The following is a 72,089-nucleotide window of genomic DNA, read 5'->3' as shown; positions in this document are numbered from 1 at the left end:
AATGATATTCATGAGAATGCTTTGTAAATTATAACATTCTGTATAAATAAAAAGTGTCATAATTTTATTGTCTATGATTATAAATCATAAAATGTATCATTAGTTACATTTCACTTAGAACAAAAATACTACCAATTAAACTATATAGTGCCTTAGTATGCTGTTTGAGGCATGTAAGGATCACACCAGCCTCTTTTTGTTTGGAATATTCTTTCAGCTATTCTAATAAATATAGCCAGTACATCTTGCTTTCAATTGTATCTCTTACCAAGAGATAGGCAATGTTTTTTGCATGTAAATCAGTTACAAAACATACCAACATGCTTCATATTTTCCTAAATCTAGTAAAGAATTTGAAAGAAAACACAGAATTGCAACTATACCTTCCATGATTAATATTTACTTTGCTAATTAATATTTGCTCCACAATCATACACATTTTTGCTCTGTTCCCCTGCCTTTCTTCATATGCAAGAGTTTCATTTCATTGTTAAATCAAAGTACAGTATTCCTGAAAACATTTTAAATGACAGTTGAACTCAGCAGGTGATGCCCCAGCAATGCACATTTCTCAACAGCTAAGCTATGTGCAATTTGTCCATGCACAGTTGATGAAAACTCCTTTATGACTATCACCTGTCAGTCTTTGATTGTAAGACCTCTGCTGATTTCAGGGATGTTAGGATGTGCGGGGAAAGGTGTCTCGGGATTAATTGAAAATTGCATTTATGTGATTAGCCACAATGTGACACTTTAATTATTGATATAAACTGCAGGTAGCACATTGCTTATTTCAGCTTAGTAATAGGACTGTGAGAGTCCTTGAAACTAGTGAGGCCTCCTGAGGTTACGGAGAAACCGGCTGGCGCTGCTTCCGTGTTTGTAGGCAGTGTGGTATCTGCTTTGAGTCATGTCTTCTCCACACTAAACTCTGTCACTTTCTCACTTTCTTTAAACTTTGATATGGCATGATTTTGAAATCATTTCTTTTGATCACTTTTCTCAGAACTGGGACTCATTTTTCAAGCTTCTTTCATGCACTGTATTTGGAATGAAATATTCTATGCCAGTTCTGGTTGTTAAAATGGTGGAAAGATCCATCATTAAGTTATTCAGAGAAAAAAATGACTTTTCTTGAATTCCTGAGTAAGAAAAAACTTGAAAATGTAAATTCTGCATATACTTGTATAATTTTATTTTTAAACGGTGATGAAACACCCTTAAACAGGTTACGTTATTATTTTTATTTAAGTACAGTTTTATTCTTACAATGTTTATTCGGTAGTATTTCTAGCATGTCTATTATCTTCACAGTTCTTTTTGGAATGTTGAATGGACGGAGTCAGAATCAGGCTCCCAATTCTGGGATATACCTGTGATTAGTTTCCTAGGGATGCTGTAACAAAATACCACCCCCTGGGTGACCTAGACAGCAGAAGTCTATCCTTTCACAGTTCGGGGTACTAGACGTCTGAAATGGCGTGTTGACTGGGCCACACTCTATCTGAAGCTGGTAGAGAAGAATCCTTCCTTGCCTCATCCTAGTTTCCGCTGCTTTGCAGGCAAGCCTTGGCATGCATACCTTGCAGCTCTATCGTTTCAGTCTCTGCCTCCATTCTTACATGGTGTTGGTCCTGTGTGTCTCTGTCTTCAATCAGTATTAAACTCTTCTCATGCTGAAGCTGAAGCTCCAGTACTTTGGCCACCAGATGCGAAGAGCCAACTCATTGGAAAACACCCTGGTACTGGGAAAGGTTGAGGGCAATAGGAGAAGGGGGTGGCAGAGGATGAGATGGTAGGTAGCATCACTGACTCAATGGACATGAGTTTGACCAAACTCCGGGAGGCAGTGAAGGACAGGGAAGCCTGGCATGCTGTAGTTCATGGAGTTCCAAAGAAAGTTTGACTTAGCAGCTGAACAGTAACACCATAAGCAGAGCAGACATATTGTGTTATGGTCTACTCTAATGATCTTACATTAACTTGATTACAATAGCAAATACCCTATTTCCAAATAAGGTTGCATTCCCAAATAAGGTGCCAGGGCACAGGACTTCAGCTTATTTTGGTGGGGCAGACAGTTACACCCATAACACTTGTCAACATTACTTTGTGGGTGGACACCAACTCATTACTACCCAAATCACTACTCTTTACCTAAAATACATCCTCCAGTTACTAATCTGATCATCTCTCTTAGCAATCAATCCATAGTTCTCAATTCTATGCAAAAGTATCTAAAAAGAAAACTATCCGATTGTTCGTGGGCTTGCTGAAGTTCCCATAAACTTTGTGTCCCACATTCTCATATTAGACGAGTCCTGTAACCGTCTCAGAGCAAAACATTAAGTAGAATGTGACAAGACACTCTTAGACATTTTATGATGACTGCCGTCTCCTCTAGGTACTCACCATCCATTCCTTTAGCAATCCATCCTTGTATCCAGTGGTTTGTTTGCCAGACCTATCATTTTCCACTTGAAAGTGGGGCTGATGTTGGCTTTCTTCCAGTTTTCTGTTTCCTTTGCCCTTCTTTAAGATTTCCCATAAAACAAGGATGATTTCACTTATAAGTTCTCTTAGAGCCTTGGGATACAATTCATCTAAGCCAAATGACTTGAATTCATACAAAAACAACTTTACTACCCTTGGATTTTGTATTCCCTTAGGAATGCTTGTTCTATACTTGGCAGAGAAATCAGAAGCAAAAGCAGGAATTTAGGTGTTCTGTTTTCTTCCTACCAAACTTCAGTTTAACACCTTTTGTCCCTTGCAGTGGTCTTGGTCCTCGCTTATTTGCCTTTTATTTGTGAAATAATATTTTTTAAAGTGTTTGTTGTCCTTAACACTGAACATCTCTAAGCCCACTCTCTTTGGACTTAGGGTCCATAATGCCATGGTTTCATATATATCCTCAGTTATTAGTTCCTTTTTTCATTTTTGGGACATATGCTTACTGCATGCATTTCCTCTTTATTTCTTTCACTTAAGATGATTTGCCATTCCATAACTGGAATTGCATCAGTAAGGGCTTTTTGACTATCTTGAGTCAAGGATCATGCTTAGAACCATGTACAATGGAACCATGAGTTATGGTATTATTTTTGAAATATACCTGTGTCTCTGTGGGCTATTTTTATAGGCTTTGCCCAACATTGTGTACAATAGGTATTATGATCTAAGATGACAAGATTTATTTTTTCCAAGATTTTTTATCACTTCCCTATCACTAAATAACTCCTTTCCTGGTTGTAGTTAGGTCTAGAGTGGTAGTTCTTAGTAATTTTTTTTTTTCTATCATTGGAAAACTGAGACTATCAGAAAGGCTAGATAATAATTTTTTCAGAACTGTTACTTTTAATCAAGTGAGATTTGTTTTCTTTTCCTGGACAAATGAAATCCTTACTATTGCTACTATAGTTTCCTTGCCTCTGTGATAAGGAGGGAATTTAGCCTCTTCACACAGCAAGGTGACCTAATTTTTCATAACAGTATCACTTTTATTTCCTTCTTATAAGTTCTATACCATATTTTTCAGTGAAAAGTGAAGTCACTCAGTCGTGTCCAACTCTTTGGGACCCCATGGACTGTAGCCTACCAGGTTCCTCCATCCATAGGATTTTCCAGGCAAGAATACTGGAGTCGGTTGCCATTTCCTTCTCTAGGAGATCTTCCTGACCCAGGGATTGAACCCGGGTCCCCCGCATTGTAGGCAGACGCTTTACCATCTAAGCCACCAGGGAAGCTCTGATTTTTTCCTCTTTTTTAGTTAAGCTTTTACTACAGGATAGTCTGAATTCCACGGTGGAGGGAAGGATATGATGGGTCAGATTCTATTTTGTGGCCTTCAGCCTGAAGGCAGGCTTTAATCATATTTGAACAGGGTAGTTAAAAATCATAGAAGTTTCGGATGAACATGTACACACTCCTGTATATAAAATGGATAACCAACGTGGATCTACTGTTAGCACATGGAACTCTACTCAACGTTATGTGGCAGCCTGGAGGTGAGGGAGGTTTGGGGGAGAATGGATCCTTGTATATGTATGGCTGACTCCCTTTGCTATTCACCTGAAATTATCAAAACATTGTTCATCGGCTATACCCCAACACAAAATAAAAAGTTCATGACTTTGTTTAAATTTAAAAAAAGTCTTTAAGAGAGGAGTATAAACAATCCTGCATCATAAGAAAGTTCACCTCATAGTATATCTTGTTTTCTGCTGTATCCCCATTATCAGAAATGCTGCAGAATCGAGAACAGAGTAGTTATTTGTTAATAAAATAATGGTATTTTTCAGATATTAAGGATTTGGGCTTGGAGGGGCAACAAATTGTGGGGAAGTGACTAAGAGATACTTGTGAGGGCAAGACAAAAACCAATGGATTATCAGGGTTATTTTACTAATAATAGGCTTATTTACGCAGACCCACTTTAGCACTGGCTCCCTGTTTCTGATTAACAGGACATTCTTCTTTATTCTTTTCGGTACAAGGAAGGCATCCTTCTCATGGGACATTTTATGACCTATTTTTGTTAGGAAGGGCAAACTCTTCCTGTGTTTGTTCTTCCTCAGGTGTCTCAGTTCAAAATATTCAGTATGCCAGAGTGGCATATTTTGAGATAGCATGTCATAAGCCCCTTCGTTATCTTTAGTATGAAATAAATATACTTAGTTGGAAAGCCCTAGTGACTTATGTTCAACTCTTGGAGATCAGAACTGTTCATTCATTGACATTAAATTTTGAACTTTGCATATTGGGATTCCAAATGTTTAGTGAACTTTACTCTCAAATCATATTTCAGAACCTATATATGTTTTAATGTACACATAGAATTTTTAGCTATGATATTTAAACTTATTATAGCTGAATATTTTCTCGCTTTTCTGTGTCAGTTCTCAAAATGTTTTGTATATGCTTTTAAATTTTTAATTAAAAACAAATGAAGTATGAATACTTTCTTCTTATAAAATATCAAAAACCCCAGAAATACAGCACCTCTGGAAGCATTCTTAGAACCTAGCCTCTTCCTGCTGCTCGAAAGTAATGAGAGTTATGAGTTTAGTCTGTCACTCCAAACATATCCCCTATACCTATGGCTCTCAGTTTTTATCCTATAGAAAGTAGATAACTACTATTTTATGCATTCTTAGCATAAAATTATTTTATGTTTCTTTTAGTATATTCTATAAACTTTCTTTAGAGAGTTATCAGTATGTCTTCAGCATTTTTCCATATTTGTATAGAGCTGGTTGTTTTTTTTGTTTTTAGTTGCCGATACATTTGGAAAAATAACACAAATGTATCACAGTTAGATTATTCAGCCATTTTCTGATGATGGACAGTTAGATTTTTCCAATGTTTCATAAAGTACATCATGATACAGTAAACATTTTGTACATGCTTTCCTGTGTATATGTGCAACTGCTTCTCTAGGAGGAATATCAAATAGTGAAAATACTGGGTTATAGGGTGTGAACATTTTTATTTTTCATAAGTAATACCATATAATTCTCCATTTCTGTTGCACCAATAAACCTTCCCAGTTACAGGACACTCTTTTAATTACATTTCATTATCACTTGCTATTATTAAGCTTTTAAAAATTTGTTTAATGGAGGAATTGACCCACTATCATTTATTATAGATCTGTAAACTAGTAATGGTTTAAAAATATTTAAATGGTTACATTTAAAATAGTTGTATACATACCTACAAAGTAGCCTCACTTTGCCACAGGACCTAAAATATTTAATATCTATCCCTTTAACAGAGAGCATGCTAACTCCTGATCTAATGGAAAAGGATGGCATGTCATGGTATTAATTTGCATTTCTATGAACACTTAGTAAAACTGACGATATTTTCATATGTTTATTTGACATTTGTATTTCCTTATTTGTTTGTAAATTGCCTATTTGTATTTTTACTTATGCTTGTAAATGTTAAATTGATTGAATGGATTCTGTGTATATTCTGAATATATTTTGTAAGACTGCCTACCCAGTGGTCATCTTCCCCATTCATTCTGTTTTGCTAATAGAACTTCAGTTCATTTTTAGGTTCTGGGCAACGATGTCCTTCTGGGGATTTGAACACCATTAAAATCCTAAGTAGGGGGGTATACAGTTAGAATTATTTTAAATAATTGTGGCAACTGCATTCCTGCTTGCCGGTGATTAGTTTAGGACTGAACATGTGATGAAATGTGTCCAATGAGATGTGAGGACCTCTGGGTATTTCCCCCTCATTTTGAAAATGAATAGTGGAATTATTTTTTCTACCCCTATGCAGCCTCTGTTTGCTTTCTTCTTGTGTGACTTCTGGAAATGTTACGCTCTTTTGAACATAACCAGATTAAATAGAGAACTCAGGATATGACAGGAACACAGCAGCCTTGTAAATAGATGGGATGTACACTTTGAGCCTCTTTACAGTTTAGACATTTTTTTAGGTGGGTTTGCTGTTACTTGCAGCCAAGTACATCTTAACTAATGTATTTAACATCTGGCACTCTTCCATGTGAATTTTGGAGCTGTATTTTCATATTGCAGTCATTTAAATTGATTAGAACTATTTGCCTCTAGAGGTTAATTTGAGCTTAAATGATATCTATAAAACATTGAGTCTTTCCATACACACCACATTATTCATGTCTCCTATTTAGGTCTTTAAAGAAAATTTTCTCTAGGAAGATGATGCAATTCTTATTATATATATTGTTATATACTTCACAGTTTTTATTCCCTTTAAGAAGTAGCTTTTATTTTTTATTACATTATATATTTGGTTTTTGTTAGTAGAAAAAATGTAAATTTTTTAATGTATACTGTACATTACTAACTTGCTGATTTGTTCTTTTGATTTTAATCCTTTATCTGTGACTTTCCTTGACCTTTTTATGAATCCAGACATATCATTTACTAATAATTATAATTTTGTGCCTTGCGTCCACTGTCTTATAATTATTATATCTTCTGTCTGTATCTCATTGCATTGTTTGGGATAATTACAATGTTCAGTAGAAGGTGTGAAAGGAGTTATGCATGCATTATTTCTACTTTGTTTCTGAATTTAGTGAGAAAGGCTTTAAATATGTCATATGAAGTAGGATGCTTGCTGTAGGCTTACTGTGGATATATTTTACAGCAAATTAAGCCCCTCTTTTATTTAATTTTACTAATTTTTCAGATCTTCTTTTTTTATTAATATGAATGAATATTGAAGGTTATAGAAGAACATTTTAGCCTCTATTCAGATGACACAGGTTTTTCTCCTTTAATATGTATCAATGCACTGAATTACATTGATGAATCTATTAATTAACAATTATTGTATTCCTAGGAAAATGTCTACTTTGTTCTAAGTAGGCACAGATAGGTGCTCTAATATAATTTTTTAGAATTTTATTTGCATATTTTTTATTTTCCCCCAGTAACTAGTTCTTGGATCTGTTTAATCCTCTATTTTCTTATTCTTCTGCCTTCATTTTCCTTTATTATTATTTTCTCAGATACTTTTGACTCTTTTTAATAAATTACTTAACTGAGTGCGTAACACAACTTTGGTCTCTCCAGTTTTCTCTTATAAGAACATTTAAGGTGATGAATTTAACTCTGAGAAGTGTTTCAACTTGGTTGTATAATTGTTATTAACTTCTCAGGAAAAGTAGTGGCTTAGATTGTTTCATTTAATTGTTAACCTTTAGCCATCATATGTCCAGTGCTTTTTCTAGACTTTTCACATAGCCTATCTAATTTGTATCCTATACTATCTAATTTAATCCTCAAACAATTCTGTGAATTTTCCTTATTTCCCAGGTGAGAAAACAGATTCTGAGAGGTTAAATGACTTGCCTTCTATCACTCAGCTTATGACGGGTACAGCCTCTGTTTTATGTCTGCCACAGAGAATCTTTAAAGAACATAACTTAAGCAGGGCCAGCCATGCTAGCAACATGGTATCTTTCATAAGATTTTCATCAGTTATATGTTTCCTCAACATGTATTTGGAGTTGGTGGATAGGATGGAACATAGGGACAGGAGTGGAAAAATACTCAAATTATGCCTGGAATAGTCCATATCTTCTGTTATTGGTTCTTTAAGCTTTGCTTCTTCAGTAGTGAAGAAATTTGAATTTGGATTTTTCTTGGAGAAGGTTAACATTGAAGCCATGAGCTAGTTTAAGGAAGTTTCATGGAAAGGAATTATTTCAGAATTATAGTTGTTGGAGCAAGGAGAAATAAGTTTTGCAAGCCACCTCCTTTTAACCTTGTTTCAAAATGCTACTTGTTGTGATAGCATCACCACATATGAAGATTATAAAGAAAATTACTGGTTTTCTGAAAGGAACTTTTTTTCTCAAGCAAAGTCCATTTTTAACTAGGAGAAACAGGAGTATTAAAATTGGATTCATGACCTTCTTCAGGATTACAAACTGTTTTTTTGTGTTTGTTTTTTTTTTTCTGAAGGACAGAGAAAGGGGTGATCGCATGTTTTCCTTTATGGGTCTTCATGGAGTAGCTTAATCAAACATTTAGGAATATGATATAACCCCTTTACAACTTGCTGAGTTACCAAGCTGGCCTTGTTTTAAGATATGAGGGAAACATGAAAATGAGACTGTTTTTTGACTCTTTTAATGGTCGACGTATCCACAAATATTTTAATTACTGGGCTTGTGTTTATGGTGATGACAATGATAAACATCATTTCTGAGAGGACCTGATGATGTAATTCAGAGAAACCCACAACTTAGTGACCTCAAAACTTTCATTAAAGAAAACACTCTCTAGAAACTTTGCAATGCGATTATATTGATTAAGTTTTAGCAACTGATTACAATTTCACTTTATTTTTCTCTCAGGCAAGACACATGATATTTTTCATATCGCTTTTGATGTTTTCATTAGGCTTGCAATGCATTAGAATCCTGACTTATTGCTTCTGTGAATGTTAGGGCCAGACATTTTCTGTTGTCCTTTTTAAAATAAAAAAATGTATTTTTCCACATCCTTAATATTTGAGTTGGGTGATAAGAAAAAAGTTCTTTTTGTCAAGAAAATCTGCCATATACATAACACATTCATTTCAGTGAAATTAGGAAGTCATGTTGTTTTTTATTTGCTTTGAGTATTTTTGCTTTTATTACTAATATTTTAACACTTCAAGAAGCAATATTTTGTGTTAGTCATTGTGCCCTTGTGAAGATTATTAAATAATATTGTGAGCCCACTAACAAATTATTACTCCAAATGTTAAACCCACCCTATTCATAGGTAGATCTTGATTTTTAACAAGGAATATAGCTTACCAATATGCGGACTCTCTGTAGACTCATTTCTTTGTCTTTTTTTTCCCCCTGGTAATTAGGAGCTAAGACACTTGACATCTTATGTTGGTGTGCGATTGAATTTGAGCCCTTCTTCTCTGGGCCTCGCAGGAGGAAACCGTGTGGAAGCAGCCTGGAACCGTGGAGGTCACTCTTCATTTCCTCAGTTTGTTATCCGGTTGCATTCCTATTTCTGTTTTTGCTTCACTTCACTTAGCTGAGCATGGCTGCTTTCTTGATTCTTTATATTTCACACCATTGAGCTTGATTGTTCTCAGGCCCCCGGTTGTTCACTTGTAGCATTACTCACACTAATAGTCCAGACTTCAAATCCCAGTCAAGGCCAATCCCTCAAGATTCACAGATGATGAATTACTAGAGGACATGCAAAATACCCAGAGTGCTAAAAGCTCACTGAAGCTATTTCTGTGTAATATAACAGACTTGACCATTAGATTTTGCAGTTAGAATATTCAAATCCTCAACTTAGACATCTGATCAGTGAATTGTCTCAGTGATTATACTGTAGAGAGAGGGCCACAAAAAATTCTGGTGTATTGCTCCAGGATCTTTTTTAACATGTTGACTTTATTTCAGAAAATAAGCCCATTTCTTGTGAATACTGACAGTCTGACAAACCAATTTATCTTACTTTTTTAAAATAATTTTTGTTTTCCTTTCTGATAATGCAGATGACAAGATCAGATTGACTAATAAACCTTTCTGTATAATCCAAACTGTTCCTTTGGATAGTCATGAATAAACTATTAAAATCCAACCTCTTTCTCTATTGCCCTTTGTCTTTTAAATTAAAAGACTCATTAGTGAATACTAGTTTCATTGCGTTCATGGTGTTATATGGATTTACAAGTCGATTCTCCAGCACTCTGGTGCTTGTGTTCACTGGGGGTAGATTCATGAAGTTTTTGGGTTCCCAAGATGAATCCTTGTGTTTGATAGGAATTGTTGGTTAAGGCTTGATCAATTAGAACTTACAAGAAAGATTAGTTCTTAAAATTATTCTAGATGTCCAAAATCTAGACTACCTGCAATGCTTGTTACTTCAGATTGATAGAACACTGAAAATATTAGAGATCTTCACCCATTTATTTATTTATTAATATGTCTTGGGTACTTATTATGTGCTAGAGACTCCATTATATACCAGAAGTAAAAAAAAAAAAAAAAATTGAAAAAACTTGGTGTCTCTTTCAAAGAACGGTTGCTTAGTTTATTGTAGCATCATAGGATGTGGAGTCTCCACATCAGTTAAGCATGTGTTTGTATAATTCTTTTTTCTTTGATATTAGTGGATAGTTGATTTACAATGTTGTGTTAGTTTCAGGTATATGGCAAAGTGATTCAGTTATACAAATACCTATATCCATTCTTTTTAGGTTCTTTTCTCATATATGTTATTAAAGAATATGGAGCAGAGTTCTCTATGCTATACAGTAGAACCTTGTTGGTTATATTTTTTATGTATATTAGTGTGTCTATGTTAATTCCAAACTCCGATTTTTCTCTCCACCTTTCCCTTTTGGTAAGTATAAGTTTGTTTTCCATGTTTGTGAGTCAGTTTCTATTTTGTAAATAAGTTCATTTGTACATCTTTTTAGATTTCATGTGAGTGATATATGATGTTTCTCGTTCTCTGACTCACTTCACTCAGTATGATCATCTCTAGGTCCATCTATGTTGCTGCAAATGGCATTATTTGATTCTTTTTACTGGCTGAGTAATATTCCATTCTATATATGTACCACATCTTCTTTATCCATTCCTCTGCTGATGGACATTTAGGTTGCTTCCATGTCCTGGTGGTTGTAAGTAGTGCTTATATGAACACTGGGGGTGCATGTATTTTTTTGGCTTATGGTTTTCTCTGGATATATGCCCAGGAGTGGGATTGCTAGATCATATATAGTAGTTTTATTTTTAGTTTTTTAAGGAACCTCCATACTGTTCTCCATATCAATTTATGTTCCCACCAACAGTATAAGACGTTTCTCTTTTCTCCACACGCTCTCTAGCATTTATTGTTTGTAGACTTTTTGATGATGGCCCCTCTCACCAGTGTGAGGTGATGTCTCATTATAGTTCTGGTTTATAATTATCTAATAATTAGCAATGTAGAGCATATTTTCATGTGTTTTTTGGTCACCTGTATGTCTTCTCTGGTGAAATGTCTATTTAGGTCTTCTGCCCATTTTTTTATTGGGCTGTTTGTTTTATTTTGCTACTGAGTTACATGAGCTGTTTGTATATTCTGGAGATTAATCCCTTATTGATCACATCATTTGCAAATATTTTCTGTGACTCTGCAGGCTGTTTTTTCATTTTTGTTTATGGTTTCTTTTGCTGTGCAAATGCTTTTAAGTATAATTAGGTCCTGTTTGTTTATTTTTGTTTTTATTTTCATTACTCAAGGGGGTGGATCCAGAAAAGATATTGCTGCAATTTATGTCAAAGAGTGTTCTGCTTATATTTTCCTCTAAAGTTTTATAGTATCTGGTCTTACCTTTAGGTCTTTGGACCATTTTGAGTTTATTTTTTTATATCGTGCTAGAGAATGTTCTCATTTCATTCTTTTACATGTAACTGTCCAGTTTTCCCAGCACCACTTATTGAAGAGACAGTTGTTTCTCCATTGTATATTGTTGTCTTCTTTTTTGTAGATTAATTGACCATATGTGTGTGGGTTTATTTCTTGGTTTTCTATCCTGTTTCATTGATCAATAAAGCTGTCTTTGTGCCACTACCATTCTGTTTTGATTACTCAAGTTTTATAAGAGCCTGAAGTCAGGGAGCCTGATTCCTCCAGCTCTGTTTTGCTTTCTCAAGACTGCTTTGTCTATTTGGAGTCTTTTGTGTTTCCTTACAATTAAGATTTTTTTGCTCTAGATTTGCAGGAAAAAAAATGCCATTGGTAATTTGATAGGAATTGCATTGTGTCGGTAGATTACCTTTTGTAGTATAGTCATTTTGACAATATTGATTCTTCCAGAAGATAGTATATCTTTCCATCTATTTATGTCATCTTCAGATTTTTGGTCAGTGTCTTATAGTTTACAGAGTACAGGTCTTTTACCTCCTTAGGTAGGTTTATTCCTAGGTATTTTATTCTTTTTAATACAGTGGTAAATGAAATTGTTTCTTTAATTTCACTTCCTGATCTTTCATTGTTAGTGTATAGAATTGTGACAGTTTTCTGTGTATTTATTTTGTAACCTGCAACTTCAACAGATTCATTGATAAGCTCTATTAGTTTTCTTGTAGCATCTTTACAATTTTCTATGTGTAGTATCATGCCATCTGCAAACAGTGACAGTTTTACTTCTTTCTCAATTATTTTTCTTTTCTGATTGCTGTGTCTAGGACTCCAAAACTATGTTGAATAAAAGTGGTGAGAGTGGACATCCTTGTCTTATTTCTGATATTAGAGGAAATGTTTTTAGCTTTTCACCATTGAATATGATATTAGCTGTAGGTTTGTCATATATGACCTTCATTATGTTGAGATAGATTTCCTCTGTGCCCACTTTCTGGAGGGTTTTTGTCATAAATGGTGTTGAATTTTGTCAGGATATTTTTCTGCATCTATTGAGTTGGTCATAAGGTTTTTGTTCTTCAATTTGGCGATGTGGTGTAGCACAATGAGTGATTTGTGAATATTGAAAAATCCTTGCATCCCTGGGATAAATCCCTGTTGATCAGAGTGAATAAACCTTTTAATGTATTGTTGGATTCCGTTTGCTAGTGTTTTGTTGAGGATTTTTCTGTTTCTCTTCATCTGTGATATTGTTTCATTCCACTCATTTTGTCTAACTTTCTGTGTTTATAGTCTCCATTTGCCATCTGCAGTGGAGAAGGAAATGGCAACCCACTCCAGTATTCTTGCCTAGAGAATCCTGTGGATGGAGGAGCTTGGTGGGCTGCTGTCCGTAGGGTCACACTGTGTCGGACAAGAGTGAAGCGACTTAGCATGCATGCATGCTTTGGAGAAGGAAATGGCAACCCACTCTAGTATTCTTGCCTGGAGAATCCCAGGGCTGGGGGAGCCTGGTGAGCTGCCATCCATGGGGTCGCGCAGAGTCGGACATGACTGAAGTGACATAGCAGCAGCCATCTGCAGAGTTTTAGTTCCTCTTGCTTTTGGTGTCTGCCTTTGGTTGGTAAGGCAAATCTAGAGGTTTATGTAGGCTTCCTGGTTGGAGAGACTGATCCCTGCCCTCTGGTGGGTGGAGCTGGGTCTTGTCCCACTGTGGGGCAAGACTATGTCAAGGGGTGTGTTTAGAGGCCTATGGGCTCAGAAGTTGTGACCAGAAAGCAAATGGAATGTACAGGGGGATTAAGAAGAACAGCAGAAAGCCTTTGTTATATGCAGGCTCATTGGGTTTGAAGGCATGTGTGTGGCTTATTTTTAGTGGTCAGTCAGGGGTTCTCTGGGGGGAATTGGATAGAAGCTCATGGAGATGTTCTGCCTGTGTTTCACTGTACACTGCTCCATCTTTATAATCTTAGATATATTTAAGCACCAATGTTGATTGGTAATAGGAAGTAATACTGGATATCCTTAGCACACATCCTAAATTGCTACACCACATTACCCACCCACTTTTATGATTTGCCTTTGTAATATTTAGTATATTCGTGAAGAAACATACCTACAATATTTTCATACAACACTCTAAGGTCCTTAAGGAAAAGGTTTGTTGTTGTTGTTCAGTTGCTAAGTCATGTCCAACTGAACAAAAACATAAGGAAAAGGTAATAGCTGATTAATATATAACCTGTACATTGACTATTTCTTGAATAAATTCTAGAGGTGGAAACTTACAATGTACAGCACTGACATAGGTAAGAGTCACTAATTATTAGGTTGATGCAAACATAATTGCAATTTTTGATCATGAATTTTAAATCACTGTAACTAGGCTCAAACACATCTTTATTAATCAAAATAGGAACCATTACAATCACCACAGTTTTTTTTTGCCAACGAGAAATAAGTTTGTTTATTCCTGTAGCATAAAAATCTGTGTTTCAGGATTTGACAGACTCTTGGAAAGCATTTTCTGAATCTTGCTGGTTGAGGAAGTGTTTTCCCCGCAGAAAATTGTCAAGATGCTTGAAGTGGTAGGCTAGTCTGTTGGCAAGAGGTCAGGTGAATCCTGGCAGATGAGGCAAAACTTCACAGCCCAATTTGTTCAACTTTTGAAGCATTAGTTGTGTGACGTGTGATAAAGTGTTGTTGTGGAGAAGAACTGGGCCCTTTCTGTTGATCACTGCTTGCTGCAGGCATTGCAGTTTTTGGTGCATCTCGTTGATTTGTTGACCATACTTCTCTGTAATGATGTCGTGGGATTCAGAAAGCTGTAGTGGATCGGATGGGCAGCAGATCACCAAACAGTGACCATGACCTTTTTTTGAAGCAAGTTTGGCTTTGGGAAAGGCTTTGGAGTTCCTTCTGGGTTCAGCCACTGAGCTGGTCATTGCCAGTTGTCATATAAATTCCACTTTTTGTTGCATGTCACAATCCAAAGAGAAATGGTTCGTTGTTGCATAAAATAAGACAACACTTCAAAATAACATGGTTTTTTTTTTTTTGATTTGCAGTCAGCTCATGAGGCACCCACTTAATGAGCTTTTTTCACCTTTCTGATTTGCTTCAAATGCCTAACCACCATAGAGTGGTTGATGCTGAGTTCTTGGGCAAATTCTCATTTAGTGTAACAGGATCAGCTTCAGTGATTCCCTCAATTAGTTGTCAAATTCTGATGGCTGGCCACTGCACTCTTCATCTTCAAGGCTCTTGTCTCCTTTGCAAAACTTCTTTAACCACCACTGCATTGTATGTTTGTTAGCAGTTCCTGGTCACATGTGTTGTTGATGTTGCAAGTTGTCTCTGCTTTACAACCCATTTTGAATTTGAATAAGAAAATTGTTCGAATTTGCTTTTGGAATTTGATTTACTATCATTTCCATGGTCTAAAGTAAATATAAAATAAGCAGCAAGTAATAATATTAGCAAAAAATAATATTAGCAAAAAAGAGTGATACATGCACATTAAAATGATGTATAACATAATCACATTTATTCAAGAATGTATTCCAATATCAAATGGCAAATTTCAGCAATGCAAAACCACAGTTACTTTTGTACCAACCTAATACTTAATTATTCAAGCAATTAGTTTTCTAGTTTGCATACTCTAACACTCTGATTTGACCACATTTTTTCTCATCATGAGAGCCAGAAGACTTTGGTTTTCAGTCTGACTTTGTCACTGGCTGTGTTAGCTTTAGCAAATTATATAACCTTTCTCCACCTCTGTTTTCCCATCAGTTTCTAAAAACGCTGGCTGATTTAATGCAAGTTCCATAGAAAAACGTTTGTGTTCTTTTTTTAGTAACTATAACCAAAATAGAGCATTTGCAGCATGCTTGGTTTAAGAGTGTATTATTAGAAACAGATGCTATTAGAATTTCTCTATTTTTAATGTTGAAAATTTAGGAATTCCTTTCCAGGACGTATTCTCAAAGCAGAATTGTGGTATTCATTAGCATGATCTCTAGGCGCTTAACTTTTAGACCACATAGGAACACAAAAGTTAAAGAGAAAAATGGAAAAAGGTTTTGTGAATTAGATCAAAATGGTGGTTAGATTTACCAGAGATAAATCTTGCTAGGGAATGAAGATTCATCCAACCCCGGTGGTCCTGAATGACATCTTACCTCCTAAGGTCAGAGTAACCTTAACTTTCTCTGTAATGAAGATGAATGTATTTTACTTTTCTCTAAGTTGTGGTTTTTTAAAAAATACATTCTCAAAGCCATTTTTTTTTTTTGTTTCAGAAGAAAATGCAAGTTTTTAAATAAAGACTTACTTTCATATTTGAAAACCACGTTTGAAAACTCTACAGATGCACTAAATTATATACATTCATTAATCATTTGTATATATATTCATGAACACCTTTCATTATCAAATATTTGAAAACACTATGATAAAAAGATGTTTTCTTTTTCCCGTCTTGCTATATACAACATGGAAATGGATATCCGTGGCCTATGTCCCATTCAGTAGAATAGACACCTCCAACTCTCTAGACCAGTGGAACAAGGTTCTCAGATGAATGTTGTGGATTTCATCCATCACAATGCTTATTTTGTCAGCATGAGGCCATCTGAGGTATATTTTCATCCTTCAGAATTTATTTGCTCTTACTACTGTCATTTTAATTTTGAATTCATGGAGGGAAACAGATGCTTTTAAATTTAGTGCACTTGACTGCTGCTGAGTCGCTTCCGTCCTGTCCGACTCTGTGCGACCCCCGAGACGGCAGCCCACCAGGCTCCCCCGTCCCTGGGATTCTCCAGGCAAGAACACTGGAGTGGGTTGCCATTTCCTTCTCCAATGCATGCAAGTGAAGTCGCTTAGTTGTGTCCGACTCTTTGCGGCCCCATGGACTGCAGCCTACCAGGCTCCTCTGTCCAGGGGATTTTCCAGGCAGGAGTACTGGAGTGGGGTGCCATTGCCTTCTCCGATGCACCTGGAGACAAATGTATTAAATATTCATTTTATTTTAAGAATCTAAATTGCTAAGTCTTGTAACATGGCTTAACTGTGGTACATTTGTTTGCCTGTTCAAGTTCTTCTAGCTCCTAGTTTTGATGGTAAATCCATGGAAAATAGGCAGAAGTTCACTATTATTGGCTTGGCCGAGAAGCTAAGCAATTAGTCTAGGATTTCCCAAGCTAGATGCAGATTTTAAAATAAATACAGCATGTTCCAATCTGAAACCTTGAAATTATATAAAAATAATTGATAAAATTGACAAACATAAATCAGCTGCTAAACTGAGCAAAACTTTTGTCTATTGAAATGATGTTTTTTCAATTTTTATTTACTTACTAAAGTATAGTTGATCTACTGAATGTGTCTTCGAAATACATTGTCCCCAAGTGTTAAAATTTGGCAAATTCTTATATCACAGGTGGAAAGAGTAGTACACATCTAAAAATAAATCCAAAAGACCAGCCTAAACCAGGAAGGGTAATATAAGAAAGGCGCGTTCTCAGCATTCAGAAGGTTAATGATGTGAAGGTGATGCCTCAGAATAACAGTAGGGACAATTTAAGTATAGAACTAGTAAGGAACATTCTCGAGGATCCTCAAAGTCAATAGAAGACAAAAGAAAATATACAGAAAAGAGACTTACCACCATTAGATATCAGGAAAATGAAGATTAAGATAATGAGTTGCCTTTACCTCTAGTGAGATAGTACTCATTAGAATGGCTGAAATTAAATGGACTGACAATACCAAGTGTTAAGGATGTGAAACAACTGGAATTCTCATACGTTGCTGATGGTGAATATAAAATGCTACAACCACTGTTGAAAGTTTCTTAAAGGTTAGATATACATCTAGCATATCAGTTAACTCATTCCAATCTTACATGTACACCAAAGAAAAATGAAAGCATACATGTCCATATAAAAACCCATATGTGAACATTCATATCAGTATTATTCACAATATACAAAAACAACCCAAATGTTCACCACACTGTTCTATTCTATTTATAAGTTTAGATCATTTGATTTTTCTAGGGATACAAGTCATAATGGTGCTTACCTAGGACAAGGGCACAGAGGCATAGACTACAAAGGGGCCCAAGGAAACTATGAGTTTGATGCAAATGATTTGTATCTGATCTAATATCTGTATCTGATTATGTGTTTTTTTGTTTGTGCATGCACATAGAATGGATGTATACATGTGTCAGAACTCATGAACAGTATGTTTTAAATGGATGCAATGTCTTGTACACAAACTGAACTTCAATAAAATTTGTAAGAAGGTGACAGCAATGAAAGACCCTGGATAGAGAACTATAAACAAAGAAAACCAGGATACAAGTGAGAAATTGTCCTAGAGTGAGAAATAGGACAAAAGCTCTGGTGGGTATTTCCAGTTTTCAACTAACCTCTCTGCAAATTGACTGAGAGCTGAGTCTGGGTTAATAATGATGACAGCACTTTAAATGGTAGTTGCATCCATAGTTTGTAGTCTACTTATTATGTGACAGGGTATATTATTAGATACTCTAAAATGTATACTCCGTGTTCTGGACTTAATTAAAAATTGGGGGGGTCACAGAGAAGTTGGCCATCATTCCTGACTCTTCCTTCTCTCATTTCTTCCCTGTTGCGTCCTTTTCTGCTGCCCTTAAGGACCAATTTTTTGTCACTTATAGTGTGATGTCAATACTCAGGCCTCTTTTGGTCTTAAATGTTATTTCAATCATCTTTTAAAGAAATTTCCTGGGAAAACAATCTCTTCCCTGCCCAAGGAGGCTTCTAGGAAATAGATTTTGTTTTTCCACTTGGAGGAAAATGCAGTAGATAAAAAAAATTAGAATTCCTTTTTAATATCCACAGTAGCCCCATGGTATGCAGACAGAAGTCTTAATTTCCTTGTGAGGCAAATGAGGTGGTAGAGTTTAACAGGCTCTACCTGAATTCATACAAATAGTAAGTAGTAATCCTACTTACTAGGATTTAGATTTGGTCCCAGGCCTTTCTGGTTGCAAACAATGCACTGTCCATCCCTTAACCTTGGTCGTCAAATGCAGATTGGAACTTCGCCCAGCTGGAGTCAGAAGTGGCCCAAAGCATCTGAAGCCAGTAACTGACAGAGAGCATATTTGGGTTGTAATTTGCTGGAAAATCTAGGAGTCAGAGCACAGGAAGAGATTGTGATCTGATATATGAAGCAAAACAAAAAATGAGGTTGCCATTCATTGATTATGTGACTATTTGTCTCTACAGTGTGCCAAGCATTTTATTACGCCCTGCAGGTCCTGCACTGAAGACAACATAGCTCTGGCCTCCTGTGAAACTCTACCTTGAAAGTGGGGAGATAGACCCTTGGGCCGATGTTTGTAATTCAATAATTTGTGATATAGGAATGCAGACGGTACTGTGAGGCTTATATGTAGGGGCATCTTGGTAAAGCCAGAGAACTCATTTCAGATAAGATGAGGTTTAAATAAAGCATAAGTTGTCAGGTGAAGAGTGATTTAAGACATTCCTGGAAAATTCATCAGCTCTTGCTCATGCAGAGACATGACATAAGACAGTTGTCTGGGGACACTGAGCCTATTTGTCAGAATTGGAGTGGAGAGTGAGTGTGAGTGAGGCGTTGTGATCCAAGTGAGGGAGGTTGGAGTAACAACTCTATAAAGCGTGTTACATTAATGAGTTTCAACTGTTTTCTTAAAACTTGGGTAACCATAGAAGGGTCATGTATGGATGTGAGAGTTGGACTATAAAGAAAGAGTGCTGAAGAATTGATGCTTTTGAACTGTGGTGTTGGAGAAGACTCTTGAGAGTCCCTTGGACTGCAAGGAGATCTAACCAGTCCATCCTAAAGGAAATCAGTCCTGGGTGTTCATTGGAAGGACTAATGTTGAAGCTGAAACTCCAATACTTTGGCTACCTGATGCAAAGAGCTGACTCATTGGAAAAGACCCTGATGCTGGGAAAGATTAAGAGCAGGAGGAGAAGGGGATGACAGAAAATGAGATGGTTGGATGGCATCACCAACTCAATGGACATGGGTTTGGGTGGACTCTGAGAATTGGTGATAGACAGGGAGGCCTGGCGTGCTGTGATTCATGGGGTCACAAAGAGTCAACACGACTGAGCGACTGAACTGAACCAAACCGTAGAAGGACCCTCAGTATATGAACGTTATGCTATACATTTGTAACCTTGCTGATCTGAAAGGTGGGCTGCACATTGTCATAGGGATGCGGTTATCATTTTCAGTCTCCCTCTTTCTGGTGCCCTGAGCAAGATGTGAGAGTGCTTCGACTGTAGTAGTTGGGAGTACACAGGTTGTTGTGGTTAATTCTGCAGGATTGGCAAAGTTCACCTTTGAGTTTGGCAGTGGGAAAAAGAGACTAGCAATTACTGATCACTAAGTGTGTGCCAGACCCTGGGCTAGGTTCTTACTGTAAGTTATTGAATGTAATTCTCACAATCACTGCATAATATTGATGCTTATACTCAGACATTAGGTATCTAAGCTGATAAATACTATGCCATCTGAGACCCAGTAGGTAGTCCTTACATTTCCCAGTTAGGTTGATTCATACCAAAATTTTATCCAAGAGACTGGGAGCAGAAATAGTGAATGCCACTTTAAGACAATGTGAGCAAATGCCAGGGTCTTCTGTGGTACCTCAGTGATAAAGAATCCACCTATAATGCAGGAGGCATGGGTTCGATCTCTGGGTTGGGAAGATCTCCTAGAGGAGGGCATGGCAACCCACTCCTGTATTCTTGCCTGGAGAATCCCATGGACTGAGGAGATTGGTGGGCTACAGTCCGTAGGGTTGCAGTGTCAAACACGACTAAAGTGACTCAGCACACATCTTCTATGTCTTTATTTACTTACTGTAGTAAACTTGGAAAAATCATGTATTTCATAGGTGATAAAAGTTCATGTTGAAGAACAGTCAACCAGTCTACATAAAACACTGAGACATAAACCCTTATTTTTTGAGCCATTGACCTTCCAGAATTATTGCTACACTATACCCTAATCCAACATATTATTTATACGTACATTTATTTATTTAGAGTGACATATGTATGTTTTCTATTTTTAAAATGTCTACTAGAAGACTCTATTTGGGTTAAAAGGGAACCAAGGACATGTCACCAGGCTTCACTAGAAGCCATATTTGGGAACTCAAATCAGCTAGGGCCAAGTTTTCCATCTAATCCACTGACCTTCCAGCACTGCCATACATGAGCACCCTGAGTGATAGCCAGCCTGCCCCTTATTCTGATTTTGGCAATATTGGCCCTGGTGTAGAGATGGGCAAACTGAAACTAAAAGGAGAGACTTGCTCAGGGTCAAAGGTTTAGTTAATGGTAGAGGTTATATTTGAATTAATTTGCTTACTTATCACAGCTTATATGACTTCAGACGTCATTGTTTTTCTAATACTCCAGACTGTTACTTATCTTACTGATTTATTCAACAAAGTTTCTTAATGTGCTGTTGTGTTGGTATTGAATTTTTTCCTCTATGTTTCTTTCATATCATCATGTCCTCACACCCACCCTTCTTAGCTCCAGCTTAAAGGCAGATAAGCTGGGTAGCTGGGGTCCATACAGATTTAAGGACTGGCTGAAGGAGACAACCAACCAGTTAGTGATAAAGCCACAACCATTAAATCTGTGCCTGTCATCCTAGTAGGAATTTTTTCTACTGCAGGAAGGTAATATCAGAATGTTTCTCTTTCTCACTCTCTCTTTCCCTGTCCTGCAAGACTGTCTGGGTGTGTTGGATTCTATGAGTTTGTTTGCAGAACCAAACTCAACTGCATTTTTCAGTTCAGTTCAGTCGTTCAGTCGTGTCCGACTCTTTGTGACCCCATGAATCGCAGCACGCCATTTACCCCCAATTAATAGATAGCTTCAGGTTATTTACTAACAGCTCATATTCTAGTTTGCACAAATATTCTTTCAGACTAGAAACTGTGGGAGAACGAGAGGCCTTGTAAGCTGTCTACCAGGTACCTTTTAAATATTATTTGATGAGCTTTGTCTGCGAGGATGAGAGAACACATTTAGGCTGCCCTTTCTTCAGATCCAACCTGCCCAGAACTGACTTATCTGCAATTAATATGGATTTGATAGATAGACAATAAAACAGAGTGAAAAAATATTGGTTTTGGGAATTTGAAAATATTAAGTTTGTATTTCATGTCTGCTGATGTGTGCTCTTAGGCAACTCACTGAAATTCTCTGTGCCTCTGTTTTCTTAGCTTTAAAATGAAGATAGGGTAATAAATGAATGTTCTCCTAAAGCAACTATCAGTCAGCTCTGTACTTCATTATGGAGCAAGAGTTGTGTAGTCTTTGATACTAGGAGAAGTATGAATTTCTTCAATCTCAAGGGATTGAATGGTGGGAGCCTTGGGAAAGATGTACCTCTTGACACAGAACCTGGTCAATTTCCTAGTGCCTTGTGTTTCTGTCATCGTGGTCACCCTCAGGGACATGCTTGTGCTTAATAAAAACTGCTTATGCAGTGGGCTCCAGGACTCAGCATGACAATGGAGAAAGGAACGTCACTTTCCTATATCACTTTCCCATATCTTGATGAACACTGAAAATTCAGAATCACAGTGCACTTCATCAGTGAGAGTGGTAGGACATCACTGGAAGAAACTGTGACCTTGAAATTGGCTGTCCAAAGACTAGTCGTCGTGGTGACTGGGCCTATTGTCTGTGAGTGAGTTTCAGGCCCCTCCCGGCCAAAGGCAGGAGGCGAGAGCCAAAGGGGAGAAATAATTTACAATCTACATGATCATTCCTTGAGTTCTGAGTCATTCCTTAGAGTGAGGGAGCTTGGAGAATAAAATTTTCATTATAGGCATCAGGGTTAGAATATTTTAATTTGAATATTATTGTCTTTTGGTAGCCTTATTTTTATTTCAAGATGGCCAGGTTAGGCCTATGGCTGTAGTAATGTCTTCTATTTATTAGGTTTGTTGTAAGGATTAGACATGATATAGCCCATAGCATAGCATAGTTATAGCTATAGCCTAGCAGAGTTAGGTAATACTGTTAATAGCCTAATACCTAGTAAGGCAGTCAAAATTATTATTTTAAATTAATTTTTATCAGGTATCACTGCTTAAGATAATTGAGGCAATACATTGTAACCCTCCAAAGCCTAACATTTGTATAATATTATTCTTTTAAAAACTGATTTTATTTTTAGAAACTTTTTTTTCTATTTTTTTTTTTAACTAACATTACCAGTATCTCTCTGTGATCTTCCCTCTCTTCATCTTCTGACTCTAACATACCATTTACTACCTTGATCATTTTAACTATGTAGCTATCTTAGCTCTCCAACTAGCTCATGGAAGACTGACAACCATATCTTTTGTTCAGTGTGATGGTCAAAATATTTATAACCAATGTGGTATAGACCCACATTGGATAGACTTCACTAATCATGAAGGCTGAATGTGAATGATCTGGTCATACTGGCACATATCAGAGGAATACTGACACAGTTTATATCTCTCTGAATCCTTCATAATGACTCCCACATAAAAGAAGCTCAGCATGTGCACCCGTGGCTGATTCAAGTTGATGTATGGCAAAAACCACCACAATATTGTAAAGTAATTATCCTCCAGTTAAAATAAATTAATTAATTGAAAAAAGAAGCTCAGCAGATATTTGTGATTAAAGTTGGAAAGTTTCTAGAAAATGTTATCTGAAGAGGCTGACTGACTGCCAGGAGTCTTCCAAAGATTATAATCACCTTAAGAAATTTATCCCTGTTAGGTCTTCAGCTTTGTGCATTCGAAAACTCAGGTTAACTGCACTTAAAACTTATTTATGAATTGGAATTCCATTTAATTTATTTAAAGTGAGAAATATGCTTTGCTATTCACATTGGGCTCAGCAGTGCATTCCTTAGATAAAAGCTAATTTATGTGGGAGTCAAGTTATTCTATGAGGATATTGTGATTTGCATTATGTTAAGGGAGACACATTCTTACATTTATGGTCAACTGGCTTTCAACAAAGGTGCCAAAGCAATTCTGTGAAGGAGTAGATAGTCATATTAGCTGGAAAATTAGATATACATAGGCAAGAAGGAAAAAAAAAATTACAGAAAGATAAAACTTTTCACTTAATTTTGGAAATTTTGTAAAGGTTAACAAAAAATCCAAACTGCTCTCAGGGTGGTGGAACAGCTGATAAAGTCTGAGAAGTTTGGCCTGTTTTGTTCTCTCAAGGAAGTCTGTATTTGTACTTTGTCCTGCCTGCTCTAGTGGCTGGTCTGAAGTGATTTTACTCCCTTGGTTGTGCCCAGTAGGTAAGGAGTTAGGCTCAGTTAAAATGAATCACAGCCCTAAGTTTAAGAGTTAAAATCACAAAACTTCTGGAAGAAATCAGGAGAAATCTTTGTGACTTGAGTTAGACAGTAATTGCTTAGATCAATAAAAGGAGTAATTGATCAGTTTGACTTTATAAAAATTTAAAAACTTTTACTCTTCAGAAGAATGAAAATGAAAAGACCACTAACAAGTTGGGAAAAAATGTTTACAAAACATATCTGATAAAGGCATTGTACCAGAATATATTTAACATATTTCTTGTTCAACAACAAGACAACCTAATTTTTTTTTAAATGGGCAACATATATGAATAGACACTTCGTGAATAAGATATACAAATTGTCAACAAGTGCCTGAAAGGATGTTTAATATCATTAATCATTAGAGAAATACAAATTAAGATCACAATGATATACTGCTACACACCCACTAAAATGGCTGTAATCCAAAAGATTTACACTACTAAATGCTGGTGAGGTTTTAGAGAAACTGAAATCCTCTGACATTGCTGTTGAGTATGTAAAATGGGTACATTTACATATACTTATATATGACCCAGCAGTTCCATGCCTAGGTATCTATTCAAGAGAACTTAAGACATAGGTCCTCTAAAAGACTTGGTTGTTCATGGCAGCTTATTCATGCAATCCAAATATCCCCAACAGGCAAATAGATAAATTTAGAGCTATACAAGGGGATGCTATTCATCAGTTTAAAAAGTGATTTACTGATATCTACAATAACATGGATGAATTTCAAATACCTCAACTAGATGAGAGAAGCTTAACACAAAAGACTTTATATTTATGACTCCACTTATATGAAATTTCAAGAAAAGGTGAATCTGTAGAGACAGAAGGCAAATTTAGATAGTCTGGGACTGTGAGTGAGAATTGATTGCACATGGCAGAAGGGAACTTTTTGGGTGATGGAAATGTACTAAAACTGGCTTGTGATCATGATTAGAAAGCTATATAAATTTAGTAAAATTATTCAACTGTATACTTATGATGGGTATCTGTCATGATGTATAAACTATGCCTCCAAAAAAGCTGTACAAAATATTCAGAAATAGAATTGGCTGCTAGATAAAATCTTGAGACATCAAGCTCTATAGATTGGCTGTCTATCTCTGCAACAGACACATTTACCTCCCAGAGAAACTTGCCTGGCTACATCCATCTTGAACAGTGAAAAAAAGAATTAGGAAGATATTTCGGTGATTCCATTTATTCAAACATCTTCACTAGCCAAGCCCATTTTATTTTTATATTAATTTTTATTGAGATATAATTGGTTCACAGTGTGTGTCAGTTTCAGGTGTACAGCAAAGTGATTCAGTTTTACCTTCTTTGTCTATATATAGGACAGATCTAGATCTGTAAGAACAGACTTACATACCTTTCAGTTCAGTTCAGTTCAGTCGCTCAGTCGTGTCCAACTCTTTGTGACCCCATGAACCACAGCACGCCAGGCCTCCCTCTCCATCACCAACTCCCGGAGTCCAGCCAAACCCATGTCCATTGAGTCAGTGATGCCATCCAGCCATCTCATCCTCTGTTGTCCCCTTCTCCTCCTGCCCTCAATCTTTCCCAGCATCAGGGTCTTTCCCAATGAGTCAGCTCTTTGCATCAGTGGCCAACGTATTGGTCAGCTTCAGCATCAGTCCTTCCAATGAACACCCAGGACTGATCTTTAGGATGGACTGGTTGGATCTCCTTGCAGTCCAAGGGACTCTCAAGAGTCTTCTCCAACACCACAGTTCAAAAGCATCAATTCTTCTGCACTCAGCTTTCTTTATAGTCCAACTATCACATCCATACATGACCACTGGAAAAACAATAGCCTTGACTAGACAGACCTTGTTGGCAAAGTAATGTCTCTGCTCTTTAATATGCTTTCTAGGTTGGTCATAACTTTCCTTCCAAGGAGTAAACATCTTTTAATTTCATGGCTGCAGTCACCATCTGCAGTGATTTTGGAACCCAGAAAAATAGTCAGCCACTCTTTCCACTGTTTCCCCATCTATTTGCCATGAAGTGATGGGACTGGATGCATATATGTTTATAAATCTATTTCTTTTTCAGACTCCTTTCCATTATAGGTTATTACAAGATACTGAACATGGTTCCTGTGCTCTTCTGTAGGTTCTTACTGGTTATTAATTTTATATATAGTAATATAGATGTTTTAATCTCAAACTTCTAATTTCTATCCCCTCCCCTTTTCCCCTTTAATGCTGATAGTTTGCCACTTCAATTATATCCAAAGAGGCCAAGTCGCTTCTTTTATTAATAATTTATTTTAATTGGAAGGTAATTACTTTACAATATTTTGATGGTTTTTGCCATACATCAACATGAATCAGCCATAGGTGCTCATGTGTCCCCCCATCCTGAAATCCCTCCCTCTGCCCTCCCCACCCCATCCCTCTGGGTTGTCCCAGAGTACCAGCTTTGAGTGCTCTGCTGCATGCATCACACTTGGATTGGTCATCTACTTTACATATGGTAATATACATGTTTCAATGCTGTTCTCTCAAATCATCCCACCCTCACCTTCTCCCACAGAGCCCCAAAATCTGTTCTTTACATCTGTGTCTCTTTTGCTGCCTTGCATATAGGATCATCATTACCATCCTTCTAAATACCATATATATGCATTAATATATAGTCATGGTGTTTCACTTTCTGACTTACTTCACTCTGTATAATAGGCTCTAGTTTCACCCAGCTTATTAGAACAGATTCAAATGTGTTCCTTTTTTATAGCTGAGTAATATTCCATTGTGTATATGTACCACAACTTCCTTATCCATTCCTCTGACAGTGGACATATAGATTGCTTCCATATTCTAGCTATTGTAATAGTCCTACAATGATCACTGGGGTCCCTGTGTCTCTTTCAATTCTGGTTTCCTCAGTGTGTATGCCCAGCAGTGGGATTGTTGGGTTATATGGCAGTTCTGTTCCCAGTTTTTTAAGGAATCTCCACACTGTTCTCCATCTTGGCTGTACCAGTTTGTATTGCCACAAACAGTGTAAGAGGGTTCCCTTTTCTACATATCCTTTCCAGCATTTATTGTTTGTAGACTTTTTGATGGCAGTCATTCAGACTGGTGTGAGATGATACCTCATTGTGGTTTTGATGAGTGATGTTGAGCATATTTTCACGTGTTTATTAGCCATTTGTATGCGTTCTTTGGAGAAATGTCTGTTTATTTCTTTTGACCACTTTTTGATTGGGTTGTTCATTTTTCTGGTATTGAGCTGCATGAGCTGCTTGTGTATCTTGGAGATTAATTCTTTGTCGGTTGTTTTGTTTGCTATCATTTTCTCCCATTCTGAAGGATGCTGTTTCACCTTGCTAATTGTTTCCTCTATTGTGTAAAAACTTTTAAGTTTAATTAGGTCCCTTTTGTTTATTTTTGTTTTTATTTCCATTACTCTGGGAAGTGGGTCGTAGAGGATCTTGCTGTTATTTGTCACAGAGTGTTCTGCCTATGTTTTCCTCTAAGAGTTTCATATTTTCTGGTCTTACATTTAGAACTTTAAACCATTTTGAGTTTATTTTTGTGTATGGTGTTAGAAAGTGTTCCAGTTTCATTCTCTTACATGTAGTTGATCAGTTTTCCCAGCACCACTTGTTAAAGAGACTGTCTTTTCTTCATTGTATATTTTTGCTTCTTCTGTCAAAGATAAGGTGTCCATAAGTAAGTAAGTAAGTGTTAGTCACTCAGTCATGTCTGACTCTTTGTGACCCCATGGACTATAGCCCACTAGACTCCTCTGTCCATGGGATTCTCCAGGCAAGAATATTGGAGTGGGTTGCCATGTGCTTCTCCAGGGGATCTTCCCAGCCCAGGGTTTGAACCCTGGTTGCCTGCATTTCAGGCAGATTCTTAACCATCTGAGCCACCAGGGAAGCCCTAAGGTGTCCATAGGTGCATGGATTTATCTCTGGGCTTTCTATTTTGTTCCACTGATTTACATTTCTGTCTTTGTGTCAGTATCATTCTGTGTTGATAACTGTAACTTTGTAGTAGAGTCTGAAGTCAGGAAGGTTGATTCTTTCAGTTCCATTCTTCTTTCTCAATTGCTTTGGCTATTAGAAATTTTTTGTGTTTCCATACAAATTGTGAAATTATTTGTTCTAGTTCTGTGAAAACTACTGTTGGTAGCTTGAATCAGATTGCATTGAATCTATAGATTCCTTTGGATATTATATTCATTTTCACTATATTGATTCTTCCAATCCATTAACATGGTGTATTTCTCTATCTATCTGTGTCATCTTTGACACAACACTGTCATCAGTGTTTTATAGTTTTCTACGTATAGGTCTTTTGTTTCTTTAGGTAAATTTATTCCTAGGTATTTCATTCCTTTTTGTTACAATGGTGAATGGGATTATTTCCTTAATTTCTATGTTTTTTCATTGTTAGTATATAGGAGTGCAAGGGATTTCTGTGTATTAGTTTTATATCCTGCAACTTTATTATGTTCATTGATTAACTCTAGTAATTTTCTGGTGGTATCTTTAGGATTTTCTATGTAGAGGATCACATCATCTGCAAACAGTGAGAGTTTTATTTCTTTTCCAGTCTGGATTCCTTTTACTTCTTTTTCTTCTCTGATTGCTGTTGCTGTGAATTCCAAAACTAGCTGGATAGTAGTGGTGAGAGTCGGCACCCTTGTCTTATTCCTGATTTTAGAGGAAATGCTTTCATTTTTTTGCCATTGAGGATAATGTTTGCTTTGGGTTTGTTGTATATGGCTTTTATTATGTTGAAGTATGTTCATTCTATGCCTGTTTTCTGGAGAGTTTTTATAATAAATGGGTGTTGAATTTTTTAAAAGGCTTTCTCTGTGTCTTTTGAGATAGTCATATGGTTTTTATGTTGCAATTTGTTAATATGGTGTATCACATTGATTGATTTACAAATATGGAAAGATCCTTGCATCCTTGGAATAAAACCCACTTGTTCATGATGTATGATCTTTTTAATATGTTGTTGGATTCTGTTGCCAGAATTTTGTTGAGGATCTTTGTGTCTATGTTGATCAGTGACATTAGGCCAAGTCATTTCTAAGGTTCCTTTTCTCCAAGTTACTGGAAAATATTTAACTGTGGTCCCACATACAACTGCACTCACTCTCTCTCTCTCTCTCTCTCTCTCTCTCTCTCACACACACACACACACACACATTACCACTTCATAAATAACCTACAAGGCTCCTTTCTTCCTGGAGAAATATTACCTGGCTTCCCCAAAAACTTACAAATAAATCTTTAACATATTTGAGTTTTGTAGACATGGAAAATAGTTTTTAAATGGGGAGAATATATGCTACAGTAGTCTTTTCGGGTATTCATAAATTTCTCCAAGTAGAAGTGGAGCACTGAGATATATATTATTCATTATTTAAAACCAGAAAGGGTGGGGAAAAGATGGAAAACATGAGTATATGTGCAAAGTAAGGCATTTGCTTCTCCAAAATACAAATAAAATATTTTGGAGGAAAGGATTTAAAGTAAGAATTATAAAGTGTTGGTTGGTTGCCTATAAATTTATTTTTCAAATCAATCAGATGATACAAGGCAATACTCTAATGAATGAAACACTTCTTTCCAATTAATAGATTCAGCTTGTGGTTGCAATAGCCTTTTCAGAACTGACTTAACCAAAAAGTGACAATGGAAATAGCGAGTGGGTTCTTTTCTGAGGCTCTGTGTATCATTCTACTATTACTACTGTGGAAATCATGAGTTGGTACAACCAGGTCTGGTTTGAGTAGGATGGCATTAAGAAACAGATTAGATTCATACACACCATAAATATCGCATAGTGACTTACATAGCAGGCCAAGTCAAAGCCTGGTGAACCAATATTTCATCTTAAGTACAGTGCATATGGAGGATGTCCAAAGAAGTTTCTGATTGCTGCTACCCCAGCAAGACTTTTTTCCATTAATGATGGGGCTCATGGCAACATTATTCTGTGCAGCTTCTCTTCTGCTCATGTGTGTGGGCCCATAAGCAAATGACACTTTTAGAATTTTTTTACTTATATAGTTCAGGACTTCTTCAGTGTGAGATTCTTATCAGGTAATTTTTTTTTTTAAGTGGACTCTCATAAGACTATTTATATTATTCCCAAAATGTTTTTGTTGCTGTTGAAGTGTATATTACCTCAGGTAAATCATTCATGTCAGTAGTCTCCAAAGAGAGGAGCATACATATAATGAAATGAGCAGGGTAATCCATTAGGGAATGAGGACAAAGTACTAGAACTTCCATTTCAATTGTTATCTAATGTTAAAAAATATTAATTAATAGCTTAAGCTTCATCAGGATTTAGTATGTGGATTAGAAATGGTACATTCATCTGATTGTGTGAGTTGGTCACAAATGGTCTATGGGTTACTCTGAAGGAAGACCGAAGTCCCACCTTTTGGAGGGACTGATTCAGTATCATTCCTGCATGTTTATGAACTTAAAGCACACTATACTTCACGAAGTAAAATATGGTCTTAAATCTGTGGGTTGAAACATAGCAGAAAAGTACAAATATAAGAAACTCAAACATGGCAGCAACAGTTCTGGGAGTAGCTCTTTGGCAACCTACCACAAAGTCAGAACAATGGCTACCTAATCATATCTGTCAAGAAGATGGCCAGTTACTGCCTTATGTTGGATCATATGAGACTTCAGCAATACTGAACTGGAGTTTCTGTGTGTCATCATTTGAATTAAACCAGTGAATGGCCTCCCAGTTTCTACCAGTCTCCACACTTTCCTCCACTGTCTTCTGCCTGACCCTCTTCACTCTATGTTTGGTTCCAAGGCCTCCGTAGGCATTTGAGTTTCTTATCTGATTTGTCTGATCATTATTTTTATACTTTATTGTTTAACATTTTGTAATTAAATCTGTCAAAATAAATGTCATATCCCTCATAAAAAAAGGCCAATTAATTTTTAAAATTATGAAGAAAATCTATTGAAATTAAATTTTACATCCACCTTTGTTAATAAAGAAGTAATGTGTGTTGAAGATTAGTTAATGATAGTAGAACATTTGTTGGAGTCATATTTTTTTAATTGGATAGGCAATCAAGCCATTTGGAGACCACCCAGTCAGAAACATCACTTAGAATTTGTTTCCATGATTCTTGATGTTTCTGGCTGAGAAACATGTATTGGGAGATATATATCAGGAGACATGTATGTGAATTCAGAGTGGCAGCTCAGAAACTGGCAAATACCAAATATCAGAAATGGGTGAATTCTGTGGTTTATTGTACATTTGATATTCTGAATATGTGAGCTTTAATAACTGCATTGGTTGCTAAGTGCCTGGGCATCTTTGTCAAAATCTGAACCATTGTCCTTGTGTTCCACTCGCCCAGTGTTACATTCAGTCAGACATTGACATTTGAAAATGAAAAGTAGCACAATTCTGAGAGCGGAATAAAAATTTCAAGTTAGGTGTCGGGAGGTAAAAGGCTAATCATGAAAGCCTAAAGTATATGTGAATTCATAACAACTGACCCTCACATCTGGAGAAAAAGAAGACATATATTTGGGTTAACTCAGCTATTCTGCTAGTAGTCATCTGCCTAGAGGTTCCAACTTTTTACATTACATTGAATTAATTAGTTGAATATTTATTGAGTGCCTACTAAGTGATGAGTGCTAGAAATAATTGATGTCATTTATTCAGCATTTTCTCTGCCTGCTGCTGCTGCTAAGTCGCTTAAGTCTTGTCTGACTCTGTGTGACCCCATGGACAGCAGCTCACCAGGCTCCTCTGTCAATGGGATTCTCCAGGAAAGAATACTGGAGTGGATTGCCATTTCCTTCTTCATTTCTCTACCTGGCTGTGGGCTAAACCTCTTGAATGTATTACTATGATGAATGCTATAACATTTAAATTAGGTGTTATAATTCCAATTATAGAAATAAGGAAATTGACGGACAAGAGGCAAATTACTTGGCCCACTTCTAAACAGGAATTTCTGGAACAGCCTTAAATCTGTGATGCTAGTTAGTCCTCTTGATGGATGGAAAACTATAGAGAGGGTGGAACAGTAGGGAGGAAGGAAAGAGGAACCTCGGGATGTGGGAGGGCAGCAGCCTCTCTCAGATCAGAGCTACTTTCTTGCGGAAATTGCCTGGTCTGGTCCCTTGCCTTCAGATTCATCTAGCTGTGCTGTAGTATTTGAAACTCCACAAACTCTAGACCCAGTCTGACACCTATGAAGGAGAAATCGACTTCTAGAGCTGTAGCTCTAGGTTTGTGTTGCAGGATTAGGTCAGTTTTGCAGCTCTGTCCATTTGGTCTTGATTTTGTGGCATCCCAGTATCTGGCCCTTCTGCCCAGCCCGCTATGGCTGCTCCTCCTCAGGACCTCTCAGAAACTGAAGTCTGTGACATCTGTTGCCAGGTGTTTTTCAAGCCCCCCATAGTCTTATTGAGTGTTTGCTTATGAGTGATATCAGCATCCTCTAAATCCTGTCACTTGCCCTGTTCTTATTTGAATAAACTCTCTAGGTATCAGCTCTAATTAGAAGGCATTTGTATTGTTACCTCTAACTTCCTGAGAAGTTTGTTTACTCTTTGAATTGCAGATCAGCTTGCTCTGCCCCCCTGCTTAGAAGGTTTCCTTTTAGGCTGATCCAGCTGCTCTGCTTGAAGTCTTCCTTCTTCTGTTCATTAATCTGGCATCCTTCCCATGCCTGAGCCTCAATTAAAACAAGGCAGACGTATTTTAAAATTGTGACATTTGTCTTGACTCCTCCTCAGGTCCATCTGCCTTTGTGTTGCTTCTACTCTTTGACATTCAGGTTTTAAAATTGGCATCATTAACATCATCATCACCATCATCATTTTCTTCATCATTATCTGTACTTTGGTTTCATATATTTATTTTGTTTTAATAAAAGACACCGAATAAAGGTGAAGTTCTCATGTTTTCCTAGCTGACCTCTCTGCTCTGTTTCTCCCTAAGTTCAGTTCAGTTCAGTTGCTCAGTCATGTCCATCTCTTTGTGAACCCATGGACTGCAGCATGCCAGGCTTCCCTGTCCATCACCAACTTCGGAGCTTGCTCAAACTCAAGTCCATTGAGTCAGTGATACCATCCAACCATTTCATCGCCTGTCATCCCCTTCTCCTCCCACCTTCAATCTTTCCCAGCATCAGGGTCTTTTCCAATGAGTCAGTTCTTCACATCAGGTGGCCAAAGTATTGGAGTTTCAGCATCAGTCCTTCCAATGAATATTCAGGACTGATTTCCTTTAGGATGGACTGTTTGGATCTCCTTGCAGTCCAAGGGACTCTCAAGAGTCTTCTCCAACACCACAGTTCAAAAGCATCAATTCTCTTTCGCTCAGCCTTCTTGATGGTCCAACTCTCACATCCATACATGACTACAGGAAAAACCATAGCTTTGACTAGACAGGCCTTTGTCAGCAAAGTAATGTCTCTGCTTTTGAATACACTGTCTAAGTTTGTCGTAGCTTTTCTTCCAAGGAGCAAACATCTTTTAATTTCATGACTGCAGTCACCCTCTGCAGTGATTTTGGAGCCCCCAAAATAAAGGCATCTAATATCATGAGTTCCAGTTGATATTATCATACTTTTCTATATATAAAAATATGTTAACCACTCAGTTGTGTCTGACTCTTTGCAACCCCATGGACTGTAGCCCCCCAGATTCTTCTGTCTATGGAACTATCCAGGCAAGAATACTGGAGTGGGTTGCCATTCCCTTCTCCAGGGGATCTTCCTGACCCAGGGGTTGAACCCAGGTCTCCTGCATTGCAGGCAGATTCTTTACACTCTGAGCCACTAAGGAAGCCATATATTTCTACATATATCTGGGCATAAATAATAAATACCAGTGTTTACAGAGCACTTAGTGTACACTTAGCACTGTTATAAGTTGTTTATATATATTCCTTTCTTACATATAACTGTTAAATATATATATATATATATAAGTACTTTTTCAAATTCTTTTCAATGATAGGTTATTGTCAGATACTGAGTATAATTCCCTGTGCTATACAGTGTACCCCTGTTTATCAATTTTATATTTAGTAGTATGTATATGTTAATCCCAAGCCCCAAAACTAATCTGTCTCTCTATACTATCTCCTTTGGGCTTCCCTGGTGGCTCAGATGGTAAAGAATCTGCCTGCAATGCAGGAGACCTGGGTTTGATCTCTGGGCTGGGAAGATACCCTAGAGAACAGAATGGCTACCCACTCCAGTGTTCTGGCCTGGAGAATTCCATGGACAAAGGAGCCTGGTAGGCTACAGTCCATCTGTTTGCAAAGAGTTGGACACGACTGAGTGACTTTCACTATCTCCTTTGGCAACCATAAGCTTGTTTTCTATATCCGTGGGTCCATTTCTATTGTGTAAATAAGTTTGTATTATTTTTTTAGATTCCACATATAGGTGGTACCATATCATGTTTATCTTTCTCTGTCTGACTTACTGTAGTAGTATGATCATCTCTATGTTGCTGCAAATGACATTATTTCATTCTTTTTATGGCTGAGTAGTATTCTGGGGTGTGTGTGTGTGTGTATACATACCATGTCTTCTTTACATTTAAGTTGCTTTTGTTCCTTGGCTGTTGTAAATAGTGCTGTTATGAACATTGGGGTGCATGTATCTTTTTTAATTAGAATCTTCTCTGGGTATATGCCAAGGAGTAGGATTGCAAGATCATAAGATGTTTATTTTTAGTTTTTTGAGAAACCTTAATACTGTCCCCCGTAGTGGCTGCACCAACTTATATTCCCACCAATAGTGTAGGATGGTTCCTTTTTCTCCATACTCTTTCCAGTATTTACTATTTGTAGATTTTTAAATAATGGCCACTCTTACTGGTGTTAGGTGATACCTCATTGTAGTTTTGATTTGCATTTTTCTAATAATTAGCTCTATTGAACATCTTTTCATGTGCCTGTTGACCACGTGTATGTCTTCTTTGGAGAAATGTCTGTTCAAGTCTTCTGCCCATTTTTTGATTGGGTTGTTTTTGGTATTAAGCTGCATTTGATATTGAGCTGTTTGTTGTATGCTAATGTTTCTAACCACTGTAATGGTATAAAACCTTAACAGTATTTCTTATAGTAATTTTTTTAAAGACTCAAAAATGCACCGAAAAAATTTCCCTTGACTTATTTTTCTCTAAGCATTGCATTTTTGAGATATATTTAATCCAATTGTTGATATTTACTGCCATATGATATCCTGTCAGCAATGTCCATCATAATATACTATATTCTCCTCAGGGGAATCTAGAGTGTTTCTGGTTTTTTGCTACTACAAACTTGGCTGCAATGAACATTGTTGTGCATGTCTTCTTGTTAACAGCCACTTTGCCCTCCAACTTTATTTTTAGTTTTTTGAAATGTGTCTATGTCACCAGTGCCTCTGTCAATTGATAGGATGAAACTGTTAATTGAAATGATTCCTACCAATATCTGACTGATGGATAAATCTGATCCTTTGTTGGACTTTTCAGTTGGTTAAGCTGAAAGATCTAATGGTTGATGTAATGCTGTGAAGACTTTCAGAAATTAGGAAGGGTGGATTTGAAGGTTGTATATGTGGGGAGATAATCCCGGTGACTTTGGGACTCACCTTTCTATTCTTATCATGGAAATCTGGGTCTCTATGGGAGTCTTTGTTTCAGCACCAGTTTTTCACAGTGGTTCAGACACGGCCTGAATCAGTGCTCCTTTTCTTATGTTACAAATTGTAAATGTAAGGGCAGAATATTTATTGGATTAAAAATTACTCTGAAGTAATGTTGCCATGAGACTTTAAGATATAGGAAAACATGTTTCTAAATGTGGTGGCTCAGATGGTAAAGAATCTGCAGGAGACCTGGCTTTGATCCCTGGGTCTGGAAGATCCCCTGGAGGAGGGCATGGTAATCCACTCCAGTATTCTTGCTGGGAGAATTCCATAGACAGAGGAGCCTGGCAGGCTACTGTGGAGTCACAAAGAATTGGACACTATTGAGTGACTTTTACACTTCACATGGGGTGAATATATTTGCATACTACATGAGATTTCCTCTGCAGTCAAAGTTGCCTTGCTCTACAGTAGTTTGTGTGCCTTTTGAATCAAGCTGGTCCAAGTGGAAACATCAGAAAACTATCTACCAGATAGATAGTGCTTCCCCTGTGACTCAGCTGGTAAAAATTCACCTGCAGTGAGCGAGACCTGGTTCGGTCCCTGGGTTGGGAAGATCCCCTGGAGAAGGGAAAGGCTACCCACTCCAGTATCTACAAGAAGCCCAAGAATAGTACATATTGTGAAAACTGCAGTCTTTTATTCATGGAGAAGCTTCACCAGAATCTAGATTTTTTCTGGATGAACTCATTGTGAATGAACTCAGTTGTTTGTTTGCTATTTTATGATTTTATATGTGTGTGGCTCTCCATATACATCTGGGTGCATGGCACAGGTGTTGTCTGGAAATGGAACAACCCCTGGACCTGAACGTTAATAATAAGAAAAATAGAATTTCCCATTAATTATGCTCCACCAAGGAAGAACACCGGGCTTAGAATTAGAACATCTGGTTCTAATTCTAACACTTACTGATTTGGTGAAATTGGGCAAGTTATTGTAAATGGGAATCATTACTGATCTCCTGTTGTAAGGTGATTATAATAATATCTTCTAAATTAGTACAATTTATCCAAATGAATTTTAAAAATCTAACAAGTTAATAAACGCTGAGTGGTATACCCAAGGCACTAGTGATTTACATTGAAATATTCTTTACAAATTTACTATAAAAGAGATTTACTAATATCTCTTTCGTAGAGTTGCTATGAGAAGAAAAAATGGCTTGGTGTGTGTAGGGCTTTATGTATAAGAAAAACCTTGGACACATGGTAAACCTTCTATTACTGTGATTCTTTGTTTCAGGAATCACTCTATCAGTGGCTCCAAGTAAGAATAATGGGTACTAGTTACCTTAAAGTTTAAGTGCGATATATCTCAATCTAGGAATCTAACTACTTCTCCTCAGGGAAGGCAAAAATCAATAGTTTAATGAAATGAACCCACTTTCCCCTCTCTTACCCCACAAATATGAAGTAGATCTGCAGAAAGGATGAGATACCATCTTTTAGGAAGTACGAATTGTTTAAAGTCATAATTATTCCATCCTCCATAAGAAAGGATTAAGTATTTGTTCTCTGACCTTTCCACAGGATTGAGAGTGCCTAGGTTGTTTTTTTCCCCCACTCCATGTATAAGTCACAGATGAGGAAAGATTTGTTAGAAAATGCTGAGCAACGGAACTGATCGGTCATCTGTTCTTTAGGCTTGAGCATGGAGAATAGGCCCAGAGATGGGACAGAGTTGAAAGAGAAATGCCAGGGTGGAGCCCGTATGTCTGTGTTTGGTATGATAAGGATATGTGAGTGGAATCTGACTGAAGTGAGGTGACTGAGTACTAAGATTTTTTTCAATCACAACTCTCTCCCAGGGGCCACATTTTTGTTAACAGAGGTAAGAGGGTGTGGTGTGGGTCACCTGAGATGGGCCTGAGGTGAGGAGGAAAAAGCTGAGCCATGACAGAAACCCCATGTCAGGGAGTTAGGCAGGGAGATCCTCCTGGAGGTCCTACCTGAGGATCCGTGAATGCCTCTCATGAGCAAGTCAGCGTGAAGCTGAAAGGGGAAATGAGGCCAGACAGTGGTCTGTCAACAAGGAAGAGAAGCCGATTTACCATGTGTGGTTGCTTGCAGAATGCCATTGGTTTTCTCCTTCATTCTTGCTTCAATCCCAGAAGAGGACTGACAGCAATGATGATGAGAAGTAGCTTGAGAGAAGACCCAGGCCCCATCCGTGCCTTCCCCGCCTCCTACTCCCAGCCTACAGGACATTGTCCAGCCTATCATGGATAGTTGTTGCTGTTATTCAATTGCTCAGTTGTGTCTGACTCTGCACTCCCATGGACTGCAGCACACCAGGCTCCCCTGTTCTTCGCTGCCTCCTGGAGTTTGCTCAAACTCATGTTCATTGAGTTGATGATGCCGTACAACCGTCTCATCCTCTGTCACCTGCCCTCTCCTCCTGCCCTCAGTCTTTCCCAGCATCAGGGTCTTTTCCAATGAGTCGGCTCTTCATGTCAGGTAGCCAAAGTAATCATGGATGGTAGAAGAAAAGAACTGTGAATTGAATGTGAGATTAAGGTTTTCAAATGAAAAGCATCCAAACTAGTTTGAAAATTTATGAAATTGGACTTAAATATCATCAGGGAGCCCAACTCCAAGGGGAATGGAGGCTTGACAATATTTTATTCAAAAAATTAAAACCTTTTAAGGGGTATACCACAGGTTGACAACATCTCAATGATATCAGTTATTAATTATTCATTATAAATACCTCCCTTTATAGGACAGATGTCCTGAGAAGTTGTTCTTCCAGATGAATCTTAAGAGATTTTTACTCAGTCTTGGCAGAGATGAAACTTGGCCTGCTTTCTATGTGGCTAATCTTAGATTGTTCATGCGTTTGTTCATTTATTCAATCTACATTTATTGGGTATTTAGCGTGCCAGACCCTGAACTACTGAACCAGACTCTTGGGATAATTAAGCAGGCCAAATGCTCAGTTCACATGATTTCACATGGATTGCAAAAACTTCTTTTCTGAAGCTTTTGAGGCATTGGCAGACACTGCACAAAATACCTTGTGGGCTTTACAACCAAATAGCACCTGCAGCTGCCTGGTAGAAATAATGATGACTATGCATCCTGGGTTTTCCAGGGACTGCCTTGGTTTATTATAATTTTTTTTTCAATAAAGTAAATTTATTCAATATGTAGATAAATGGAATTCATTTTTCATGACTTTGTAACACTTTGCATTTAAATGATAAAACATCCTTTGTTGGACCACATGCCCCAATTTTTTATTTGAAAAATGTGACTGGTTAATGCAAGAAATTTTTCAAAAGTGAATTTAGATCTGGATTATGATGACAAAAATGTGAAAGTTATTGTTTCCTGGACCCAGCTTTCCTGGCAGTTGTGTCTCTTGGCATATGACAAGTTTTAAGGGTAGAACAAGCTGAGCTATAAAGCAACAGTTTGCTTTATGCCAGTTTTAATCCACAGTGATGCAAAGTTCACTAATTCCCTGTACTTTCAAAGGTAATGGATTGAGGCATCTGAGTCTTCACTCAGATTATACTTCCTGCAAGATAAAATAAAAGATGCAAGAGGGAGAGGATTGAGGGAGAGAGACAAAGAGAAAAAGAGACTTAGAAAAACACAGAGGAGAGAGAGAACCAGGGAGAAATAGTTTGTAACCATCTCAGCTCTCATCTCAAAATAATTTCTTACACAAGCTATTCAAGAAGCATGATGAGGATAATATTCAGCTCTTGTTTTCAGATTCCTTTTAGCTTTATTGTGAAATAATTTAATTAAAATACATTTTTATTACCATTTTACAGCTTCTGCCCGCTCTCTTTACTGCTATAATTTCCTAAAAAGGAGATGGATGACATACTGTGGGCATCCCTGGTAGCTTTTCAATCAATTCATATCTTCTGAGTTAGTTTCATTTTGCCAAAGGAATCCTTTTCTTATTTAGCATTCTTGTCACTGAAAATGAGTGATCTGATTATCTGATGTACTGCACAGTTATGGGGAAAAAATTCTTTAAAATTGTAAAACCTTCTTGACTATGAAAGGCTTAGAAAAGAGAAACCCGGTGATAAAACATTTCTTTTAATGATGTGCCTTTCTGCTTTCCCGAGTGTGGTAGGCAGAATAATGCCCCCCCAACCTTGCCCATTCTGATCTTCAGAACCTGTGAATATGGTAGCTTACATGGGACTGTAAGGTACTGTATGCACAAGGGACTTTGCATATGTAATTAATTTAAGGATCTTGAGATAGGAATTTATCCTGTATAATACAGGTGGGTCCATTGTAATCACAGGGTTCTTAAAAGTGAAAGAGGGAGGCAGAAATGAGGTCATAGAAAGAGACGTGCTGATGGAATCAGTCGGAGAGATGCTGTGTTGCCGGCTTTGAAGATGAACGGTGGGGCCATGAGCCAAGGAATGTGGGCCACCTCTCGAAACAGACTGTTCTAGCAAGGGAATAGATTGTTCCCTCACAACCTCCAGAGGGAACACAGCCCTGCTGACATTAACTTTAGCCAATGAAATCCTTGTTAGCCTTAGAAATTATACAGCTGTGAGATAATAAATTTATGTTGTTTTAAGTTATAGCAGCAGTAGAAAACCAATACATTAAATATCCTTTTTGTGCATAGGTTGAATCCTAAATTATTGGCTTTTAATTACATTAGTTCATAAAAGTCTTCCTAATTTCACTAGCCTTTCACTGCAATATTTTATATAGTTGAAGATGTAATATTGGCAGTAGATTTCTCACCACTCTATACTTCCTTTCTAATTGATGCCCTTTTTAGAAACCAATTTTCAGTGGCAGCATACTTACACTTGGACAGTTCCATTACTACTTACTCTCAAGTCTAATTTTAATCAAATTTGTCAGTAGATGGAAGACCCAAGCCAGACAAGGCTTCATGAATTTTGCAACAGTTGATAAGACAGGAAGGAATACTCTTCTTTTTTTTTTTTTTTTTTTTTAATGTTTGGGAGATTTGCTTTAATTTGAATTCTAGGAGTGAATTTAGCCAAGATCACTTTCATGTTGCAGTCTCATGGTAATATTCTGTGGCCAGTAATGTCATCTAGAAAGGAAGTCGTTTCTTTGGAACAAACATTAGTGCCTGAGAGGAGAATCTTGGTGTAATTCAGTTGGTCACTTCACTAATTGGAAGCTACAGATCAATGTGAACCTGTGATTCACTTATGTAGAGGTTAGTTTTTCAAGCACTTTATTTTACCTGCCATGCACTTTTTCAAACAATCCCTGTTGCTCTGTGTCACATTGAATTTTAAGCAATTCTCACTGAATTTTCTCAAACACTCACACCAGATGAATGGAAAGGTATGAAAAGAAGAATTTGTGGCAGCTTTTTTTCCTTCTTCGCTTTAATAGGAGCTTTGTGACGGCTGTGCCGGCTTTGGATTAAGGCCCCTGCTGCAAGTTCACCTGTGACAGAGACAGCAACACTCCAGGGAAGTCCTTAAACACCTAACCAATGTCAGACAGCGGTTTCTCGGGTTCTTGACAGTGGGTCGCTAAATTCCACTGTGACTGCTAACTGTATAATTTGTCACAGTAGATTGAATTTTTAAAACATTTTATTAAAAAATTTAATTATTGATTTGACTGTGCTGGGCCTTTAGTTGCTGCATGTGAATTTTTTCCCATTTATTTTTATTAGTTGGAGGCTGATTACTTCACAACATTGCAGTGGGTTTTGTCATACATTGACATGAATCAGCCATGGAGTTACACGTATTCCCCATCCCGATCCCCCCTCCCACCTCCCTCTCTACCCAATCCCTCTGGGTCTTCCCAGTGCACCAGGCCCGAGCACTTGTCTCATGCATCCAGCCTGAGCTGGTGATCTGTTTCACCCTAGATAATATACATGTTTCGATGCTGTTCTCTCGAAACATCCCACCCTCGCCTTCTCCCACAGAGTCCAAAAGTCTGTTCTGTATTTCTGTGTCTCTTTTTCTGTTTTGCATATAGGGTTATCATTACCATCTTTCTAAATTCCATATATATGCGTTAGTATACTGTATTGGTCTTTATCTTTCTGGCTTACTTCACTCTGTATAATGGGCTCCAGTTTCATCCATCTCATTAGAACTGATTCAAATGAATTCTTTTTAATGGCTGAGTAATATTCCATGGTGTATATGTACCACAGCTTCCTTATCCATTCGTCTGCTGATGGGCATCTAGGTTGCTTCCATGTCCTGGCTATTATAAACAGTGCTGTGATGAACATTGGGGTGCACGTGTCTCTTTCAGATCTGGTTTTCTCGGTGTGTATGCCCAGCAGTGGGATTGCTGGGTCCTATGGCAGTTCTATTCCCAGTTTTTTAAGGAATCTCCACACTGTTCTCCATAGTGGCTGTACTAGTGTGCATTCCCACCAACAGTGTAAGAGGGTTCCCTTTTCTCCACACCCTCTCCAGCATTTATTGCTTGTAGACTTTTGGATAGCAGCCATCCTGACTGGCGTGTAATGATACCTCATTGTGGTTTTGATTTGCATTTCTCTGATAATGAGTGATGTTGAGCATCTTTTCATGTGTTTGTTAGCCATCTGTATGTCTTCTTTGGAGAAATGTCTGTTTAGTTCTTTGGCCCATTTTTTGAATGGGTCATTTATTTTTCTGGAATTGAGCTGCAGGAGTTCCTTGTATATTTTTGAGACTAAGCCTTTGTCTGTTGCTTCGTTTGCTATTATTTTCTTCCAATCTGAGGGCTGTCTTCTCACCTTGCTTATAGTTTCCTTTGTTGTGCAAAAGCTTTTAAGTTTCATTAGGTCCCATTTGTTTATTTTTCCTTTTATTTCCAATATTCTGGGAGGTGGGTCATAGAGGAGGACCAGATGGCTTCACAGCTGAATTCTACCAAAAATTTAGAGAAGAGCTAACGCCTATCTTATGCATGTGAATTCTTAGTTGGGGCATGTGGGATCTAGTTCCTGGACCAGGGATTGAATCTAGGCTTCCTGAATTGGGAGTGTGGAGTCTTAGCCACTGGACCACCAGGGAAGTCCTGGTGGATTGATTTTTAACAACAATATTCACATGGCTTAATTTTTCAAAGTGTTGAATGAAGAGAAAAGCCTTTATGAGACACAAAGTAATTTTTCCAAAGGACCGTGATACTAGTTCATGGAAATACTTTCCAATTTGAAATCAGTAACCACCACATAGAAAGTAAAAGTATACAATCATTAAAAACTGGAGCTGGAAGTATCCTGACCTTCTGCTTCCTGCTTCCTGCTTCCTTTTAGTTTCCAACCCTTCTCATCCCACAGGCTGTTTTTCCCTCTCTCTCCAGAAAGAAAATATTCACTGCAGAGAAGTTAAAAGCCTTTGGAAGACAATTCTGTCTTCTCTTCAATAACAACAAAGCATCTGCCAACTAGCAAACTAACATAAATCTGCATCAACCATGTCCTTCTTCCTTCTCTTCATGTTGATCTCCCTACTGTCTAACATTTTGAATTTTACCCATTCTGGTGTGCTTCAGAACTTTACACTTGTTTCTTTATCTTACATGGTAAAACGTACCCTCTAACTTGAATACTTTTCATTATTTCTCAAACATGATTATATCTTTTATTTTTTAAGAAGAGTTAAAAAAAAATCCTCATTACCCTCCAGATTTTGCTTTCTCTTTTCCTCCCCTCTATAGCCAAATTTCTTCCAGTTGCTTCTGAATGCACCTCAGTTTGGCATTTGATCCCCTGACTCCACCAAAATTGTTCTCATTCATGTCCTCAATACTGGCCATTTCACTAAACTGAATGGACACTTTCACTTCTCTTCTTCCCTTTCAGCAGCTTTCAACATGCCCTCCTTCTTAAAACTCAAAACTTTGAGTTCTGTGATACAACACTTCCTCGGCATTTCTCCTGCCTGTCTGTTCATTCTTTCCTTATTTCTGTTACGGGCTCACCCTCTGATACCTGCCCATTGGCTAGTGGAATTACTCACAGTTCATTTTTGATTCTTTCCTCTCTACCTGCCGTTCTCCTTCTGGGCAATGTAACTTTCGCCCCAAACTTCAATTATAATTTCTAAGCTGATGAATCCCAAATATCTTGTTGTAGTCTAGACTATTCTTTTGTTTCACATCTGAATATCCACCTGCCAACTCGGCACTTTGTCTTAAGTAGCTCAAGTTACCCAGTCAAATATGTCCAAGGATATAACACAGTTAACCTCTATCCTGTCCTTTCACCTTGGTCTCTTTCAAGCAGATGCCATCAGTAATGCTATCAGCAAATACACCAACATTCACCCATGGATGCAAGCAAGCCAGGAGGTATTGGATCATCCTTGACAAATCCTTCTAATTCACTAAGCCAGTCGCGTTCAGCACTAAGTCCTGTTATTTTACTTTCCGAAGGCTCACTCAAATATACCCAGTACTCATCATTTTTGTCAATTACAACCTAGTCTAAGCTACCCAGTAGCTGCTTCTCTTCTACTTCATTTTCTACAGTTAGCTAGAGAGATCTTTTCATAGTACAAATCTGAAGAAGATACTTTCCAGGTTAAAACCCTTTAACAGCTTCCCACTGCTCTATGAATAAAAACACAAGCCTATGATCTTTGAGAGGCTTCCCTTGTGGCTCAGATGGCAAAGAATCTGCCTGTAATGCCAGATACTTGGGTTGGATCCATGCGTTGGGAAGATCCCCTGGAGAAGGGAATGGCTCCCCACTCCAGTATTCTTGCCTGGAGAATCTCATGGGCAGAGGAGCCCGCTGGGCTACAGTCCACAGGGGCGTTTTATCTGACCCCTCACTACCTCTGCAGTGTCTGTGAGTAGCATGTCCCCATTCTCTTTAGTCGGCTCCAGGCACATTGTCTTTCTTTCTGAAATATGTGTCACATTCCTGCAACCACAGTGCTTTTGTATTTGCTTGGAATGCTTCTCTCATCTTGTTCCCTGTTGAACACCTACATATGATGCATCATCTCCTCATGGACTGTTTTAATTGGCTCCTCTCACTTGACCAAGTGCCTGCATGAAATCATGTATTTCTCCTTCATAGCACTTAGAACAGTTACAGTTTAATACGCATTTGTCTAATTGATTAATATAATATTTGCTTCTTGAAATATACTTGGAGTAAAATGATAGATTATTGTTTATGATTAGTTGAAGTCAGTTATCAAAGGTGACTGGGGAAAATGTTTGTTGAAGGCATACATGGAGAGCACTTACAAATTATTTTAATCTGTTTTAGAGAAGCTTGACTGAATCTCAGAGAAGCGAGTCACTCAAACTGAAATTCAGACTCCATAATACTAATATTAGGGCAGATTAGTGGTATAATGTTATGTTTCTAAATATGCTTTATGCTCTGTTTATACATTAATACAAATCTCACTGGGGTTAGTGTCAATTATTTCAATAGTGATGACATTGGGAGAGTTATAGGTAAAGTCTGCATTCAACACCTGCTCCATGTACTTAACTTTTATAGACAATCACCCAATCCTAAGTTTCTAATCTAAATTGCTGTACCAGATGAAACTTCTTCTGTGAAAGCAAACTTTCTGACCTGGATTAGCTAGAAATATATGCATGAGAGAGAAAAGGGCTCCACAGGAAGTAGTTACAAGAAATCCTAGCTACTTGTGTGTTGGCCTGGCTTAAACTCTAAATTTCGTGATGGCAAATTCTTTCCATTGCCTGTGTGCTTGCTAAATTGTTTCATTCATATCCGACTCTGTGGGACCCTATGGATTGCAGCGTGCCAGGCTCCTCTGTCAATGGGATTCTCCAGGCAAGAATACTGGAGTGAATTGCCATGCCTCCCTCCAGGGGATCTTCCTGACCCAGGGGTCAGACCTTTGTTTCTCACACCTCCTGCATTGGCAGGCAGGTTCTTTACCACTAGTGCCACCTGGTGAAAGCTAGCCAGTCATTTGACTATTTGTTCTCAGATCAATTATGGCATATTTTTATTCTTAGATAAATTTACTGCATATTCCCATTATGATTGTGTGTTGCAATCTAGCTATTAGGTAGGGTCAGCCAATGGGAAGAAGAGGTGAAGTACAAGCAGAAGGGGGAGTTTATGGTTATATGTCCTTTCATATTGACTTAGCCATCATCTTTGGCAGAAACTGCATCTCCTCCTTACTTCCAGCTCCTGGCAGATAACCCTTCGTTCATTCAGTGGTCCCAGTCCCCACAGGCAGCTTGCTGGTGGTATGTGCCCCCTTCTATATTGCTGGCTTTTAGGCTCCAGCAAGATCGCTTATGCCTCCTGTAGCTCTAGGGTAATACCGGCTTTCCTGCTTCTGCTAGTCTGTGGATTGCTTCATGATCTTCTGTTAAGCTTCTCAGCCCTGTCAGCACATGTGTAACCATTCACCTGTATTAAAGTTCCTTTATTTGAAATATGTAAATTGATTTATATTTTCCTGGGTAGACCTTTACCGGTACAATATTTAGGGGGAGGTATCAGGATTAGTTCCAGGAAACAGATCCTCAAGAGCAACTTCGATTGCTTGCTTCTTTTAGCTTGAACACACCACAGAACTTCATTCAGATGGAAAATGGGATACTATAATTAATCTGTCTCATCAAATGGCATCACAATTACTTTAAATTATAACCTAGTTTGTTTGGGATGATGTGCCAATTGAAAACTAGGCTTTGGAGAAACAAGTAGCTGTTGCATTTGACGATAAAAATGGGATCACTGTTTCTGATTGTGCTGGACTGCTTTCAAGTGGAAAATGATAAGTCTAGAGGTTTAAACTCTTATCTCAAGAGACAACCAAGGAATCAGAGGCTTGCTGTGGAATTCTTAGAGTTCTTTGTATCAGGAGGGAAATCTTGTTGAGAATCAGAAGCATGTGTTGTTTGTAGAGTTACCTTGCAAGTTGAAAGCAGGCTTACCAATTTGTTATGTCAGTATTAAGGCATTAATTTTGAAGAATGAATCTCTTCATTCTTTAATGAAGAATTTGGACAGAGGTGTGCTATTTGAACAGATGCATTTGAATCTGAGAACCATGATCACAATATATCCCAAGTTTCCTTTACCAGCATATTCAGCTATGTCTGATGAGGGTTGTCTTCCTTTACTTAAAGAACTTAAAATTTATCTACCTGAAAAAGTTGACTTGAAAAGAGATGCTTATTTTCCTAAAGGCTTGCTCACCAGAAGTACCTCTTGTTGATAGCTCAGGTGAAGTGCAAAGCCTGATCCCAGAATAGATATTTTTTATAGCTAAAGAATTACATTTTGCTAATTTTTATTAGCAGATGCCTGGAAAGCACATGTGGAGATGAAATCCACATAAGTAAGGCTAAGAAGTGCAGTATATAATATAAGGTTGGTCAATGTTTATTAATATAGGTGTATTTACCTAGTATCCAGATCAAATTCATTTGAGTGCTAGCTCAAACAGCTGAAAATTATACTAAAGCAGTTTTAATTGGTTTACTGAAGCATAGACTTTACAATGGTCTATGAGAAATGATAAAATGCCAGACCTTCCTGGAATTAAATCTGAAGAATTGAAAAGCATAAGGAGATGAGAATGTTGGAGTGCATTTATTATATGCAACCTGTTCACTTTCCTTATGGCAATTTCTCATAAGAAAATCCAGAGGACTCTTATTAAAACATCAGTAATTGCACTAATGAGAGGCGCTTCAGTAATTAAATGTCTATGGTGACTTTACTCTGCAGGCTGTGGATGACAGTAAGAGATGATGCCTTTGAAGTGACTGATTTTAATAGGAAGGTGAGATCTTAAGATGTCTGCAATCAGGTTGCAGTATCACTTTACTAATAAAGACAGGATGATCATAATTACTGTAATGAACAGAAGTATTGAGTGGAATTCAGGATCTTTTATCTGCAGGGATCTATGATGACAACTAATTAATCATAGTTACCCCAGGAATTAAGTAGAAGCCCAACAAAGAATTGCTTCACCTACAAGACTAGAAAATGCTGGTGTGCTGATCAGAAAACTGTCTTGGGTAACTGCAATAGGAAGTCTCACAACTACTCTTTTTTTTCTCAGGCATGAGCCAGTTCACAGATCAAGAGCCGAAGCAAGAGGCCAGCATCCCTTGAAGAAGGGCTTTGAAACACTGCTGCAAGTATAAACTGTAAGTCTCTGCTATCTCTTTCTGTAAAGAAATCTGAACTTATTTAATGGAATAACTGGGCAAAGAAAAATATCCAGGAATTTGAAGATTTTTAGACACGAATTCTTAGTTGAGACTACTACCTGGTACCACAAAATGAATCTTTGATCCAGTAATCAGTGTAGGAGCCTATAGATACGATGGTAAATGAAGTTTTGGCCCCACACGAATCTCACAGTGAACCCAACTTGTGGTTATTTCCCCAGTTCCTGAATGTAGAGTTAAAATAGACATATTGGAAACTGGCTGAATACCCACATTGGCTCGTTGACTCATGGAATGGGAGCTATTATGTTATGAAGGGTCAGATCAAAGCTTGTGGAAGTGCACCTCTCAACTGAGATAATAAATTAAGAACAGTGTCTGTAGGAATTAGACTGTTACCATCTGAGATTTGAAGTATACAGGATATGATTACCATCTCATTCATGTTTAACTTGTCTGCTTACTCCAAATTAAAGCTGATATAGCTTCAAAACATTTGAGAATTTAAAAATTTCATCCAGTAGTAATTCCAACTCTAGCATGTTCAGGTCTGATGTATTTGCTGGAGAAAGTCACCCGAACTCCTGGATCTTGGTATGCAACTACTGCTCTGGAAAATACTTCATTTTCCCTACATATGAACATAGATTATCAAGAACAATTGTTTTACTTGGAAGGGGCAGTAGTATACCTTCCCTAACTCACTTAAGGCCTATGCCAACACAATGTTTTCTCTGTCATAGTACAGAGACACTGATGATCTGTGCATCACACAAAATATCATGCTTATTGATTCTGGTAAGCAGCAAAGCTTAAGCTTATTGATTATTGAATATGCTTATTGATTCTGGCTAGCAGCAAGTAGCAAGAATTGTGTACTAGAGAGTAGAAGAAAACCCCAGTGACCTGACATCTCACTGAAAAACTTTTAATGGAAATGACAAGTCTCTGTGCCTTACATTTGCTGCCATGAAGAAAGAGGTATAGTAAATGCTCTGAGTCTTTATGGAATTTGGAGGAAATATAGCCATAATTCCTGTATTGTTCTTATTCATTTACTGAGCATCTCATATAACCACTGCTTTTTAGTAAAATTCAGAGAAAAAGAAGACTTTGCCTAGGATCTAGCCTTTCATACAAGTTGTCTTGTTATTTGAAATTTATGTTCTAACACATGCCATTGTGGCCTCTAACAGATTGGTCAGAAAAATTGCAGTATAGGAGCTTAGGTTTTGGAGCAAAACCATGTCTTCCTCTACTGATGCAACTAGCTTAAACATTGGATTTTAAAAAATAACTGCTTGACTGTGGGACACCAGAAGAGTATGCCTCGTGAGCCACCCATCACGAATGAGATTCTGGCTGACTTACCAAGCCATAAGGTTGGATTTGTGCTGTAATCATCCATCATGAACTAGACATATATGTGAGGTTGGGCTTACAGAGATTTGGAAGACGCAGATATGAAGAGGTTGCTGGTGTTGCAGGTTCTCATAACATCTACATTTGGTTTCATAGGGCATTTCCATTACTAATTGATGGAAGACAAAAGAATTCAAGTCTGGCTTACAGATATGTCTGTAAAATTTGCTGTAACAAGCCTCAAATAATTGTTCAAATCAAGCCTCAAATTATTGCTATGTTATAGAACCACTGAATTAGCCCTTAAAATTGTCAAGGAAAGTTCCATCTTCAGAGTACATCTGGCTATCTCTCTTTCTTGGAAGTATATATGTCCTGTGGTGGGGGTCTACACTATCTTGTTGTCATGTCTAATGACTTAGTTTGCTATTCAGGACCTATGAACAAACATGATTGGAAGATTAGTGACAATGAGGTTTTGGATAAGTTCTAAGACTGTATCTAACAGTGTGAGCTTGTTTATGCTCCATGTAAATGCTCCTCAAAGAATATCCATGTAAATGCTCCTCAAAGCATATCCATGGAGAAGTATCTTCCAATAATATGGTGGATAAGACTGTGCATTCTGTGGGTGTCAGATAGTCTCTTAGCCATTCTTATGCTTGCCCAACAAAATGGTGCTAGTGGCAGGAAAGAAAGCTTTGCATGGATGCAACAACATGGACTTCCCCTCATTAAGGCTGATATTCCTATCTGGCTCCCCAATTCCTAATGTATCAGCGGTAAAAGCCAGTCTCGAGTCTCTGATATGGTACATTCCAACCCCGGGGTCAGTTAGACACCTAATAGAAGTTTACTTATATTTTATTCCTTTTCCATCCTTGGTTAGGCACTTAATTAAATGAGCCCTAATTGGATTATATTGAATTGCATGCCTAAGATATTTTGCATGCACCACCATCTGTGGACTTATTATCTTACTCATCATGATGGTACTCTATATAACATTGCTCCTAACTGGAGAAATTATTTTACATCAAGAGAAGTGCTCACGAAATTCATTAGTCCTGTCCTTACACCTAGGATTTCAGAAGTAGGTGGCCTGCTAGAATGGTGGATTACTAACTAAAGACTTGGTATCAGCAGGAGTGAGGAAGTAACATTGTGTGAAATTAAGTTGCTTCCCTCTAGGGTGCAGCATTTGTTTTGAACTTGTGACCAGTGCATGCCACTGTTTCTCCCATGGCTATAATTTGCAAGTCTTGATACCAAAGTGTAAGTAGGAGTGGACTCTCTCCTTTTACACCTAATGGCACACCTACAGAACTTTTGTTTCCTATCTCTATTCCCATTTAGAGATCTGAGTTTCCAAAGGAGGATGGATTCCACCAGGGAACACAATACTGATTCTATTGGAGTGCAACTTTTGGGGGCTCCTCATGCCATAGATCCAATAGCCAGAAAAAGATAATTGAGTTTTGCTGGGTGATTAAAGCTGATGGTTAAGGGTAAATTGGATTGCTTCTACACAACGGAAATAAACATTCTGAGCATGTTTAAGGTTCAGAAGGTAAGGTATATTCAATTCATTTTTGACTCTCAATTTTTTGGACTCATGATATGTTTTCACTGGGATGTAACTCCATCATAAATCAAGTTCCTAAAATAGCATGAAGGGGAGGGCTGCATATCACATGGAGATACTTTGCTTTAATATAGGCATGGTGACTGATGGGTCTTTACATCTCCCAATTTGGGAAGAGGGTGAGAACATTTTCATTTTATGCACAACAGTTATTCTGTAGATTCTGTAAATAACATTCTGTGAAAAAGGAGAATAAAGTTGTTATGAGAGTTAAATATGAGCAGGGGATGTAATGAATTCTGATTAGCAAAAAAAAAAAAAAAAAAAAAGGTGGGCTCTGTAGGTTATATGATGCTTTCTTTCATATTCATTCTCTGTACTTTCTCTGCACTGCTCTGGGTCATGAGTCAATACATTTTCCACATTTTCTTGCCTAAGTTTGTAGATATGCTTGATCAATGAGAAGTCCTAGGGGAAAGGCAGAGAAAAGGGGAGATAGAAATAGTATATTTCTTCCTTCCTCATTCTTTCTGGTGGTATCTGGAAGTAGGTGCACCCTTTCTGTTGTTCTGGCACCTGCCAGAGAGCCCATCACTTTATCTTCTAGACTCGTGAGGGAAGCTCCACCATGGTCCTGGTTCCAGCCAGACATCCTCAGCTTCTGGCTTTCTGTGACATCATGTAACAGTTGTCCCTCAGTGTCTGCAGGAGATTGGTTTTGGGACCCTCCTCGGATACCAAAATCCAAGGATGCTCAAGTCCCTGAGATAAAATGGTGTAATATTTGCATATAACCTACATATACCCTTTCCTACAGTTTAAGTCATCTCTGAATTACTTATAATTCCTAATATATAATGTAAATCCTATGTAAATAGTTGAATATACAATGTAAATGCTATTCAAACATTTGCCAATGTGTGACAAATTCAAGTTTTTCTTTTTGGAATTTTCTGGATTTTGTATATATATTTTATTAAAATAAGTAAAGATATTATATATATGTTTTAAATCTGCAGTTGGTTGAATCTGCAAACATGGAACCCATAGATAGAAAAGCTCATTTTCTTTGGTAGCTAAGTCATAGGTTGCCTCATTGTCTCTATTTTAACTTTCCTGTCATTTATGTAAACAGTGCCCTGTGTTAAATTCCCTTTTCCTGAAAAATAATTTCTTCTGTTTGAAATACCTGAACCTGATTGTGAAAATACTGGGTAAACAAAGAAAACATATGTTATTTCAATTTCAGCTCAGGCTGTTATCTCAAGTGGTTCTGAGTAAACTTTTAAATTCTCCCTCATGGGGCCTGAAGTTGAAAGCTCTCCATGTCACGCAAGGCTCCCACCTAATATAGCTTCTGTCTGCTTCTTTCTCCTGCCTCCTGACACTCCCGCCTCACCCCACAGTTCAGCTGTTTGGAGTCACTGGCACTTCCCCCAGTGGGTGTTCTTGTTGCAACCCTCACTGCCTCTGTCCCAGGTCTGGAAAGCCACCATCTCCGAGTTCTCGCTCATTTTCTCGGCTTGCTTAGTTCAAGTGCCTCTTGCGACGTGACACCTTTCTTGAGACCAAGAATGGTTCACTCTGCTCTTTGTATCCTAACTCCATTCCACATATGCATATGCATATAGCGACTGAACTGAACTGATACCCATGCAAGACCTGAGCTCCTGGAGGGGAAGGAATTCATCATCTCTGTATCCTTGCCCAGGGAAGACTCTCAAGTATTTGATGAATGAATCATTGGAACAAAACGGTGATGAGTGGTATTTGTACTAGGTATTTCTTAAAGATCAACTCATTATCTTCCCCGCAGTAAGGTGAACGTTTTCAGTCATCACAAGTGATTTGACAACTCAAAATGTTAAGTCATCACCTACGGCCATAGCCTGCCTTCTATACAAACAAGTAGCCTTCATTGAGAAGACAGCTGTACATCACTTGGGCCCTCCAATGCGATGAAGAAAAATGTCACAGCCTGCCAGCAGCTTGCTTGTTTCACAGGGCCCTGTTTTCCAGCCCATAGGATGATGATCCCAATGAACAATGTTGAGCAGACTGAAGGAGGGCAGGCTGTGAACATGAATAAACAATGGCCCTCTAACACGTTGGAATAAGGCATATTTAATATCTTTGGAACTCACATTAACAATCATTTTAGAGTACTGAGCGGGCCTTGGTTTTCTGTTTACTGGAGCACTGAAATTGCCTTTGGGAGATTGAAGCTCCTGGCCTGGCAAAATAGTTCAATCACGCTGGCCCCTTCAGTGGTAGTGACGTCACTGTAGTTGTGCTCTCCAGGAAATTTTCCTCTTTTCTCCAATCCTAATGCCTCATGAGTGGGTCTCTCGGGTACGAGGTAAAAATGATTTGTAGAGATCTGTGAAGGCTGAGGGTCCAGTTTTCTGCTATGCTAGTGATGATTTATACTTCCTTAGGGTCCTACAATGCTGCGCTCTGAGGTTTGCAGTTCTGTGGTTCCGCTGGTTTCAAACCAGTCAGCATTAAGCCTTTTGCGTTAGCAGGACAGATCTTCACCCCCACTGCCTCGAATCTCTGACAGGCAGAGGCAAGGTTGGAGGTTGGAGAGCTGTGCCCTCCCTCTTTCCTGCTCTCCTGTTTGACCACTCCAAATAAGACACAGGTAAAAGATACTACATGGGAAACCTGCTTCAGAAGCAGCCTGTCAGGCCTCTGATACTCACCAGCATTTCTGAGATCCAATTGAAATGTATGTTTTGGCGTTGCCAGGGGGAGAATGGGTGACTGTCCTCTCATAATATTTCTAGTGTCTGGAAAGATCCAGTCATGTGCCTGAGGCAAAGGGCATTAAAAAGAAGAGTTCTGCTGTCACCTGCTTCAAATTGTTCTTGCCTGCAGCATATAAGAAAGTGTCTGTGCTGAAGAGAGAGGAGATGGGGAGGAAGGACTGCCTTTCCGCTCCAGGCAGCTGAGAGAGGCAGGAACATTTAATGTTAAAAGCTGAAAACTTTGCTATTAAAATCAAGGGGTGAGGAAGTTATTTTCAATGGGCTCCAGTATCAAATACTGCTCCCTCCTCTATTAATACTTTTTCACCCTGATCAGACATTTTATTCTCAATCTCAGTGATCCATACCTCAGCATAATTGCAGGGGATTGGATTATACCAGTGTTCCTCAAGGTATCATCCAATTATACCTTGAGATACGTATTTTAAGGAATAAAAGGTACACATTTTAGGGGATAAAATGTTCAGTTGCAAATAAATTTAAGAGCCAAGACTTACTATCCTTCTACACTAGTTTCCAATGTTATGGTGACAAATTACCACAAATTTAATAGCTTAAAACAGAAAAATTTATTCTCATACAGTTTTGGAGTTCAGAAGTTCAAGATAGGTATGACTGAGCTAAAATCAAGGTGTTAGGAGGCGTTTCTTTCTAGAAACTCTAGAGTAAAATCTATTTCCTTATCTATTTCAGCTTGTAGAGTCTGCCCACATTCCTTCACTTATGGCCTTGGACTACTTTGATCTCTGTCATATGCTTTCACCATCATATCATTACATCTTCTTTGACTTGCATATTCCTGTTCCTCATATGAGAACTCTTCCTGTTCCTCATATGTGATTATTAGAGACCCACCAGTATAAACCAAGATGTTCTCCCATCAGAAGATCTTTAATTTAATCACATCTACAATGACCCTGTTATCATATAACATAGCATACTCATAGGTTTTAGGATCAGGATGTAAACATCATAGAAGGCCACTATTCTGCCTACCACATTTTCATGGAAACTCACAATGCTTTAACAGCACAAAAAGGTTGCTACTGGAGATCAGTGGAGAAATAACTCCAGAAAGAAGGAAGGGATGGAGCCAAAGGAAAAACAACACCCAGTTGTGGATGGGACTGGTGATAGAACCAAGGTTTGATGCTGTAAAGAGCAATATTGCATAGGAACCTGGAATGTTAGGTCCATGAATCAAGGCAAACTGGAAGTGGTCAAACAGGGGATGACAAGAGTGAACATCAACATTCTAGGAATCAGTGAACTAAGATGGACTGGAATGGGTGAATTTAACTCAGATGACCATTATATCTACTACTGTAGGCAGGAATCCCTTAGAAGAAATGGAGTAGCCATCATAGTCAACAAAAGAGTCTGAAATGCAGTACTTGGAAGCAATCTCAAAAACGACAGAATGATCTCTGTTCGTTTCCAAGGCAAACCATTCAATATCACAGTAATCCAAGTCTATGCCTCGATCAGTAATGCTGAAGAAGCTGAAGTTGAACGGTTCTATGAAGACCTACAAGACCTTCTAGAACTAACACCCAAAAAAGATGTCTTTTTCATTATAGGGGACTGGAATGCAAAAGTAGCAAGTCAAGAAACACCTGGAGTAACAGGCAAATTTGGTCTTGGAGCACAGAATGAAGCAGGGCAAAGGCTAATAAAGTTTTGCCAAGAGAACGCACTGGTCATAGCAAACACCCTCTTCCAACAACACAAGAGAAGACTTTACACATGGACGTCAGCAGATGGTTGACACCAAAATCAGATTGATTATATTCTTTTTAGCCAAAGATGAAGAAGCTCTATACGGTCAGCAAAAACAAGACCAGGAGCTGACTGCGGCTCAGATCATGAACTCCGTATTGCCAAATTCAGACTGAAATTGAAGAAAGTGGAGAAAACCACTAGACCATTCAGGTATGACCTAAATCAAATCCCTTATGACTATACAGTAGAAGTGAGAAATAGATTTAAGGGACTAGATCCGATAGACAGAGTGCCTGATGAACTATGGACGGAGGTTCGTGACACTGTACAGGAGACAGGAATCAAGACCATCCCCAAGAAAAAGAAATGCAAAAAAGCAAAATGGCTGTCTGAGGAGGCCTTACAAATAGCTGTGAAAAGAAGGGAAGCGAAAAGCAAAGGGTAAAAGGAAAGATATACCCATTTGATTTTTTTTTTCATTTATTTTTATTAGCTGGAGGCTAATTACTTTACAATATTGTAGTGGTTTTTGTCATACACTGACATGATGCAGAGTTCCAAAGAATAGCAAGGAGAGATAAGAAAGCCTTCCTCAGTGATCAGTGCAAAGAAATAGAGGAAAACAATAGAATGGGAAAGACTAGAGATCTCTTCAAGAAAATTAGCAATACCAAGGGAACATTTCATGCAAAGATGGGCTCAATAAAGGACAGATATAAAGGACAGGTATGGACCTAACAGAAGCAGAATATATTAAGAAGAGGTAGCAAGCATACACAGAAGAACTGTACAAAAAAGATCTTCATGACGCAGATAATCACAATGGTGTGATTACTCATCTAGAACCAGACATCCTAGAATGGGAAGTCAAGTGGGCCTTAGAGAAGCATCACTATGAACAAAGCTAGTGGAGGTGATGGAATTCCAGTTGAGCTATTTCAAATCTAAAAGATGATTCTGTGAAAGTGTTGCACTCAATATGCCAGCAAATTTGGAAAACTCAGCAGTGGCCATGGGACTGAAAAAGGTCAGTTTTCACTCCAATAGCAAAGAAAGGCAATCCTGAAGAATGCTCAAACTACCACACAGTTGCACTCATCTCACATGCTAGTAAAGTAATGCTTAAAATTCTTCAAGCCATGCTTCAGCAATACATGAACTGTGAACTTCCAGGTGTTCAAGCTGGTTTTAGAAAAGGTAGAGGAACCAGAGATCAAATTGAACCAGAAATCAAATTTCATTGATTATCGAAAAAGCAAGAGAGTTCCAGAAAAACATCTATTTCTGCTTTATTGACTATGCCAAAGCCTTTGACTGTGTGGATCACAATAAACAGTGGGAAATTCTGCAAGAGATAGGCATACCAGACCACCTGAACTGCCTCTTGAGAAATTTGTATGCAGGTCAGGAAGCAACAGTTAGAAGTGGATATGGAGCAACAGACTGGTTGCAAATAGGAAAAGGAGTATGTCAAGACTGTATAGTGTCACCTTAGTTATTTAACTTAGATGGAGAGTACATCATGAGAAACGCCGGGTTGGAGGAAGCACAGGCTGAAATCAAGGTTGCTGGGAGAAATATCAATAACCTCAGATATGCAGATGACACCACCCTTATGGTAGAAAAGTGAAGAAGAACTAAAGAGCCTCTTGATGAAAGCAAAAGAGGAGAGTGAAAAAGTTGGCTTAACACTCAACATTCAGGAAACTAAGATCATGGCATCTGGTCCCATCACTTCATGGCAAATAGATGGGGATACAGGGGAAGCAGTGTCAGACTTTATTTTTCTGGGCTCCAAAATCACTGCGTATGGTGATTGCAGCCATGAAATTAAAAGACGCTTACTCCTTGGAAGGAAAGTTATGACCAACATAGATAGCATATTAAAGAGCAGAGACATTACTTTGTCAACAAAGGTCCATCTAGTCAAGGCTATGGTTTTTCCAGTGGTCATGTATGGATGTGAGAGTTGGACTATAAAGAAAGCTGAGCACAGAAGAATTGATGCTTTTGACCTGTGGTGTTGGAGAAGACTCTTGAGAGTCCCTTGGACTCCAAGGAGATCCAACAAGTCCATCCTAAAGGAGATCAGTCCTAGGTATTCATTGGAAGGACTGATGTTGAAGCTGAAACTCCAATACTTTGGCCACCTGATGCAAACAGCTGACTCATTGGAAAAGACCCTGATGCTGGGAAAGATTGAAGGCAGGAGGAGAAGGGGACGACAGAGGATGAGAAGGTTGGATGGCATCACCGACTCAATGGACATGGATCTGGGTAGACTCTGGGAGTTGGTGATGGACAGGGAGGCCTGGCGTGCTGTGATTCATGGGGTCGCAAAGAGTCGGACATGACTGAGTGATTGAAGTGAACTGAAAGATCTCCTAAGTCTTATAAGAAATTGTATTTTCTTTATTCCAAAGGGTCCCAAGTCTATTTCCAGTTTCTCTTTAATTCCAAGAATATGTGTTCTTAAATGAACACAGCTTAAGAAATGGAATTGGGATTGACATATATATACTTGATGCTATACATAAAATAGATAAATAATGAGAACCTACTATGTAGTACAGGGGCGCCGCTCAGTGCTCTGTGGTGACTTAAATGGGCAGGAAATCCAAAAAAATAAGGGATATATGTATATATGAAGCTGATTCACTGTGTCATGCAGTAGAAAACTACACACCATTGTAAGCAACTATACTTCAATGAAAATTAATTTAAAAAGGAATGGAAGACTTACAGTCATTCCAGCTTTAAGAATTTAATATCTGATATCTTCTTTACTTACTTATTCACTCTTAAGTTAATGGGTAAGGAATGGACTCAAAATCTGGCTTTGGTATTCTTTTCGTGTGAGTGGCCTTGGGCAAAACATGTTAAATCACAGAGACTCAGTTACCTTATCTGTGAAATGGAGATAAGGATGGCCTGCTTTGCTTGGTTGTTTTGCAGATTTTAGGCAATGTTAAGTATGAAACTTCCGTGTAAATTGTAGAGAGTTAAATAATGTAAGTTTTCAGTAACCTAAGGTCAAGAGGCTGAAATGCAATAAGGTTACAACCAAGTTTTCATAATAGTAGTCTAAAGCTTTGAATATTCATGATTGTTGGTTTTAATCATGGTGCTGTTTTAACTTAGGAACCAGGAATCTATGATAGATAAAATGTTTATATGTGTTTAACCATCATTATCCTTGTTACTAATTTGAGGATTGTTTGAGAAGTATGTTTCATACCTGATTTTATTCTTACCGTGAACCATGTTGACTCCTAGGTTTCCTCTTATTTTTTTTTGGTGTCTCCCCATGGACTGCAAATGAGGTTTAAATGAGCTAAAACTCAGTTATTAAATTATCTAGTGTTTAGGATAACCTTCACTCATGCTATTTCTGCTTTATGTGAAGTGAAGAAGTGAAGTCGCTCAGTCATGTCCGACTCTTTGTGACCCCATGGACTATAGCCTACCACGCTCCTCCATCCGTGGGATTTCTGCTTTATGTACTTGGTAGTAATTTTGATTGTTCACAAAGGTTCCATCTCTTCTTCCAGACACATGGTAGGTTAGTACTTACCTCTAGCCTCAGAATGCAAAGCAAAAAGCATGCACCTTGCTTTGGCCTATAAAATGTGTGGAGGAACCCTGTATCCCTCAGAGCCTCTGGGCCATTTAGCGTCTTCCTTTTCTAAATAGTCTTGGCGCCTGTGAAGGTGTGTGCAAGATGGTACTTTCTCAGCCTGTATCCCCAAAGGATTACAAAGATAAAGTCCTGCCTGTTGACCCCCCCTTTGAACTTGGATATGAGTGAGAAATAAATTTTTGTTAGGTTACAGTCACTAAGATTTTGGAATTCTCTTCATTGCCGTTTTACCTGGCTGAAATATTATAGAATCCTTTAAGCAATCCTCATCACCTTTAAGCACATGAAAGTGTATATATGAAAGTTCTTGGTATACTATAAAGAGGACTGGAAAAGTTCCTTTTGTTACCATAGAAACAGTTGAGAGCTAAGCAATAGGAAAATCTGCAAAGAGAACAGAAAGCTCATGGGATTTGGATCAGATGACCTGCATCCCAGTCTTACCTTCATTCTTATTCACCTTTAATATAAATGTTATAAATTGAATGCATAAAGCATTGTTTAATTTTTAAAAATTATTTCTGCTTAGAAAAGTAGTTCTTAGTGTGTGGAAGGATACTTACAATTGCCATAGGCTTGTAAAGGCATGCTGAAATTTTATTTATTCTCAGAAGCTGTTTACTGAATAATATGTGATGAAATCATTTCTTTCATCTCTTTTTTTCTCTTACCTTTCAATCCTTTCATTAAAATCTGTTTTGATTAAATAAAAGCATCTCTTGGGATAGATTTATAACCAAATAGCTACCGCCTCCACTACTTGGTTTGGGGAATGTCAGGAGAAGGAAATGGCAACCCACTCCAGTGTTCTTGCCTGGAGAATCCCAGGGACAGTGGAGCCTGGTGGGCTGCCGTCTATGGGGTCACACAGAGTCAGACACAACTGAAGCGACTTAGCAGCAGCAGTGGAAAGAGAAGGTGAAGAAGCTGAAAATGCATGTTCTTCCTGAAGGGAACGCTTCACTGGTAAATCCTAAACCTGACTGTTAATGTCAGCTATTGGTCACCTCTGTCATAGGGCTTCCGTTGTAGCTCAGCTGTTAAGGAATCTGCCCGCAATGCGGGAGACCTGGGTTCGATCCCTGGGTTGGGAAGATCCCTTGGAGAAGGGAATGGCTACCCATGCTAGTATTCTGGCCTGGAGAATTCCATGGACTGTGAGTTGGACACGACTGAGCGACTTTCACTTCCACTGTAATAGGGAAGAACTTTGGTATTCTATTACCAATTAATCAGTAAAGGGATGTTGCCTATAAGCTTAAAAGACACACAATGTCCCATCTCTGGGAACCCTGCTCAGGTAATGGGTGTTAAGCTAAGATCTTCTGTTTAGTTCACAGGAAACATCCAGAGCAGGCCCACCTATGCGTAACTGCAGGAAGGAAGAAATTAGCACCTCCCCTCTGGAGGCTGACCAGAACCAGGAAATGTTTGACTTTACTCCCTTCCCTTTGAGTATAAAAGATGCCTGAATTCTAACTCAAGCAAGATGGTTCTATGGGACACTGGTCCACCATATTCTTGTTCTGCTGGCTTTCTGAATAAAGTCACTGTTCCTTGTCTCAGAGACCCATATCTTTATTTATTGGCCTGTTGTGTGGTAAGTAGTGCAAGCTTGGATTCAGTACCATTTCCTGGAGCCACTTTGTATGGAGGTGGGGGAGGTGGTAGAGATGTCTTGGTGGGTGAAGGAGGCATATGAGGTTGCTGGGCGTCTAGATTTTTAAGAAGTGATGATAATGGTTAGGGGGCAGATAAACCCTGGAGCTTCAGGATGAGTAGAGAGAGGAAACTTGAGCTTCCTACTCTGAAAATTTGCCTAGGGCCATTCTAAGTGCCCCTAAGCAATAGCCAGATACCAGAGGCAGCTCCTGATATTACAGCTTGCTTCCTCTTTAATCCTCCCAAGCCTCTCCCAGCCCTCTGTTCATTAGCAGTTCCCAAGAGGCACCCTGTCTACTTACCTGTCAAGGCCACTTTTGGCAACTAAAAAGGATTTGAAGGCAGTGGAAGTTTCTATCCTTTCTCAGTAAGAATGGCATTTTTCATTCCTGTCTTGCTTTTATGCCTTTTTTTTTTTTTTTTTAATTGCAATAGGAGGCTACTTACAGATAGTAGAAAGATGGGCTTTGGAGTCAGACAGGCAAATTTCCAGGGCTCTAGTCTTACCTCCATCAGTTAGTTATGATGACAACATCAGTTCAGTTCAGTTCCTCAGTCAAGTCCTACTCTTTGTGACCAAATGGACTGCAGCATGCCAGGCTTCCCTGTACATCACCAACTCCCGGAGCTTGCTCAAACTCATGTCCATTGAGTCAGCAATGCCACCTGACCATTTCATCCCCTGTTGTCCCCTTCTCCTTCAATCTTTCCCAGCATCACAGTCTTTTCCAATAAGTCAGTTCTTCGAATCAGGAGGCAAAAGTATTGGACCTTCAGCTTCAGCATCAGTCCTTCTGATGAAAATTCAGGACTGATTTCCTGTAGGCCTGACTGGTTGGATCTCCTTGCAGTCCAAGGGACTCTCAAGAGTCTTCTCCAACACCACAGCTCAAAAGCATCAATTCTTCAGTGCTCAGCTTTCTTTATAGTCCAACTCTCACATCTCACATGATGACAACATACTCAGAGCATTTTTTAAAGGCAAATACTGCTTCTCTCTAATCACATTGTATATAAGGTTCAGGGTGATTCTGATAATGAATTCCGTTTAAAGACATACTGAAAATTAGCTTTTAGATTTTTCTGCCAGTGACTCTTGATTTGCCAGAGAGTAGGATTCAAATTCATTATACATTCTGGTTTACCAAGAAGATTAGCATCACAGTGGTATTCTAAGAATTATTTCCAGGCATGTGGGTGAAAAGAGATGTGTGGGTCTCACAGTCCCCACTCTCTGTACTCCATCTGACACTTGAGACCCAAATGGGACAAACAGGTATAGGTGTGGGCTGAATTTTTTTACATTTGACATCCTATGGAGCTCGCTACACAGAGTGTTGCAAGCATAGCATCTACTTGTGGGAAGGAGCTTAGGATGGAAGTTGGCTTTTTTTGCTTCTTCTTGATAAGAAATAAGAAACCAGAGGATGACTACTCCAAATGCTGCACAGTTTAATAAAGCTAAATGTTGGCTAAGCATCTATTGAGTTACTGTGGCAAATTAAAGATGGACATAAATTCTGTGACATTCATTGAGAGAAGGAATCTGTTTATCCTCTCCTTGAATTTGGGATGGTTTATGACTGCTTTGTTTAATAGCATATGGCAAAATGATGTCACTCTAGTGTCAGGTGTTTAAAAGAAGACTGGCAGCTTTTGCCCTGCTTTCTTGGAAGCCAGCTGCCAAGCAGGAAGGGTGTCTACATAGAAACTATCATGTTGTAAGAGTCCCAAGCTGCATGAATAAATCCTAGAGAATAATGTTACTACAATCAGGTTTAGCAACTCACCGTTCAAAAACCAATAATTGAGTGGTAAGTGTCAGTAGAGGGAAAGACGCTTTATTCAGAAAAGCCAGCAATCTAGGCAGAAAGTGGACTCATATCCATAGACCAGCTCTGAAGATTCTGCTCTGCCATGACAATGTTTAAAGGAAAAAAAGGGAAACAGTCTAAGGAGATCAGATTCTGCATCATTTGTACATTGCATGCAGACCTGCTGACTTCTGATCTTCCATGGGGTGCTGTGTTGCTTGCCTGGCCCACCTGAGATTGGATATTCTCTTGCCCGCATGGTCTGCCTGCAGATTTACTAGGGGGAAGCTTGGGATAGAGAGTCAGCCATTCTTTACTTAATTATTCATTCTTACTCCTCCTAATCGGGGAAAGGAATCAACAGGTTAGGTAAGGCATTGTGTATATTCAGTAAAGCAGAAATCAGAAACTAGATTAAATGTTACCTAGTGATTTCATCTTTATGATTAAGGTCTGAGGAGAATAGGGGTGAACACCAGAAAAGGGGCAAAGGAGCTGCTTACAATAAAGACCATGTAGAGAGAGAGGAAGTAGGGATAGAGAGAGGAGGGAAGGGAGAGGGAGGAGAAAGAAGAGAGATGAGAGAGAGGGAGAAGGAGGGCGATAGCCTGAAGCTCCCAACAGATAGTAAAGAGGTCATTTTGAAAGTGGCTCCTCCAGAGGCAGCCACTCCAGCTACCGTTACTTGGATCAGAGACCACCTACACAGCCAAGTTCATTGTGAATTCCTGACCCATAAAACTGTGAACAAATGTAGTGGTGATTTTAAGTCATTTGGGGGTACTTTACGTTTTCAAGTAGTTTGTTGTGTAATAATAGATTACCTGATGAACTGGTTTTGTAAACCTAATGTAGGTGATTGTTTTAGAAAATGACTTAAGAATTTGTTTTTACCCTTCATTCCGTGAGCGTGGTTATCCTGCTTGAACTAAGAGAATACTGGATTTCCTAACACCTCGTTCCATGCGGTCAGGGGTCAGTGTGTCTCCAGGGACCTGAAGTGGCAGCAGGGAGACTAGGGCAACTGCAGAGTCTGGGGAGAAAATGACAAGGTGAAGCGAAGAAGACTGGGCCTGAGTCCGGTTCTATGGGTAAATATTCTCTATTGTGGGTCTCCTGACATCACATCCTATTGCTTGAGGCATATGGGATAAGATCAGAAACGTTCGTTCACTGAAAGTGGCTAATACCCCTATGTGCTTGCCAACTGGTAGACCAGAATCTGTATCTGCAGCTATTTCTTTCTGTTGGAAAAAACTTCCTATTCCTTTAAAAATAAAAAAACTCAATCAGCCCTTACCTATCATGTGAGACAGCTCTGAGACATCGCCTCCAGGCTTGTGCGGAAGCTCTTCCTTTTCTACGATCCCATAGCAACCTGAACTCACCTCCATCATTTAAAATGCCATACTGAATCATCAACCAATGATTTGGTCACTTCCAGGAACGTCAGATTTACAAAGGACAGGAAAACATTTCTAATCATTTCAGGATCTACAGGGTATAGAAAGGAACTTGGGGTAGGTGGTCAATGAATATTTCGTGGCACAGAACTGAAAGGGACCATCTTGGGCAGAGGTAGTTTCTCTTGTAATTTTAAAACTAATATTGTTGAGACCATGGGAAACCTGTCTTTTGGGAGTAGGCAGGCTTGTTCTGAAGTCAGGTCTTACTCAGTTCAGTTGCTCAGTCGTGTCCGACTCTTTGTGACCCCATGAATTGCAGCATGCCAGGCCTCTCTGTCCATCACAAACTCCCGGAGTTTACTCAAACTCATGCCCATCGAGTTGGTGATGCCATCCAGCCATCTCATCCTCTGTTGTCCCCTTCTCCTCCTGCCCTCAATCCCTCCCAGCATCAGGGTCTTTTCCAATGAGTCAACTCTTCTCATGAGGTGGCCAAAGTATTGGAGTTTCAGCTTCAACATCAGTCCTTATTCAGGACTGATTTCCTTTAGGATGGACTGGTTGGATCTCCTTGCAGTCCAAGGGACTCTCAAGAGTCTTCTCCAACACCACAGTTCAAAAGCATCAATTTTTTGGCGCTCAGCTTTCTTCACAGTCCAACTCTCACATCCATACACGACCACTGGAAAAACCATAGCCTTGACCAGATGGACCTTTAGAGAACTAATTCACTTCCCTTCTCCTCAGTCCTTCATTTTCTGGAAGTTTGTCTCTATCTTTGTGGGGCTATGGCATAGCCCACCATCAGCCAAGAGGGAGAATAATTTACTGTTAGTCCAACTAGGAGCCATCCTCCGTAATTTCAGGAAGCTCAAAGTATTCCACACTCCTGGCCTGTTTTCCCTTCTTCCTCTTCTCACTTCTTTTGTCTCACAGGATCCTTTTTCTCATTTTACTCCTTTCTTTCAAAATGGCGCACAAGGAGAGAAGACTGGTCCTTGGCTGCTGCCCTGCTTCCTCAGTGGGGCTGGAACAGCCTGAGACTCTTCCCTCAGGCTCTGGTTCAGTCTCTACCAGCAGAGAACTTCTGGTCTTCATTTCTTCAACTATAGGAGAGGCAGAATGATTAAATACCTCTCAGACTGGTTAATGGGACAGATGAAAACTTGAAGTGAAATAGTGGGTGTCAAAGCACTTTGTGAAGTGAACTGATGGATAAATATTTGGTGTGTTGAGTGAGTTCACCTGCTCTCTGCCTATCACTGTCTAATTGTGTAATTGACCCCCTACTACTCACCTAGTGTTGTTTCTGACCACAAATCCTTGAAACAATTAAAGTCTGCAAGTCAGATGTGTCTTCCAGGATTTCTAAAGCCTGCCACTGTGGTATTAATGGACAGAACCAGAGAGGCGAAAGCAGGGTTTGATGAATGTACTATAATTGCTCTTTGGTATGACATAGTAATAGGAAAATTCATATAATTGATAATGTAAAGGCCCCTACTGTTAGCAGCTGCTTTAAATTTAATGGAGCTGAGACTGTTAATAGTCTTTTCTTCACAGGGGTCTTTCCTTTGGCAGCCAAAGCACAGAGCAAGCGTGTCCCATCACCCACGCTTTCCCTCCAGGCCCACAACCCAGCCTCCTGGTGGCAGAGGGTTGTAGGGAATAGGTTCATTTGCACTTCTTTGTCTTGTCTTAATTATCTGGTGGAACTGCTGGTGTGTGCTATATTGCATTTCCTCCCTATGAGACTTCTCCTTATGAAACATGATGCATAAGAAGAGAGAGTTCTGGGGCCAAACCAGGCATATGCCATTTCCTAGCTGCATGTTTTGTACAAGTCACTCAACCTCTCTGAGCTGCACTGTCCTCTCAAAAATATGAAAATTAAAACCTACAAGTTGTTCAGTGACCAGCACGGGGCATGGGATGCTTTTATCACATATCAGCCTCCTCTCTTCTCTGTGTACACCAGGCCAGACCTCTTTTTTCGCCAAGGCCTCCACTAGCCATTTCTCTGTCTTCACTCCCTGGTTTCCCACTTTTCTCAACAAAATGACATATAAAGCAGTCTGACTTTGCACTACAAAATTCCTTAGAGTTACTTCTCTTTTCCTTAACAAAGCTACCTTGCTTTACCAGAGAACCATTATGGGTCTTAAGTTATAAGAAAACTGACTACAAAGGATTCGGCATAGGGCGTCCTATTGTTGGACACTTTGGGTCACTACCATTGGGTTAGGTTTACGGGCATAAGATGGATTCACAGAAGTCAAAACCAGAGTATAGCAGAAGAGATTCCACTCAGACATTGATGCAGTCTCTTAAATGCAGAACATCAAATTATAAAACTGTAAGTGTGAGTGTGTCTGTGTCTGAGAAAGAGAGAGCAAGGAGGGTGGGAGGGAACAAAGGGAGGGAGGGCGATGAGAATTCTATTGGGGCTCAGGTGCTGTCAGGAAGAAACATGTTTAATGTGGTTTCCCACTAGGCCCACCCTAATTGTTCTCCTTGGCTGCCGATAAAGCGTGTGTATGTGCACGTGCATGCACACACCTGTCACCAGCCTTCTTCAGATAAACCAAAGCCACAGGTGCTGAGTCAGTTCTCTCTGCAATTGCTCAGAATGTTTCTTGTGCAGCTATTTTGCAATCAGTATTAATTAGGGATTACATTATCTGTCCTGCAGACAGATGGACATCGAGATGTGCCCAAATCAGAGCAGTAGAATATTTACAAAGTGCTGTGGTAATCATTCAGGAGGAACACTACAGCTTCCTAACTTTCTTATAGAAGTAACTTTCCTAAGAAGGAAATAGGTGTATTTATTTTAAGCCCTGGTATTTTGTTTGACTACCTCAGCTTCTCCCTTACTGACTCCTTAATGTGTGTGCTGCTGAAGCTAACCAGATTTTATAAGCACTATTGATTTTTTCTTTCATGTCTTCTAGTCATCTTTAATCAGAATATTCTGTCACTGCAGAATCTTCCATGGGAAGATTTTATTTGACATAAAAGCTATTAATGCCTAGCGTTAAACACTTTACCCAGTTCTCATGTTCTGATGAGCCCTCTGATGTGGTATACTGTTTACAATTCTCAAAAGCATGTTTTCCATGGAAAACATGGATTTCACTCCACCATTGATACTTGTTTTCCTTTTTACAAGTTTTTATAGGTTGGTATTATCTGGAAATGTAGTGTCAGGTGGCAACAATGTATCACTTAACAAAGGAGAGAAGATCAAAATGTTGCCATTTATTAAAAGACAAAAAGAAAGTGTGTGGCTCCTTAGGTGTGTGTAGGCACTTATAAAATAGAGGGAACAAGTACAGTCTCTGAGATATGTCATTTCCCTGAAGTTATGAGAACTTGGTGATATATACATATATTTCTGATGAATTAATCTTTACCGACAATCATTGTAAAACATAATCATACAAATATTTTGAGGAATCATGTATGTCTGCCAAATGTTTGTGCTATTGGTACAATTTAGGGATGTCCTATCCACATCTTTAGTCACACGAATGTTTAGACTTTCCTGTTTGGACAAAGATGATTCTCGGGAGATGAGGGCAGCCATGAATTGCCATCATCCAAAATTCACATGCATGCTGCTTGATAGAGGGTGTCTGGATGGGAAACCACAAGTATTCATTACTATCAGTTCTTTGCATTTTTTTCACTTACTGTCTATATTAAGTTCATGCCTGCTGAACACAACTTGTTTACGATTTTGGTTGGCCATACTTGGGAGAAAGCTTATAAGAAAAGGGTTAGTGGAATAAACCATTGTGTCTGCTGCTGAGCATTCTTAGGTAAAATGTGTTTATCTGACACATTTGTCTGTGTTGGTAGCTCAGACACTGTTAGCCTTTGGGTAGTGGTGCTAGCTAAGTGTGTAGATGGGAAAGGCAAGCCCACACTTGGAATATATGCTGCTTCTGGCCAATGATGAATGGCTGCTACTACCAGAGGGGAAGAAGTCCCATAATGTCAACTTGCTGAAGGTGGCTGTTTGGTTTTCTTGAGGAGTAGTAGTCTTCTGAGGTCTTAGTTTTGTTTCCTTTTGTTGTTGGTCAGGACGTTCAGATGGGCGGGAGCTATATTAACATTAGTGAGAGACATATCCTATTGTCTGACTTATGAATATCCTCTCTCTCTCTCTCTGCGACCACAGAGCTCTTTATGAGTCCATTATGCAAGAAACGATGATAGTGGGTGGTGGTGGATTAGTCACTAAGTCATATCTGACTCTTTGTGATCCCATGGACTGTAGCCCACCAGGCTCCTCTGTCCATGGAATTCTCCAGGCAAGATTACTGGAGTGGATAGCCATTTCCTTCTCCAGGGGAATCTTCCTGACCCAGGGATCAAACCTGGGTCTCCTGCACTGCAGGTAGATTCTTTACCAACTGAGTATGAGGGATAGTGGGTGGTGAAGGACAAAGGTTAGAAGACTTGCTGAGTCATCCTGTCTGATGGATACTTCAATGCCTCTTCTACAGCAGGTGCTGTCTGCTCAGCATTAATGTGTGATGCAAAGATGCTCATACTTTGTGCTCACTTTCAAAGATCCATTCACCTGCCAGTCCCCCAGACCTCCTTGTTTTCTAGTCTAGTTTTTTTTCTAAGTCATTTACCAAACAGACCAACAAAGATCTGTCTAGTCAAGGCTATGGTTTCTCCAGTAGTCATGTATGGATGTGAGAGCTGGACTATAAAGAGACCTGAGCACTGAAGAATTGATGCTTTTGAACTGTGGTGTTGGAGAAGACTCTTAAGAGTCCCTTGGACTGCAAGGAGATCCAACCAGTCCATCCTAAAGGAGATCAGTCTTGAATATTCTTTGGAAGGACTGATGTTGAAGGTGAAACTCCACTACTTTGGCCACCTGATGTGAAGAGCTGACTCATTGGAAAAGACCCTGATGCTGGGAAAGACTGAAGGAGAGGGGAGAAGGGGATGACAGAGGAAGAGATGGTTGGATGGCATCACCAATTCAACAGACATGAGTTTGAGTAAACTCCGGGAGTTGGTGCTGGACAGGGAGGCCTGGCGTGCTACAGTCCATGGGATCACAAAGAGTCAGACATGACTGAGCGACTGAACTGAACTGACTTATCTGATTTATCTGAACTGAACTGAGCTTATCTGACAAACAGATAAGCTATTTCTGCTGGCTCATGAGTCCGTGTTTAATTTTAACCTTTGTCTACTCTCTATATTTCAAGTGTATCATCCCTTGTAGTATCCAAAGCTCTGCCCAGTGGGAAGATTTTCCCTTGACATTTTTTCAGTGCTCTTCCTAAGTGAGGATGTGATACAGTGACAGTTCATTTTTTTTGCTTGCATTCACTTGCTAATTGACTCATCTGTGAATCAAGCTTTGTGTATTTCCTCTCCTATCATTTAGTCATAAAAAATGCTATGTGGTCAAAATGGGAGCTGAGGAAAAGGCCCCAGAGAAATATGGGCTATGAGTAATCTGTTCATGCGCCTTATTTGTGCCCTTTGGACCAGCTTGTGCCTGATTCTAGATACAACACACCTATTTATAATGGATTGCTGCTGGAACTGCCCCAAATTGTGATTTGGTGGATCTGAAAGTATCCAGTTCATGATAAGTAGTTCTGACCATAAAGACATTTAATTCTCAAGGTCAGACATGCAGTTTCTAAAAGGACCCAGTAGCAGCATTCCAAGAACTTTTTTTTGGAATCATATATAGTGTGTTTTTTTTTTTTTTTTTTAAACTACATGTGGCATGACTTTGCTTCCAAATCATAGGCATTTCTATTGTGACTAGCCTATTGGGCCTGCCAAAGCTTCCATACAACATCTTTCTCTACCACTGATCTGTCTAGTCTTATGGAATCTGCTGAGTCACAGAAATCAATTGTCAGCACCTCTAGAAACCACAGCCTGAATTGCTGTAGAGAATTTCTCTTTGGGGGCCTCAATCAAGCTAACAGCTTTCAAGCCAAACATGGTAAATCAGTAGTTTCAGTATTCTTAAATGCAAAATAGCCCACAAAACCCAAAGAATCCTATCAAGGGTTGGGTTTCATTCTTTGTGGTAGGAAATGTGAGACATTTCCCCACTTTCTGGATTACATGTACCTTTCCAAGGCATCCATAGCATTTGCTACTTTTTTGATCATCAGTTTCAATTAATACAATATTAATTTCCAAAAAGTATCCAGACAGTTGAAAGCAGAATATGCCATCTCAAAATACACCCCTTCATCACGGGATTATTTTGACCTGAAGGCAATTGAGAAGAGGCAAATATAAGAAAAGCTCTCTGCCATTCCAGTACTTGCCTAAAAGCAAGGCATAAATTTATAAAGGTATCCCCTTCCCCTTTATGAAGAAAAACAGAATTTAGTCACCAGAGGAAACATTAGGCCTCCACCACCAGGGGTGGTATGTAGGACTCTCCAAAATATGCAACTAGCCTTTAGTATACATTCGTTCCCCACACATTTGCCTTCCCAAAGCATGCTGGCCCTAGAAACTCAGTCCTTTACCCTTGTCCTGTCACTTGTCTAAAATAAAAAAAAACAAAAACAAAAACACAAAACTATTGCTGTTTTGTTAAGATCCCGTATAAACGCAAGTTCTAACCACTTGTTAGATGATGTTAGATGAGTAACCTTTGAGTTACTCATCTCTCTTTCTTCCACAGTCCAGGTCCCATCAATCTATCAAATGACAGAGAACATGAGAAAATAACATGAGGGTATGATAGTGAATATATAGCCCACATGAATGTACACTGCTCTTTTTTTTTGTGGTTATGGTGTGCTGGTTCAGTATCCACATACTGTGTACTGGAGGCTGTGTTAATTTTCTCTAATAGAGATATCACATTTGGTACAGTGGAACCAACAGATTTTGTAGGGGCCAGACTGATAAATGAAATGAATATGGTGGGGCATTACCACTCCTGTATGTTTTAAGTCTTTGAATGTAGCATTGATTTTGTTATTGTGCTGTGACGTGATAATTGTTTTTGTTACTCTAATTTCTGAGTGGGAAAGGACAGTTTCAGGGGCTATGACTTGGCTTTCCTACTACTAACCACTCCTATAGGTTAAAGATACAATGAGAAGTTTCTGTCAACTGCTAAATATATTTATTTGACTTATACATTTGGGGATCAGGGAAATGACAATCAAGTGGGTTCATACAGACAGCATCCCCCCTACCAGATGAACCTGAGTCAAAATTCTGTTGATTACCTTTATTACCTGAACCTCTTCTACCCCTAATTTAATGGAGAGAGTGCCAAGATAGAACCTTTTATCTCATGGTGTTAGATTGAATTTGAACCCTATATCTACCAAGCCTTGAAAGATCTGAATATTCCCCTTTTCTAAGTAGGCTATTACCCAAGTAAATGGCTATCAGATACAAGGAAATGGGAAGATAATCCATGTTCCGGGAATTGAAGAATTAATATTTTTAAAATATTCATTCTACCCAAAGCAATCTACAGATTTAATGCAATCCCTATCAAAAAACCCATGACATTTTTTCACAGAAGTAGAACAAATAAGCCTATATTTTATGTGGACCCACAAAAGTCTCAAATTTCCAATCCTGAGAAAAAAGAAGAAAGTTGGAGGTATCATGCTCCTTGACTTCAGACTATACTGCAAAGCCACAATAATCAAAACAGTTTGATTCTGGCACAAAAACATACATAGATTAATGGAACAGAATAGAAGACTCAGAGAGAAACCCATGCATTTATGGTCAATTACTCTACAACAAAGGAGGCAAGAGAATACAATGGAGAAAGATAATCTCTTAAATAAGTGGTGCTGTGAAAACAGGACAGTTCAGTTCAGTTTAGCTGCTCAGTCATGTCCGACTCTTTGCAACCCCGTGAACCTCAGCACGCCAGGCCTACCTGTCCGTCACCAACTCCCAGAGTCCACCTAAACCCATGTCCATTGAGT

Source organism: Cervus elaphus, chromosome 29 (assembly GCF_910594005.1).
Source record: "Cervus elaphus chromosome 29, mCerEla1.1, whole genome shotgun sequence".
Lineage (NCBI taxonomy): Eukaryota > Metazoa > Chordata > Mammalia > Artiodactyla > Cervidae > Cervus > Cervus elaphus.
The sequence above is the reverse complement of the archived record's forward strand: the minus strand, read 5'-3'. Positions refer to the sequence as shown.